This window comes from Pinus tabuliformis, chromosome 2_1 (genome assembly GCF_031772625.1).
Source record: "Pinus tabuliformis cultivar Carrire ecotype Pingquan chromosome 2_1, CPIR1, whole genome shotgun sequence".
Taxonomy (NCBI): domain Eukaryota; kingdom Viridiplantae; phylum Streptophyta; class Pinopsida; order Pinales; family Pinaceae; genus Pinus; species Pinus tabuliformis.
The window spans coordinates 580,433,712-580,505,800 of NC_142299.1; the positions used below are offsets into that span (position 1 = coordinate 580,433,712).

The 72,089-nt window shown below is 39.7% G+C and overlaps 2 protein-coding genes across 2 annotated transcripts; both read right to left on the reverse strand.

The window, feature by feature from the left end:
- Nucleotides 1-16,495: 16,495 nt before the first annotated feature.
- LOC149201787 (fasciclin-like arabinogalactan protein 21) lies at nt 16,496-17,023 on the reverse strand. Its single transcript, XM_089401365.1, has one exon. The coding sequence runs from the start codon at nt 17,021-17,023 to the stop codon at nt 16,496-16,498; it is 528 nt and encodes a 175-aa protein (XP_089257491.1).
- Nucleotides 17,024-17,426: 403 nt separating this feature from the next.
- Nucleotides 17,427-37,579, reverse strand: LOC149201788 (pentatricopeptide repeat-containing protein DOT4, chloroplastic-like). The gene is made up of 4 exons (XM_089401366.1): nt 37,394-37,579; nt 35,981-37,283; nt 35,691-35,875; nt 17,427-17,645 (listed from the first exon to the last, which is right to left on the reverse strand). Exons 1-4 carry the CDS (start codon nt 37,577-37,579, stop codon nt 17,427-17,429), a joined length of 1,893 nt encoding a protein of 630 aa, XP_089257492.1.
- Between the last annotated feature and the right edge of the window lie 34,510 nt (nt 37,580-72,089).

Genomic DNA, 72,089 nt, shown 5'->3' on the forward strand with positions numbered 1-72,089 from the left:
CATGGGCTTCCCAACCAATTTTGCACATAAATTAAGAGTAGTGGGGGTGGGAGGATGTGACAGTTCAATAGAATTATGTTCACTCTCTCCCACATCACACTACGGGGGTGAAGTTGTTTGATGAGAGGAAGGCGGGCAATCACTTGTGAGAGAAACCTTGTCTACCGGTGATTTCCCAGCTCCATCACCAAAGTATGTCAAGAGGGGTTTGAGCTTTTTTTGCTTTTGGATAGATCGATTTGGTACATACATACTCAAATCTTTCAAAAAGATATTGGAAAGGCATCTTACTATTCAAAGCTTCAAAAGAGAGAAGACGGAAGTGATCCCAAAATTCCATTACAGATTCATGCGGGGCCTTCCGTTGTTGTAACATTTTTTTATCAAGTGCTTTAGGATCAAAATGGTGAAAAACAAATTCTATTTTATCACTAAACTGTTTGAATGAGTGCACGGAGTTATGAAGCAATATGCTACACCATAGCAATGGGTAGTCGCGGAGTGTGTGTGCGAGTAGCGTACAAGATTGTGTTTCAGTGGGAGCTTTCAAGCTCTCTATGAGTGTGTGGAGGTCATCTAAGTTCTCATGTTAGGCTACTTCACCTTCACCATCATACGTGATTTGTGACAAGTCATCCCATAACTCCCTCTCAACATCAAAGATATGTCCGTTGGGCAAACATTTCAGAGGGTGAACTATAACAAACTCCATGATAGATGTGCGAAGATTCGAAAAAGGTTGTGAGGACTTAGCTTGTGGTATGGCCCTCCTTCTAATGCCAGAAATTTGGATGGTGGTGGACCCACCAACATGTTAGGGGATCTCCCCGGTCAGAAGTCCCAACCAGATCTCAAACCATTTGGAGTAGGAGTCCCAGTAGTGGGTAGTATGGTATCGCCTTGACTGCAGTTGTGTGCAGAGGTAAGAAAGATTTCCTTGTTGGAAGAAAGGGTGTGACCTTGTAGCAAGTTAAGGGAGATGCATGGAGAGGCTCTAACACACGAAAAGGGAGAGAAGTGTGCCCCTTAGAAGCCTGTAATAGTACGCAGCTTGAAAGGGAACACACAAGCTGAAATACATCACAAGATGGAAAGCATAATAGTATAAAATCCAAAGTGATGAGTTAAACCAACAACACACTTCACTAATATTCATACAAACATATACAGAATAGTCCATACATACATGTGTAAGTTACAAATACATACATTGTTAGAGTAACCAGAATAGTGGAACTGCAATAGAAATACATGCATGAAATGTGTTGGCTCTGTTGTATTAAAAGAGTCAAAGATCCAATCATACATACAACCATGACAGCCACTAGCCCCAATAGTGGAACGTTACAATCACTACCACTTGCTCCTCCAAAGAGATGTACTTGCTCTGCATTGTGGAGAAGCCAAGGCTCGTTACAATACAATCCAAGCTTTCTCTAAGTTATACCTATCAGAATATTGGCTCCCAAAATCATGTACCATAAGTTATGAGGTTCTATATATATAGAAAAGGGTGGGGTGACCCTTGACATTCCCCTTTGTCACTCTTGAGCTACCCTCATGACTCTTCAACTTACACATGAATTTTTACATTCAACTATTGACACTTGGTCTTTCACTTTACAAAATGTTTACAATACAATCTGCACATGTACCCATGTGAGACAAAAAATGGAGTCGACTAAGCCATAAAACACATCACTTAGAGTCGGACAACTGTGGGAAGACTAACTCGTCAACATCCTCTTGGTGGTCATTGGTGGCGAACTGATTCCAAGCTTGGTAATTTGCTATGGTGTCTACGTATGCCATGTTGACATCCTTCTAAAAGAAAATCTTGCCTTCGCTGCATCCAAGTACAATAATTTGGCACCTATGTCCAACTCGTCATGTAGTATGTGCATCATGGTCTTGAGTGCAGTCAGACCAATGACATACTTGTGAATAGTGTCTACTCTCATCTGCAAATCTGCGTTGGTAGCTATGCGCATCAACTGCTCGAAGTACATGTCCAACTCTAGTCAGACTTGGTTCTTTGCTTTCACCTCAATGAATGTGCCAATGGATGGGATCACATGCGTATGCACAATGACATCCATTCTCATGAGCACTCGTGCATGCGAAGCTTGTAAGCTAGTGATGAGTTGTGGGAGTTCCTCATAGTTTTGGATGTGCCTCCAGATGCGTGCCTTCAACTCCATTTCCTTTGGCTTCATCATCTTTGGGAAGTACAATGGGGCTCCCTTGTACCTCATTATCCATATCTGCATGTGATCGAAAGCAGTGTGTATGTCTATCAAGATGCGTGCTCTCCTAGCACAATGATGTTGCCAACCATTAAGATGTGAAACTAACTTTTGCATGGTGAGGAACCTTAAGTACAACTTCCACATGACTGTCTCGAGAGATGATACTTCATCAAGTATCACATTCCTCCACTCTAATCTAGCGGATGATGTAGCTTGATCTTCTCTCTGCTTAGAAGCTTGTAGTTCATTATCCATGCTTCACCTACTACAACTTCTTCTCTGCCTCCTCCACTTTCTACTTCTCCCTTTGTCTTTGTGCAATCCTTCGATGCGTTGTCGCTTCTTTGCTTCAATCTCCAAAGATTATCTTAATACAAGTGTATCTTCCTTGAACTTGTAGCTTTGCTCTGGTTCTACGCTATCGACAATATTCCTCTTTCCTTTGTCATCTGCAAGTCTGATTCCCTCTGTTGTTGCTACTCTCTCAAGCGTTGTTGCCTTGTGCATTGCTAACCATTCTACAACCATTCTGACTAGTTCATTGAGCCTTAAGGAGTTATAGCAGTATCTCCATGGGTTTTCCTCAGGCCAATGACATGCCCCGTAGATCCAAGGATGATACAGTCGCGCATAGTGTTCCTTCACTAAGCAGTGCAGGTCATATGGATTGAAACTTCTGGCGCCGAAGGTGAACCTCTTGAATTCCTCTATCTTGGCCTCAGCATGCTTGAGACTCTGGATCTCATACAACCCGATCCACAAAGGAAGAGTGGGCCAAGGTGCCTTCTTCTTCTTGTGCAGTCTTGCTGACAACCCTATTGAGATGTGGTATGCAACCTCTTGCATGACCAACTTGTCCATGGAAAACTTCAATAACACATGTTGAGCCTTATCCATGTTGTACATCTAGATGAAGGTGCCAAGGGGTTAGGCATACCAATCTTCTATTTTAACTAATGCCTCCATCGTTTCCTGTGACATGCAAGCTAGATCCCACTCAAAGATCATCTTGTACACCAGGGTGACGAAGTGGCCTAATAGTAATATTACTCCATGGAAGCTGCACTTGGAGAACAACCTACAATATACATGCACAGAGGTTTTTGAAGGTGTTCGTGCCCAACCCAAGATACATAATTGTTGATAGGAATAAACCGCATCAAGAATGTATGCAGACATGAAGATATTTGTTTGCTAACCCTTCGGTGGATGCCAGGAATTTGTTACTTGCCCCTTTAGTTGGAGAGCCAACATGTCGGACCAGTTGAAAGGTATTCCTTCGTTCTCCAACTCATCCAACTCAATCACCCAACTCTGCGAGAAGGTTTATGTACTCTCTTGGCCACACAAGTGGCATGTGAAGATGACCAAGAACTGATAAGACTTCCACAGTTTCTGTGTCTTGTATACCTGGTTTGGTATCATCCTAAACTTAGACATCTCACTCACCCAGATCTTCAAGATGTCTCTTGAGTTTGCACTACTGTTGGGATTGGTGAAGAGTGCATCCATTTTGTTCACTGGCTGCAACAAGTGATACATCTCCTGAAAGTTATCTGCCCTGAAGGTAGCAAGTTATGTTCCATTGAAACTACTCAGTACCATTGTCTCTAGATCAGTATGCGAGACAATCGAGTGGATCATGTCTGTGCATGGAAACGCAGGATACATGCATGCAACCCGATACAAGCCAAACTTGTGTTTGTTGACATAGAATTTGTGGTCCTCCAGATTCTCCTCAAAGGTGCCTGAAAAGATGTCAGTGATATCCTGTCATGTGATCATGATCTCCTTGTCTATGAAAAACTTAATATCTTCATATATGGGCAAGCACATGGACACTTGCTCGACCACATCTCCAGTTGTTCTCTCAATGGTGTCCTTTGACCCTGCTCTTTTGGAAGCCATCGTACATGTACTGTTGAGAGGATGATGAACACCTGTGATGCCTAGAGACAGAGAAACACTCATGGCCAGAAAAATTTCAGTTGAAAATAAAAATCAGCTTGAGGACTGACATGCAACACACCTGATTAACTGACTAATAAAATTGCACAGTTTTCTCTACGAGAGGTTGGGATACTGACTGCTGGAACTGTACAGAGCACAATCCTGACTACTAATGAGCTAACTAATTGCTGAAACTAGAGAGAGCACAACCTAACTTCACCTACTGAGGACTATAACTGTGCAATGTGTAGTTTCAGTCAACATGACTGCTACCTGGGAAATGCCACTGTGCAATCCTGGGGGCCAACTGAGGCATTGTCTCTCAAAACTGCACATAGCACATCCTGGGAGGCCATTGTGAGGCATGTTCTGCATAATTATAGGGAGTAAGATAGGGCCTTCCATCCCAAAAATTCATAATGCAAGCTAGGTAAGGCAAGATCTGAGCCAAGGCAGATCAGACCTGCCGACGGGCGAGTGAAAATCAATAAGAATTGAATGCATGTGTAGAGATGGTGTAGACATGAGTGAATGGACATGTATGCAATCAATAAGTATAATATTCAATAAGATGGGAAAACAATGAAGTGTTTGAAGTGAGTCGCTGCAATGGGGGTCATTACTGCAAAAACAATGTCATGCATGCTATAACAAGGAAATGCAATGCAGGACTCAAAACAATGCTTCTATAAGCTAACAGACATTGAAATGACAACAAGCATTAAAAAAAACCAAGAAAACAACATTCACACAAACTGAAATGTAAAAAGTGACATTAAAGCAGCAAAAGACATAAAAAGCATACTCACCCAGAAAAAGTTGTGATGAGTGTGCTGAAGGTTCCTAGATGCATTGGGAATGCTAGAGCTCCAAGATTGAAAGTGAAGAATGAGCTTTGAGGTGTTGAGTAAATACTTTTCACAAGATCGAGGTTTATGACACGCATGCCACAATTCTAGGAAAAAGCGACACTTATCAGGAGGTTTCTAAAATGGCTTTTGCATGTAACCCCCAACTGCTAAAAATAGATCCCTAAAATATAGGGATGCCTTTTTTTTCTTTTTTGGAAAAACTTCCCACACATGCAAGGCAAGATTGCATAGTCCTGGAAGGAACTAATCAACTTGTGAGCACATGCAATGGTCAACAAGCCTTGGGATGACTTCTACGAAGTTTCTGGGATGAGTGGCTCTCGTTGCCTCTCAAACTCTGTGCAATTTTTGGACTGAGGCCAAGGCTATTAGTCAGAACTGCAAAAATTCTGAGAATAAGCCTAGTGATGGGCTGCTCTACGTAATTTTATTCGGGAAGTCACCCTCCTACTCGACACAATTCTAGAGAGGAGTGCTAGCTGCCAGGATGCACTGCACAATTCTAGAGAGCAATGTTGGTTGTCCTCCAGTGCTGCGCAATTTTCCAAGTCAGCACAAGAACCGATTTGAGACCAAGTCACGGGAGGTCAGCTTGTGGGTGAAAGACAAACAAGTTAGCGAACACAATTTTTTATGCCAAAGAAACTCAACTGAAACCATAAGTACCTAGGTAGTGTAAGAAATGCTGCTAAGGATGGTTAGTAGGGAGGCTCCAGAATGAAGCTAAGGTAAAATTTTGGAGGGTGGTTGTAGCCGCTGCAACATAAGGAGAAAAACAACCCTATGTTAGGTCCCGCAGTGTATGAAATTCCCTTCTCTTGTGGAATGTCTTACATAGGTCAAACCGGAAGATCCTTCAAAGCTTGATTGAAAGAACACATGACTGACAACTTCCACAACCGCATTGTAAAAGCTATAATTGTTGAGCATTCCAATTGTACCAAGCATTTCATTTGTTTTGACAAGACCAAAATCTTAGCTTCTTCCCCGTATCATTCTAGCCAGGTCATTAGGAGGCCCTTGAAATTGAAAAACATCCTAATAATTTTAACCAGGACGATGGTTACCAGTTAAGTTAATCCTGGAACCCCACCATCCATCTCCTATCATCTAAACCCTTTCTCTCTAATTCAAATTCTCACCCTAAATCCCTCTAGATTTCTTCCCACTTTTCCCTTCTTCATTGTATTATTACTCTTATGATTATTATTTCTCCTTAATCATTTTTATTCCTAATTATAATATTAGTTTTATTGGATTATCAAAATTCCCCTTCCACATATGATATAATTTATAAATCTAGGGTGTTTTATAATTTTCTATCCCAAAATTTTAACCTTTTGAGTATCTCCTCTCCGAAATTAAATTTTATATGTTGTAATCCCTTATTGGTCTGTAGATTGTCATGGATAATCCACTGGATAGTTTCTCAGAACAAATCTGATAATATTATATTAAAAATATGAGATTCTACACTTTACAGCTCTATTTAATTTCTAGATCTGTAAAATTAACTATAATCAGTGCATGCATGTAAAAGTAAATCAAGCAAAGCAGAGAACGAAAAAATAAGATCACACACACATAATACACAAGATATGCTCTATGGGAAACCCTTTCAGGAGAAAACCCAGCTGGAAGGTGAGGTCGCTTCGCTTTCTTTCTTTGTCTGGAAATATGGCTGCAGATACAAAGAAGTAATGTTTGTGGCCAGTGGGATACTACAGTGCACAGATCCTCTGTGTGTCCTCTACCTCTTATCTCTCCTAGCTATATTTGCTCAACTATGGAACAAAATTCTCTCAAAAGAATGGAATGCCTCTTCCTCCTAGTGGCCCAGTTATAACACAGCCTGATAGCTTACTAGTGGTTAAGTTTGACTACATCAACTCTTAACTAGAGTTACAAAATAGACTCTTCTAGAATATTTTACATCAAAAACATGTGGCTAGCCCATTTTCCATGAATAATGGGGGCTGACACGACATCCTCTCAAACTATAGGTGTGAAAACAGGAAGGTCAACTTCTGAGTGGCATAACTTTTGCATACGAACTCTAATTGACGTGATTCCTACGTTGTTGGAAATATTTAGGTGTGTATAATAACAGGAAAAAGTGTGGCAGTTAAGAGATAAATTTTTACCCCCCAAAAATTGTCATTTGATGCCTCAAAATGCTCCCAAAAGGTTTCAAATCTCGTTTTGCCAAATTGGGTCCTGCTAGTAAAAACGGTCCCGTGAGCCGATTCCTCCACTTTTTCCACTCCAAATACATCGAGATGGATGAAAAAAAATATAATGATCCAATTCAGATCACTTATCATTTTTAGTGGCTTTATTTCTATATTTCTTCATCTCAATAACATTATTACCCACATCTTAACATTAAATATCTTTGATATAGAATAATAATATTTTACAATAATGATTGCCCCGCCCCCCCTTTTTTTGAATTCTCATCCAATAGAAATTAATTTTTCCATATTTATTTCCGATTGTTTACCTTTTGACCTTTAGCTATCTCCAATCACATTATATATTATATCCCTATTTCATTCCAATTTGATTTATTTATCTCTATAATTTAACCTTAAATCTTATAATTAGCTATCTATGCTTATGATATTATTAACAAAACAATTTTTTTGCTTCTCCACATTCTTTGGAATTTTAACCAATGAAAAATAAAAACATTTTTAATTTTTATTCCTTTTATTTATATTTATTTCTAATTCCAAATATCCTAATTCAACTAACAATTATAATAGAACTTAATTTTAATTTTAATCAATATTTTATCTCTCTTTTGGTAATAAAAATATTCGTTTATATAGCGTTTATCTCTAATTCTTAATTCCCTCAATCTCTATATATCATGGTCATGCACTCTTCCTATCATCATTTTGCTTCCCACCCCTGAATATGGGTGAATGATTTACCCGAAACGTTGGACTGTTCAAACAATTCACACAGGACTCGAGAAGCTATCATCAACAAGGTGTGAGGTTTCATTGGGATTTCATAATGGGGAGACCCCCTTGTTTGATGGATTTCCAACACCATCAACAGGTTATGAGGGTAGAGAAAATATTGTAGTTAATGCACACTTATGTGTTTGGACCTGTATTATTTCCACCATAATGTATATCTATGTACTATGTCTCATTTATAAATGACTTCTCGAGGATTAAATGGATTTATTTCCTCAATGAGAAATCTAAATTGTTTGTCATAATCAAAGATTTTAAGGCTCCTGTTGAAAAATAAAAAAGTAGAAAACTAAGGTGCTAAGGACAAATAATGGTGGAGAATTATGCTGCAATGAATTTTAAGAATTTTGTAAAAAGTGTAGTACAGCAAGGCAAGATGCTAACAAAATAGAGTTTCATAAAGGATCAACATGATGTTGATGGAGGAAACAAGGAGCATGCTCATGGGTGCCAGGTTAGGAGGAGAATTTTGGGTAGAGGCAGTGGACATTTTTTGTTACCTAGTAAATAGATCACCCTCATGAGCATTCAATGAAAAGACTCAATAGGAGGTGTGGACTACTAAGAAATTCTCTTAAACATTGTAAGGTATTTGGCTATGATGTTTATGTACATGTTACAAAGAATAATAGTGATAAGCTAGATAAGAAAAATGAAAAATGTATATTTATTGGATATAAATATGGTTTGAAAGGTTATAAGCCTTGGATCCTAAAAACTAACAAGCTTATGTATAGTCGACATACGGTACTTAGAGAAATCAAAATGTTTTCAAAGAAGAATTATTACTAAGGGAGAAATAACCAAAGAAGATATAATTTGAATTGAAGGATGATGAATTAGTCTCTATTAAAGAATAGAAATGAGAAGAAGGAAAACCACATCATCCAATACTGAGGAGGTTGATTGAAAATAAATGCAGTTAGAAAGGTATACTCCACTTAATTTTGAACCAAATTTTTTTATTATTATTATTGATGATGATCCTCAAACCATAGGGGGAAATAAATTTAGAGGATGTAAAACTTTGGAAGAATGCCATGGTTGAAGAAATGCAAGCCTTGGACAAAAATGAGGTTTGATATTTATTAGAGTTATCAGTTAGAAGGAAGCCCATAGGTAGCAAGAAAATGGGTGTTTAAGAAGAATCTGAATGTAAAAGAAAGAATGGAGAAATATAAAGCTCAATTAGTAGCAAAAACTTATTTCTATGTACATGGAATTTAATTTCATGATATTTTTCACCTATTTACAAGTTAACTTCTATTATATTTCCTTTATCTATAAAGGTTTCTTTTGATTTTGAAGTAGAATAAATAGACATGACACAACCTTCCTAAATGGGGTTATGGAAGTAGAAATATACATTGATTAGCTAGAAGGATTTGTGGTGAAGGGAAGTAAAGAGTTTATATGCAAGTTAAAAAATTCCATTATGGGTTAAAGCTACCACCAAGGATGTGGTATCAAAAATTTGATACCTATATATCAAGACTTGGCTTCATAAGGAGAAATGTAGATCACGATGAGTATCTCAAATTAGTTGGTGATCATCTTATACCAAATGGTACCATTGCTATGATCTTTCTCTCCACTAGTGGGATTTATGTAGGGATTTTAAAACCTTGGATAAAACATTGCTATAGTTAAACCATATCCTTACATTATTTATATATTCATAATATTATATCATACAATGAGTATCACAATTATCAATTTTTAAAACCTTTGGATTCAAAGGGTGGAAAAATTTGGAAGAACAACATCATTAAAGAAATGCAAGCCTTGGAAAAAATGAAGTTTGAGATCTAATTAAGTTATAAGCTATAAGAATAACCATAGGTAGCAAATGGGTCTTTAAGAAGAATTTTAATGTAGAAGGAAGAATATACAAAGCTCAATTAGTAGCAAATATTGTTCCAAGGTAGAGGGAATTGAATTTGATGATATTTTTTCTCTTATTTCCAAGATAGCTTCTATTATATTTATTTTATCTGTTAATGTTACTTTTGATTTTGAAGTTGAACATATAGACGTGAAGACAACATTCAGACATTGGGATATGGACGTAGAAATATACTTGAAGTAGCCATCTGGATCTATGGCGAAGGGAGATAAAGAGTTTACATATAAGCAAAAAATGTCATTTATAGGTTCAAGTAGTCACCAAGGATGTGGTATCAAAAAATTTATACCTATATATCAAGACTTGGCTTCATAAGGAGTAACGAAAATCACTACGTGTATCTCAAATCAGTTGTTGATAATCTCATATATTTGTTCTTGAATGGGAATCCTTGCTACACGAAGGTTCAAGGGTAATGAAAACCCCGCATCCCACTCTACCCCCCTTCGCCCCCTCCATGAAACGAAAAAAAGCGGTGGTCTTGTGTTCATTTTTGGCAGTTTTTAGCACACAATTTTCACGTTTGAGCAATTTTGAAATGCATGGTGGTTCAACTCATGGTTTTGTAATTTTGGTTAAGAAATTTTGGTTATCTTCTAATCTAGGGTAAACAAATTGATTTTTTTATGAATTTCACTAGATATACATATTGTATTGTAACATTGTAAAGAAGAATATACTAAAAGAAATTCTACTTTTCCCAATATGATTTTCTAAAGTAAAATATTTTTGTTACTATATCATTCCATCTTTTTTATTTTAATAAAAAATTATTTGTGACAATTAACTATACAATGTTAAAATCTAAAATGTCAAAATACACAAAAATAATAATATTTTTTTTTATTAAAAATAATTAATTTATCTATTAGTAAAGTCATCAAAACAAAAAAATAATAATAACATTATAAGGTTCTTTCTAAACCTATCTAAAAGAATTTAGAACCTTATATAAAATGTTTGGTATAATTAAACCATATTCTTCCATTATTTATATATTCATAATATTATATCACACACTCGTTATCACAATTATGCTTTTTGTAAACCTTAGATATTAATCAGTATGAAAATATGCAAATTTAAAATGGCAAAGCATAAGACCCTATCACGATAATCCTTTCTTATCTAAATACTCATATTATTTCCGTAAAATCCCAAGCGAAATCAATCAATCAAATTCCTACTTCATAGTAGATTATCCATCCTATTCCCCTTACTTTATTGTAGCACATTAGGTACCACTGATTCCTCTTAATGTTGGTTCCAATTCGAAATACGAACATATTTGGAAGGGATCGGTCACACCTCAAAGAAATCTATTTGTAGTAGATAGCCAACAATTTTTCCATAATTAAGTTCATTTAATTTATTATCTTATTTACTAAACTTTAACAAATAAATACTATTCTTAAAAAAGTTTTAAAAATTAGTTACAAAATATATTTTAAAAAATCTAACAAATTAAAAAGATTTTGCGGATATTTTTTTAAATTATAAATTAGCTTAGTCATATAAGTTAAATTATTGGTAAATTGATAAACATTAATTTATGATAAGCATAAAAAAATTTACCTCATGGCACATCTCACATTACCAATATTTAAAAAAAAAAAATTATAACTTCTTTATTATTATTATTATTATTATAAACAGGTAAGAAGATTCTTAACCAAGGATATTTTTAATGTATAAATAGGTTTTGTTATAATATCATGGGCTAATATCATGACTTTTCAAAAGCACATGCCCAAAAAAACATAATTTATTTCATATAACATTTTTTTTAATCAATCAATTTAATTAAAAGAGTAAAAATTGCATAACTACTTTTAAGATAAAAATGAACCTTTGATTTGTGATTGTCACTAACAATATTTTAAAATATTCCATAAATGTTAAACCTCTACCATTTACTTAATAATTATTAATAATTAAATTAAAATAAATATACTTATCACCATAAACTAATATAATTATAATTTTAAGAAGAAAAAAACTAACAAGAAAGACCTAATGACTAAGCAAGAGCCTAGACATCCGGTATTGACCACACACGGAGTGAAAACCCCTGGGGCCGCCAGGCGGATGGGGTGGTAAGACACAATCCTATTGACCACAAATGGAGTGAAAATTCCCTGGGACGGCTAGGTGGATGGGGTGGCAAGCCTCAATCCTAACCACTCGAGCTAAGAACCATTGACAATTTTAAGATATTTTTAAATTTTTGTTACAAAACAAAAGGTCCACAATGTCTTGGATATATAGCCGTAGAGTGCACTGTTTAAGCACTCCTAGATATTAAGTCACCAATTCAATTACCTACCTTATTCAAGTGTTATTCTCACGACTATTATAAAGCCTCATAAAACTTAAAAAAAAAAAAAAAAAAATTACAAAATAAAAATAAAAATTAATTAATAACTTTAATTTTAATAATAATTATTTTGCTTTAAAATTAAAATATTAATTATTTGAAATATTAAATTAATTTTGTATTAATAAAATTTTTTTATATGTTTTTATAAAAATAGCTTTGCTTTAAAATTAAAATATTAATTATTTGAAATAGTAAATTAAATTTTTATTAATTGAATTTTTGCTTTATGTTTCAACCTTACATGTTTATATAAAAATGAAAAACCGAGATTCATTATCCGAGAATAATGCCAAATAATTCTACACTATTTTTTCGGAAATAAATAATCAATTATTGAAAAGCTGACCGACAATACTGCATATGCGAGTTTCTCGGATATAGGTACATAAAATAATTTTTTTAAAGTTCCATGATTATAACACCAACCAAAAACTGCACATCCGAGTCTCTCGGGTACATATAAATAAATTTAAAAATTATCATTTTTTTTAAAAGCGAATTTCTCGGATATTTGTTTACACAGTGCCGTAGCGCGTAGCCATCAAATTAATATATCAAGTGGATTTCTCGAATATTTGTTTACACAGTGCAATAGCGCGTAGCAATCAAATTAATATATTAAATGGGGACATGGTAGAGTGCAATATTAATATTAAATAAATAAGTGTTGCATGTTGTATATTTTTTTTTTGGTGTTAATGTCATTTATTTATTTTTGTGGTTTAGTGTAGATTTTTATTCTACGTGTTAAAGTAGGTATTTGAAAAAAATAGTAGGTAATAATTTCTGGCAGGTATATTTATTTACATCTTGTTTTTATTCATTTTTTATTTAAATACTTGCTTAAATTATGATGGTAAATCTGTTATTTACATGAGTATTAGCTATTTTTAAACATTTGGAACAAATAGTTAAAAGTTATAGCATAAATATTGAAACTACATCCATAAAATTATGGCAAAAAAAAATCAGAAGCAATTATCTATATGGTACAAATGTTGCAACAAAACCTTCAAAGTAATCGATAGCTAATAAGAGTAATACAATACTTGCGTTTACACATTTGCCGCTTTCAGAGGGCATAAAGTATCTTGGGTTCAGATTGAAGTGTTGCTCCTACAAGTCGGAGGATTGGCGCTGGATCGTTGACCGCTTCCACAAGAAGCTTGCCGATTGGAGCTTCCGCACCCTCTCCTTGGGAGGCAGGGTGGTCCTTGTTAAATCTGTCCTCACTCAGCTCTCTGTCTTCTGGGGACATCTCTTCCTTCTCCCGCCATGCATTATACTTTCTATAAACAGAATTATTTCCTGTTTCATTTGGGGCGCGAAAGCTGAACGCTATAAAATCCATCTTTCCAAGCTCGACTCTCTCTCTCTGCCGAAAATCTATGACGGATGGGGCATTCTGAACATTAAAATTTTTGGCACAGCACTAATCTGCAAATCATTGTGGAGGGGTATTTATGGATCTAGCCTTTGGAGTGACATCGTCAGGCAGAAATACCTTAAAGGCAGGGGAATTGATTTCTGGTTCAGATTCGACTCTATTGGCATCAAACGAGGCTCTGCTATCTGGTCAAGTTTTCGAAGGATCCAACGATATTTCCTCAGCAATCTGAAATGGAATATCCACACAGGCAGCAAGATTTACATTGGGCTAGACTCCTTTGCTGGTTTCAAGGGAACTATGCAGTTTCCCCCACCTCTTCTTTTCTTCCTTCGAAGATCGGGCTTGTATACATGGGATCGAATCATAAAGGAATGGGATGGCCCCCAGCCTATGCTCCGGGACGCTGATGATATCAACCTCCCAATCGACCTCATCCCCCTCTGGTCTGACCTCTCAAACTCTCTCCTGCGGGGTGGTCTTCTGCGCTCGAACGTTGCTGATCATCTTACATGGTCTCTCCCTTTCTCTGCTCCACATGCTATTGTAAAAGATATATACGCAGATCTCATTTCAGTTTGTGCTCCTGCTTCGCGGCGCTTTCCAGTCTTCTGGTGGAAGATTCGCTGCCCCCTCAAGATTATTTTGTTCTCTTGGTTGGTGCTTTTCAACAAGAACCTAACCTGGGACACCTTGAGGCGGCGGTCTTGGCATGGCCCCAGCTGATGTGCTCTCTGCAAGATGGATGAGGAAACAAATTTCCATCTCTTCTTCAAGTGCTTTGTTGCCCAACACATCTGGTATGTCCTTGCAAATTATTTCTCTTTTCATCACCTATGTTTCATCTCTGTGGATGCAGCCTTTGCCTGGTGGGGGCGTCAAAAATCCCTCCGCCCCATTCTCCCCATTACCATCTGGTCTCTATGGCGGTGGCGAAATCGGTTAATTTTTGAAGACTCCACACTCTCTGCAGATTTTGTCCTGCAATCTATCTCCACTCTGTTCTCCCCGGACAGCTGATCGGTCTCCATGGGGTCTGTTTTTCCATCTCCTGACATAGATGCACGTATACAGGTTAAGTCATATGGGCGATTTTTCTATCAGATGTTTCTCAGAGATGTTTTTCAGATTCTGCCTATAGTTCTGAAACTGTTTCATGCAAGCTGCTCATGAAAGCTGATACATGTTGTTTTTTGTGTCATAAGGCGCTCCTTCAGACATTTTGTCATAAGGCGCTCCTCAATATTGCCATATATTGTCTGTATATCTCCTCAATATAATATAAAGATTTTCTTTCTAGAAAAAAACTAAAATAAAAATAATAACGAACTAAAATTACACATAGACGAGTGCTTTCAAAAATGAAAAGTATAATTGATGAAATTTATATAATTTTTAGTTAGAGATTTTTTAAATAAAAAATATAAAATAAAAGATAAAATGTAATGACATAAACATACTCTACTCTAATAAATTTTAATGATAATTGTGATTGATATGTAGATAGCTGGCCATTATTTTTCATGTAAAAAAAATTAAAAGTCATATTAAGTTGATGAAGTGTTTTAAACAACTTTTTAAGTTTACATAGTCAATGAAACGTTTTGGAATAAGTATTGGGATCTCAACTGCTGAATAGTCTGCCTACATACAGAAGTTCTTTGGTATTTTGGAAGTCAGGTATTTGGTATTTTGTAAGTCAGGGGTCTACAGTAGCCGCTTTTGTGATCGAGATAAAATTGTATTTATAATATTTTTTATTAAAATATTTTGTAAATTTTAGAGCTTTGTTGAAAACAAATATAAAAAACTAGATATTAAACTTTGAACTAGATGTTAATATTATATTAACTTGAGGCCTAAGCCCATATTAATTACGTTTATGTAAAAAATAAAAATGTACCATAATAAAAATTTAAATTTTTATTAATTTATAAAATTTGAATTATTTAAAATTTTTAAATTTCAAAAAATAATAATTAAAATTTTTAATTTTTATTTTTAATTTGAATATCTGGTTAATCTAAAAACATCAAATTTATTACCCGCAATTGTTTTAAAAGGTGCAAAGAGAGGCCGTTGAATTGAAAAAGTTGTACTTTGATTTGAAATAATAATTGTTGTATTAGATTTAAGTTGTTTAGCGTGTTTGTGTTAAGTTGTTAATACATATTTAAAATAATAATTGAAATATTGAGATGATGAAAATTCACTGAGATATAATTTACGACTTATTTTACCAATGAAAAATTTAAAACCATTGTGAAGAAATATTGGTTTTCTAGAATGAGCAATTTCTATTAAGAGGAAACACGAAGTACATATTACTTTTGCCTCATTTTAGGCGTCATTTTAGGAACGACATTTAATAAAAAATATTGCCTATGTCTAATATGGTGGCATTCAAAATGTATGTTGTATTCTTATTCTCATTTGTATTCCCTATTATTGATGATTATCTCATTCATGAAATTATCTATAAATATTGTAAATCAAGACAATGTATTATTACTCTACATCAAGTTCAACTGGACCCAAACTATGACAAATTAGAATAATCCTACTATTATTATATATTAGTTGTTTCACTAAGAAATTTTGGATGACATTGTTTTTTTTATAGAAATCTTTGCTTAAAGACAATTAAACCCATATACCTATAAATCATAGCTATGTGTGAATCTCAGTGTTCAATGTTTAGAGAGAGATACATTCATATTCAATGTATAGAGAGAGAGATACAGTTGTATTCAATGTACAGTCATTTTCGATGTTCAGTACTAGTAGAGGTGGATGTTATGTCAACCAGATTGAAGGGGCTGCAGATCGCTTTGAAAATGACCTCGTGCATGGAATAGACGTCGGGATGGACAACCGGAACGTTTTTGATGGTGAGGGGATGCTTGGTATCGTAAGCCCCGGTGATGTACAGGCGGCGGCCGGGGAGAAGAGTTGGGAGTCCCGAACCCACATGAAGTCGTTGTAGGTCACTGAAACACAGTCGAGTCAGCACCACATGGAAGCGCATCATGGCCGCCAGGAGTGATGACGAGGATGCCACATAAGCGAAGTTCTGGTCGATGGGAGCAAACACGGTGATGTGGCTGACGTTGTTCTGGTCCTTGGCCAGGATCATGTCCATCTCCTCCATCTGCATGGCCACAACAAATGATATGTAGCCCTTGGAGTGTAACACTTCTTGGATTCTAAACCATGATACCTTAACTCGAAGATCATTGTTGTTGTTGTTTTTTTCGTTGTCATCGTCTTCAATGGGTGGTGGCGGCATCTACGGTATCAGGTTGTTGGTGGGTGTGGGCGGATGGTGGAAGTGCGGCAGCAACACTATCAAGTTGTGGTTGGCCATGTGAGTGGGAGGAGCGTTGGAGCACGGGGTGTCGATGAGGCTCTCGTCTCGTGAAAATTTGTGTCGAAGAATGGCAGGGCCACGCCATGTATGGCAAAGGTACCTTTGGTGTAGAGATCGAGGTGAGCGACGGGCACTCCGTTGATGGCCATGACCCCATTCACGTTGCTCGTGACCACAAGATTCTTGTCACGGAGTAGCATGAGTATGCAGGAGTCGAGTTACATGGTCAGAAAATGATTTCTAGAGAATCTTGTGTGTGCACGTGTGGTAGTGGAGGAGGTCCATCATGAGACACGATGGGAGCGACAAATTATTGAGGGCATCATCGCTGAGGGCGAAGAACATGCAGTGTGTGGGTGGCAGGATTTCGTCTGCCAAGATTTCCAGAGACGTGACGATGATGTTGTAACCACTTGCCTCTTGCAGAGCTCTGCTCACATTCATCACCATCTCGTTCATGGTCACCTTCTCCTTTGCACCTGAAACACTGCCTAGAAATATGATCACTGCAAAGGCCAAAAATATGCTCCAGAGCCTCATCCTGCAACAGAAGAATTAGCAATGAAATACCCAGAAAATAAAATAATTTGATAACTGACTTCCTTTTATGGAGGAAGAGTATGCATGGACAGTAGCTCTACTCTTATTCATATCACTTAAACAAATGAAATCATTATGAATAATGCAAACGTTGACGCTGAGTATTTGAAAGGTGTGATAGGGATGAAATACCAGAGCAACATAGAAGAAAAAATAGAAATGTTGGTCACTGAATCTTTTGGTCATGACAATGTATCTGAGTTTTTAGATAACTCTCTAGGCAAGGGTGAGGATTTGATTCCTCCTATCAATCGAGAGTGGATAGGCTATGAATGCACAAAGAATGATAATTTGATTGATGATGTCAGGATTTTTTTACTGTGTTAACATCCTTGTGTTTTAAGAGCTCCGGGATTTGGGTCCTTCAGCACCAGCCTTGTAAGGACCTGCAGGCCTTAACTCACCCACTGAGTGAAGTGCGACCATGACCGATGGAGGGCGCGCGGTTGGAACAGTATGACTGTGGTTGGAAGGTTGAACGAACAACATTCCGGTTGAAGTGCGAGCTCGACTTGGATATGCGATGGAGTGTTATGTGCATAATAGAGGTTGGGCGAGCTACTTATATGCGTAGAGGCGTGGGTTAAGCCCTATGGAGGCCAACCAACAAACATGTGAAGCCGATGGTGGTTGGGGAGCGTTTGGAAGGAGGCTGACATGAAAATTGAAGCACTTGCGATGGCGTGTGAAGGTGTGGGCAGGTCGGCTGGGTAGCTGCGACCTCGCCCTATGCCCGTATATATTAGTGATGTGATGGAGCTCATTTGACCATCACTCATCGATCCAATGCAAGAAGCATCTTTGCTTATGTGAAGGAGAGGCGCAGAACAAGGTGTGGACGCAGCAAAGAGATAGAGGCGCAGTTTGGAGATGCGCCCGTTCTTGGGCAAGGCCGCACGGTAGTAAAACGCTTGTCTTGATTTGGGTGAAGGGCACGCGCAGGGTCACCCGCCAGTTTGAGAAAGGTGTGCACAGTGCGTGTGGCACCTGGGTGATGTGTAGAAGCGCCCAACGGTGAAGCGTTGGTGAGCGCCCAATTTGTGCAACGACTTGGGACGGGTTCTTGGGTGACTCAGGTGAGCACCCGCCCGTCGTGCAAGTGTGCACGGTGACTTGGTGAAGTGTTGAGATTGTGGACAAAGGTGTGTCTCGGGTGGAGGCGCCCGTGTGTGGCGACTTGGAGGCGCACCCAAGTTGGGAAAACAACACGATCGTGCGACGAGGTGAACAAAGCGTTGGTGAGTCGTGCGACAACCGTGCAGAGGCACCGACGAGCTGGGCAATCGAGTTTGCCGAAGATTGTAAATTTGGCTAAGTATGAAACTTGGGGTTTCCAACTATACTTGTAAAGCTTATAACTTGTAAAGATTGTATAATATATTATTCGGGCAGACTCATTGTTTAGGGAGTTGCCCCTCCCTTTATACTGTGCAATTGTGTTCTTCATTTATAATTGCTGATGATAATGAATGTGTATGGGTGTTCATTGGTATAAAGGAAACATTAATAATACTTGGTTGCGAAACACAAACTAAGTAGGAATAAGTGGTTAGGCGTAGTCCACGAACATAAGTATTGGTGAAAAGAAAGTGTTCGGCGGTGCCGCACCTTGCTAAGAGTGGTTGAAAGACTACCGCCGACTTGGGGGCATGACAGGTGGTATCAGAGCAGGGTTGCTTGTGACGAAGTGTAGATATTGAAGCTGATTCAGGGTTGAAGAAGCTTGACAGTTGGTGACAGTGAAGCAGGTACTTGCAAGTGAAGGAAGTTGTTTCACATACAAGTGGAACAAGAGCTGGTTTAGGTTGTAGGCATCTTGGTGAAGCTGTTGGATGTTTGAAACTAGATCGCAAAGAAGAAAGAAGCTGTTAGCAATGACAGCTGAATCTCAGGTTGGGTCTAGTCACGGTGCGAAGGATGCTACTATGGCATTCATGGAAAAATTTTTGGAGAAGAAGGATGACTTGGAAGCTTTCTGGACTAAGAAGATGGACTTGATCGATAGGGATCAAGAGGCCAATTCGAAGATGAGGGAAGGGCTCGAAGAAATTCGGAATCAACACGAGTACATTGATATTATGTGTACACAACTTGAAGTAAGGGTCAAGGAGGTTGAAGAGGCAAGAGACCAAGGTCTTGCAGAGATCGTGGGCTTGCGAAAATCTCTTAACGAAGCCAGAGATGAGATCGCAGTGTTGAAGAAGGTCGTGAGGCATAACTTAGGTGGAGGAGTGCCTCATGTGAAAGTCAAGGAACCAGAATCTTACGATGGTACAAGGAGTGCAAAGACTCTTGGAAAATTTCTATGGGACCTCGAGCAGTACCTGGAATGCTTGGGTCTATCGGATGATGAGACGAAGGTCAAGGTAGCTGCTTAGTTCTTAACAAAGGATGCTAAGATGTGGTGGCGAAGGAGGATGGATCAAATTGCCAATGGCAGTGTTAGTGACATTACTTCGTGGGATGACATGAAGAAAGCTTTGCAGACCCATTTCAGTCCTTAGGATGAAACGTGGGAAGCAAAGATGAAAATTAAGTTCATAAAGCAGACCAGGAACCTTCAGACATATCAACGGGAGTTTGCAAGTGTGGTTCTGGAACTTCCTGACATGGTGAAGAGGGACAAGATTTTCAATTTCATTATTGGGTTAAATCCTTGGGCATGCAATGAAGTGAAGAGGCAGAAGATTATAACACTTAAGGAAGCTTTCGCTGCTGTGGACAGGTTGGTGGAGCATTATGTTGAGACTTCTGATGATAGAAAAAAGAAGTTCGATAAGCCAAAAGATAAGAATAAGGATGATGCTTCGAAATCAGATGATAATTTGAAGACGAAGAAAGCCTTGAAGTGTTGGATATGCGCTGGACCACATACGGTGAAGAACTGTCCTTCTAGACCGAAAGTGGCTGTGATTGCACAATCTAATGCGAAGAATGAAGAGGCTTCTATGGGGACGATGCAGATACTTGGTGGTGGTGGTGCTGCTACAGAGGTGGTCTCTCGGAGGGATCCTAAGAGGAACAGTTTGGAGTATGTTCGGATGAAGGTTGGAGGTGCTGATATACTCACTATGGTGGATAGTGGGGCTTCTCACAACTTCATGGGAGAAGATACTGAAAGAAGAATTGGGCTAAAATTTGTACCGGTGAAGGCACAGATGAAGACAGTCAATTCTCCTCCTAATAATGTTCTTGGTGTAGCTAAAAAGGTGGACACAACACTTGGTGAGTGGACAAGGAAGGTCGACTTCACTATAGTGCAAATTGATGACTATGAAGTTGTGTTGGGAATGGAATTCATGAAACAATTCGATGCTATGATTGTTCCACATTTGAAGAAGCTGTACATTTACGATGGAAGGGAAGATGTACCCATTAGTGTTCCAACCATTGGAGTGACAAGGCCTGATTGTAAGTTGGCAGTGATGCAAATGGAGGATGAGAAGTGGATGGAAGACATGAATAAGTGGTTGTCTGCGGTTGAGACAAAGCTTACCGAGCAGTTATTAGTCATTAGGACACTTTCAGATAGTATCTTGGATTTTTCAAGAAGGCTAGAAGTGGTCGAGGATGATGATGATGATGATGAGGCATATGTGAGGCCGAATGTCTGGGAGGAGGATCGAGTCACTTATTTACAGCGGATGGAGATAGAGAATCCTGGCAGATGGATTGAGATGATTAGTGAGGGTGAGCCTTCAGGCTCTACCCCCTCCACATCTTCTTAGATGACAAGAAGATGGGGCTCATTGTTAGCTGCTCATGGCAGTGAGTCCTTAAAACAGGTTGAGCAGGTATGACAGATGGTGCAAGGATGGCTTGGCATTAAGCATCATGACATGTTGCAGATGGGATGGAGTTTTCATGGACCTGAGCATGGGTGAGATTCTTGGTGAGTCTGGGATGTGGCAGAATCTGAGATAGACTGGTGAAGGCATAAGGAGGGACATTCTTGTGATTTGAGTGTGACAGTTGGACTGATCACCCGACTAGTTCAAGTCATGGGGGCTAGCAGTGTACCAAAGAAATGTTGACATCAGGCAGACGAGGAGGACAGTTCACAGGATGAGGACGACACATAATGGAGATGGGAGTTCTACATATGTTGCAGGGATGTTTGCAGTACGTGGAGGAGTTGACATCATGGACCGAGAATGAGACAAATATTGATATTGGTCTTGGTGGATGGCTACCAGGATGGTATGTTGTCGAGGACGACAACATCTTCAGGTGGAGGAGGATGTAAGGACCTACAATCCTTAACTCACCCACCGGGTGAAGTGCGATTGCGACTGATGGAGGGCGCGCGGTTGGAACAATGCCACTATGGTTGGAAGGTTGAACGAACAACGTTCTGGTTGAAGTGCGAGCTCGACTTGGATATGCAATGGAGTGTTATGCGCATAATAGAGGTTGGGCGAGCTACTTATATGCATAGAGGCGTGGGTTAATCCTTATGGAGGCCGATCAACAAACATGTGAAGCCGACGGTGGTTGGGGAGCGTTTGGAAGGAGCCCGACATGAAAATTGAAGCACTTGCGATGGCGTGTGAAGGTGTGGGCAGGTCGGCTGGGTAGCTGCGACCTCGCCCTACGCCCGTATATATTAGTGATGTGATGGAGCTCATTTGACCATCGCTCATGGATCCAACACAAGAAGCATCTTCACTCATGTGAAGGAGAGGCGCAGAACAAGGTGTGGACGCAACAAAGAGATAGAGGCGCAGTTTGGAGATGCACCCATTCTTGGGCAAGGCCGCACGGTAGTAAAACGCTTGCCTTGATTTGGGGAAAGGTGTGCACAGTGTGTGGCGCCCGGGTGATGTGTAGAAGCGCCCGGTTTGTGCGATGACTTGGCACAGGTTATTGGGTGACTAGGGTGAGCACCCACCCATCGTGCAAGTGTGCACGGTGACTTGGTGAAGTGTTGAGATTGTGGACAAAGGTGTGTCTCGGGTGGAGGCGCCCGTGTGTGGCGACTTGGAGGCGCGCCCAAGTTGGGAAAACAACACGATCGTGCGACGAGGTGAACAAAGGGTTGGTGAGTCGTGCGGTGACCGTGCAGAGGCGCCGACGAGCTGGGCAACCGAGTTTGCCGAAGATTGTAAATTTGGCTAAGTATGAAACTTGGGGTTTCCAACTATACTTGTAAAGCTTGTAACTTGTAAGGATTGTATAATATATTATTCGGGCAAACTCATTGTTCAGGGAATTGCCCCTCCCTTTATACTATGCAATTGTGTTCTTCATTTATAATTGTTGATGATAATGAATGTGTATGGGTGTTCATTGGTATAAAGGAAACATTAATAATACTTGGTTGCGAAACACAAACTAAGTAGGAATAAGTGGTTAGGCGTAATCCACAAACATAAGTATTGGTGAAAAGAAAGTGTTCGGTGGTGCCACACCTCGCTAAGAGCGATTGAAAGACTACCGTCGGCTTGGGGGCGTGACAAGCCTCATCCTTGTTGGGTTCTGCAACTACTACTTCCTCTTCAGCCTCCGCTTCTTCTCTATCTTAGTCTTCTTGGATTCCCAGAAATATCAAGCAGGAGACCAAAGGTGTAGAAAAGTATTCCTTAACTTTTGCAGCCCCAGACACCCCATCTGGTAGAAACTAGGATGTTGCATTATGTGGCACTGATTCTTCCACCTCTTGTTCATATAATCAAAGATTGGACACTGCTTTTCATTGAGTTTGGCATGTGATTGAGATCATTGAAGGAGGAAAATTATAAAGGTAAGTACATCGATTCAAGAGGGATCTTTATGGATTATTTTGGTATTGGTTCTGCCCATTGGATAGCAGTTGATGTGTTTTCTTATCTCCATCTTATTCTCTTTCCTCTTGGTTTCAAATTTCTTATTTGTAGGACTGCAACCACAAAGCCTCACAGGGATAATTTGTTTCTCTTATGTCAATCTTATTCATCTCCATGGAGGTTCAAGGAAAATAGTAACTATGGTTGTGATAGTCCCCGAAGGTCCCTCATGGTTGAAGTCAATTGAAAGTTGAGTTTTTTCACCTTGGAGTACTCAAGAAACTCTGATAAATTAAATTGTTGGTTGATCTTACTACATGTCCCTTGTGGTGTGTATTGACCATGAGCAGGTCAAAGTTTCAGGGTGAAACAATGATCAATTACTGGATTCCAATCAGAAATATGTTGGAAGGGCACTAGAAAAATGGTGCATTTTGGATAAACTTTTTCCTATGCAATGCCACAACATACCAGGCATGTCATAACAAACTTCATTAAGATATCTGTCTCTTATTACACATTCATTATTCATCAAAATTTGGAAAGAAAATTTAAAAGTAAAAGACAAAAACCCTCTTTTACCATTTTTGATAGAATGCCATTTGATTTTAGGATTTTACCAAAAAAGTTGAACCAATAATGCAATGGTGCACAACAGTGCAACAACTATGAGCAACAGATGCATGACATGAGTTGTGAACATGGGCATAAACAGAAAATGCAATGGATAGAAACAAGTAAAAGTACACAATTTAACAATGAAAGCCCTAAAAAGCTTGAAATGAGTACAAAACATAAAAAGGTAGAGCTCCAAATATAGCTGGTAATAACTGCCTTCTTACCTAAAGGAGGATCTCAACCATGGAGTAAATAGGATGCAGCTAAAGTAGTGACATAAAGCTATAATATGACATAAAAAATTAAACTCAAACATGTATGATTCTCTTTAAAGAATGCCACTGTAGCAGAATCTCATAAATTGTTTTGTACATAGAAATTGCATCAAATGTTAATTAAAATAATCAAAGAATCCAAGTATACATTCAATTATAAGAGTAGTTGTTGACTCAAATGGTGGAAATTAGCTATATATTTAAGGTAAAAACCCAACAGACAATGGAAACTCAGCATGTATTTGAAAGCCAAGTTTTAACACAAAATTAGTTTTCCTTTAAAAAAGAAATAAGCTGCACCATTCATCTGCACCACATATACCCCCTTTCCAGCAACACCTTCAGCAAGATGAAAAAGTAAAGTACAGTAAGCACATGTTGCCACATTTTCAAGATTCACTATTTACATATATGTACAACCAATCTGGTATGGCATGCTTTTATAGAACAAATATTTTACTATAAAAACTACAAGGGAAAAAAACAAGAAAGTGCCTTCCCTCTAGAACATAGTCTCCTGTCAAGGGAAGTCACTTCAAAATGCACAAATCACCTTCTAAGAAAAAAAATAAACATGACGTTGTACAACAAAAAACTACAAAGAACTACAATCAATGAGTAAACTCAACACAATGCCTAGGAGATCCATCTCCAAGGGTATCGAGAATTTGCTGATCCCATTACATGCATGTCATAAACTTGAAAGGGATATGTTTCTATGCCATAGTCCATCAAAGTTCTGTCTTCCAGTTGATCATCATGGTCATACACAAAATCAGGAATCTCAATCTGTCCCTTTCTAATGCAATCCCATAGAAATTCTATGGCGTTTACATACTTCAACTTCCAGTATAAATTGCATAACACGTCAAAAATTTCATGAGAACATCTGTAACAATTAGTCCTAGTAAATTATCTGAATCAAAATGAAAACTCAGGTTAATACTCACCATGCACTCAAGAAGAACCGGCCAAGGGTTGCAAAAAGCAATATTGACTGAATCCTTGGATGTAGTAAATACACCACTTTGAAGCCTTTCTTTAAAATCAAGAGAAAGTTTTTCATAGATCAACCACAATGTAGACATCAGAGGGCAGTTTTCACCCCTCTGTACGGAAGTGTGCATGTAAACAACGCAATAATTCGTTGCGAGTTATTGGAAAAGTCTAAGGGGGACGTTCGTTCAACGGCCCAATGGGAACTTCATGGATTTCTTACAACAAGACATTGTGGTGCACAGATATCGGGCCTAAATGTGGTCATGGAGCACACATCCCAGGTGCAAAAGAAAAAGACATAAATACACAGGGAAAAAAGTAGACAGAATTATGAAATGATATGATTCAAAAGAAAGACCTACCAACTCAAAAATGTATTTTTTAATTATTTAATATTAAGAACTATCTTATAAAAAAAATACACCATTACAAATTTGCTAAATAAAATTAGATAAATATAAAATATTCTACCGCACAATAAATCAAAATTGAAATTGATCTTCTTTTTATAGTAAAATAGTTTTGGAGAAAAATACATATTACTCATTCAACATGCCAATTATAATCATTACTCATATTCGAAGTCATGTGAAGTCAGTCGAATGCGTTTTCCACATTACGGCTTCAATATGATTTGTCCTTTCAAGTTCTTTAATTTCAATGTATTTTCTTTACGATGGTGAGATCCTCAAGAGTCTTCATAATATCACAAACATTGTGATTTACGCACATACATTAATCAGTGGGCAACCTCGTTGCTTATAAATCTTGATTAGATGAATGTTGGAGCAGAGTTAGTCCGTATGGCTTTTTTGAAAAAAGAAGTTTGTGTTTTTTTTTGTTTTTTCTATTCATGAGATGTTTCATTTTTTTTTCGTTCATCAGAGATTTCATATGTCTAAGTTATCAGAGATTTCATAGGTCTAAGTTATGTTACGCAGTTTGTTTTTTTGGTTGTTTTTTGGTTGTGTTTTGTTTTTTTGTTTTTTGTTTTTTTTTTCCGAATATTTTTGTGTTTTGAGTGGCTTAACAATTTAGTATAAGGGAGATGTGTAAGTGTGTAAACATTTATATAGTGATTCAATTGAAAAAAATATATATGGTTACAAGTAATATGTATCTTAGTATAAGAAGATGTTAGAGTGTTTGTAAAAGAGTGTAAACATTTAAATGTTGGATTTATTAATAATAACAAATAATAAAATAATAAAATTCAATTTATTATATTGTAATTGTGTTTTGCAAAACTTAGTCATCTAATTTAAGTAAAAATTGTGTTATGGGAACAATTGCATATAATTAGCTAAATTAATGGTGGTCCATAGGAAAATCATCCTATAGTCATGTTTTGGCAAGAAGTAATAAATTGAGATTTAAAATGGATAAGTAAATTGTTTACTCAAGAAAATGAACTTGCATAAATTTTGGCAGGTAGTAATCACTAGCAAGTCTACATAGTTATCCCCGCTAGGGGTGATTGACTTGAAAGGCGCGTCATCTCGAGGAAATTCAAGCCCTCCCATGCAGTTGTAATGAATATATTGAATGGCATGTAAAAGAGGGCAAGTGGCTTGTTGGTGAACGTTCTGGAGATTTTATTAGTTCTTATTTCCCTGGTGATGGATGCGGTGATCAGAAACATCGTTTGGGTGATGAAAAGTTGGAGGTTGGAAGGTAATACTTGCTCAATTCATTCGGAGGGCCTCCCTGGAGAGCCAAGTTGGGTCTAGAAGGTGTTTCAGGTTGATATTCGAAGGAAACGCTGCAGGCAAGAGTTGTACAAGTAGTCATATGGGATCGTGAGTTAATGCCTGAATGGGGATATGACTATCTTGTAGTTTCCCTCAGCTTAGCCAACAGGGGATTTTCCTCGCGACCCTAGATTTGTGCATTTTCCTCGCGACCCTAGATTTGTTGCACGAGGGTAACTGCGAAGGTAATTCAATCATTTAAAGCTTTGTTAGTGTTTCATGTCAATGTTTTCATTATGTGGCATTGGAAGCAATATGAGCAGTGATTTTGAATTTGGGGCCCGCTAGTGGGTGGTTTGGGTGTAAGGGAGGCCTATTTCTTTTTGAGTGAAGACAATGTAGTAGGGGAAATTGCTCTTGACCTACTGTGGTAGGAATTTTGGGGTTCGCTAGGGTATTGTTGTTTCAAAGTAGCATTGGGTGTCTGGGGTGGGATTGGGTAGGAACGAACCAGCCCAACACCTCGCCCCATCCAGAGTAACCCTTCCATACAGACAAGGGGTTACCGATCATTTATCCAAGATCCTCTCTAAACAAAACACCAAAACCTTCTTCAAGCGTTAGAAAACCCTCAACGAGCTTTTTCGATCAGCTAAGGATAAAAATGACTCTATGTTAGGTCTTGGAGTGTATGAGATTCTCTGCTCTTGTGGAATATCTTACATAGGTCAAACCAGAAGATCCTTCAAAGATCAGTTGAAAGAACACATGGCTGACACTTTCCATGATCGCATTGCAAAATCTGCCATTGTTGAGCATTCCCATTCTATCAAGCATCTCATTTGTTTTGATAAGACCAAAATCTTAGCTTTTTCCCCTTATCATTCCAGCCAAGTCATCAGGAGGTCGTTGAAATTGAAAACATCCTAACAATTTTAACCAAGATGATGGTTACCAGTTAAGCCAATCCTGGAACCCCACCATCCATCTCCTATCATTTAAACCCTTTCCCACTAATTCAAATTCTCACCCTAATCCCCTCTACTTGTCTTCCCACTTTTCCCTTCTTGATTGTATTAGTATTCTTATGATTATTATTTATCCTTAATTAGTCTTAATCCTAATTATAATATTAATTTTATTGGATTATCAAAATTCCCCATCCACATATGATATAATTAATAAATCTAGGGTTTTTTATAATTTTTTATCCAAAATTTTTAACTTTTTGACTATCTCCTCTCTCAATTTAACATTTATATGTTGTAATCCCTCATCATTCCTAGTGGATTTATTTCTATAATATTTCATCTCAATAACATTATTACCGGCATCTTAACATTAAATATCTTCAATATAAAATAATAATCATTTTACTATAATGATTGCCCCTCCTTTTTTTGAATTCTAGTCCATTAGAAATTAATTTTTCCATAAGAATTCTCGTCCATTAGAAATTAAATTTTCCATATGTCTTTCTTATGGTTGACATTTTGACCTTTGGCTATCTCCAATCACATTATATATTATATCGGTATTTCATTCCAATTTGATCCATTTATCTCTATAATTTAACCTTAAATATTTTAATTAGCTATCTATGCCTATGATATTATTAAAAAAAAAAAAAAAAATTTATGCTTATCCACATTTTTTTAGAGTTTTAACCAATAAAAAACAAATATTTTTAATTTTTATTCCTTTTATTTATTTTTAATTTTAATTCGAAATGTCTTAATTCAACTAAGAATTATAATAGAATTTAATTTTAATTTTAATCAATATTTTCTCTCTCTTTTTTTAATAAAAATAATCATTAACATAAAAAGCAAGAGGTCTGATTTTTAATTATTATCCTTTAAATAGCCACATTAGAAAAGAATACCAAAATAAAATAAAAAAACTATGGTTAAGAAAGCCATGGTAAAAAACCTCCCGCTCAAAATGTTAAACATTACAACATCTTCCCCATACTAGATTCGAGAGAGCCTTTCCATGCAATTAGTAAATTATTTGTAATTCTTTTAGTGTTTAATAAGGACTTGACATATAACAATTGAATATATATATATATATATATATATATATATATATATATATATATATATATAACCTAGGATAGGTATGTATCAACATTTTTGTAATTCCTTTAGTATGTAATATGGACTTGACATTTGAAAAATTATAATTATATATATATATAGAAAAGGAGAGATATGTTTTCTTTTGAATATCAAGGTCATGTATTATCATTTTAATGTGGATAATGTGAATTATAAATAAAATATTTCAACTTCAACCATATATATTATATAAAATAAGTGAAAATAAAAAAATTCTTGTACTTAAGAGATTTGATTAGTGTGTTGCTTAAAACTAGCATAGATCCATCTTTACTCCATATCTAGTAAGAGGAGATCAAATATCTTGAGGTGCAAAACTTCCCTCAAGGTATTGCAATTAAAAAGAGGTTTTCATCTTGAGGGATTTGATCTCTATCGACACTTGATAAATCCTAAATTAAGATAGATCTATGTTTGTATATTAAGGATTGAAAGAATTATGCATCTCTCTATTATTATGAACTAACTAAATTATTTTACTTTCAAGTATTTCTTCCTTTTTGATATTGCGTTATTTACCATGGTAAATATATTTATCTATGAAGTCCATATTGAAATATATTAATTATAATGGATAATCAAACAATTTATTTAAGCTCTATAATGAAGTCTTCATAATTCAAATATATGATATTTTGTTTATTTTTACTTACTTTATTCGTTTAAAGTATATATAAAATCGTATCATTTAATATAGACATCGAAATAATTTATTTGTGGCTCAAAAATAAATATGAAATATTTTACAACTCTTGCATACTAAATAAATACACAACCGTTAAAAATATAAAAGAAAAATTACACATATCTTTTATATCAAATTGTAAAATATACATTTCCATACAATAATTCTTATGATAAATAAAATAAGTTATATATAAATTATCTTTTAGACTTTTATATATATGTATAACCCTTATAAAAAGAATATATATATATATGAATCACAAGGATAAAATTTAACGATTACGAACTTAATTTTAAGGCCAGGGTTAGCTTGTTACCCACTAGACGATAAACTTTTATTGAAACTTTGTGTTACCGGAAATGACAGCTGGAAACTCAACTAATTATCTGCTTATAACATATTGGTGGTTTATATAAACAGTTTATCCGACATCATAATAAAGTATATGATTTAAGTGATTTAATTTACATATTTATTTACTAGCAATTGTCCCAAAAGGTACAAAGAGAGGCCGATAGGATTATTAATTTGGAATTGTAAAATTTAGTAGCAAATATTGCAGAGGGAAATCCCATGATATTACAGAATGAAATCCCATCCTATTACAAGTAAAACTGAGAAATTTCATATACCACAATACAAGTAAAACTGAAACCAATCTTGTAGAGTGAAATCCCATCATATTACAAAATGAAATCTCATTATATAGGATATATAAGGGTCATTACAGAGAAAATTAGCATAAGTGGAGCACTGATTCAGAAGGTATGACATGGACTCTGTAGAGTGAATCCCCTAATCTTGTAGAGAGAATCCCATCATATTACAGAATGAAATAGAAGTCTAAAGGATTTATCAGAGACATTACAAAGAACGCTATCACAGTGGAGAACTGCTTCACAGGGCAGGACATGGATTCTGCTTATTCACCACAGAAACTCTTGTTGTTGAAGATGAGAAGCAGCACAAAAGTAAGTCATTCCACAACTACTACAAACTTACAACAATATTAACATCCTGCAAATATTCTCATCTATGAGGAGCTTTGGGGGCCTATAGATTACAAGAGAATAACAGAAATTCTTCACTAAACATGTTAGTAGCATACTGATCATCTTGGCGGTTGGAGACAGAGCTGGTGTTGAAGCTCTCTTTCCTCACAAACCTAGTAGGGGCTTTCTTGTCATAATTCTGAGTACAAATTTTGACTGTATTTTTCTGCATCTTTCTATTTATATACATTGTTTGAACTCCTGTACAAAATTTCCCACAGAATAGAAACAAAAGATATTACAATCATATTGTAAGAGACGATCTGGCTACTAACAAATGAAAACCAATATGAAATGATGATTCAAGCACTACAAAGCTAAATCCTAGTTTTCAAAATACATTCTGTATTAACTGCATGTGGGCATCAGACTGTCCTTGTACAGTGACTTAAGCTATTTGGCTAGCAAGAAATGAAAAGAATTCAAAACAAAGATGTTATTACTAATCAAGTTTGACACAAGAATAGATATGCATATTAAGGGACACAACGACCTTTAAAGGAAAAGAAACAAATAATACTAAGATCCCCAGATATATATATAACAATAGTGTGGAGTTATTTCAACGAGGCTTGTCAAGGTAATCCCAGCTATTGTGGATCATGAGGCATTACTTTAAGAGACAATTACGAGATCAGTTTCAAAGCAGAGCTGTAGGAGATGGATCAAACAACAGAGCAGAACTTTATGCTTTTTGGTAGATTCTGAAAATAGCAATAGAGAAAGGTTTAAATTGTCTACAGGTGATAAGAGATTCCAAACAGATTGCAGAGAGGTCAAATGGAAATTTCAATCAGGAAAATTTGCAGCTGGCCCATCATTGGATGGAATCAGAGAAGCAAGGAAAAATTCTATGTCATTATCTTTTCAGCATGTCTACAAGGGATAAATATGAAGGCTGATATATTGTCCAAGTAAGCACTGAGGATGCAGAACAGATGGATGGAGATGATTGAATACCCCATCTGGACCTTCTCATTCAATCTATTTCTAATCAAGCTATTATAGTAATGACCTTTTGGATGGCTGTTTTGGAAGTAGTGTGTTGTAAAATTTCCATGTTTAAGAAACTGATCGTAAGTAGTTTTCTTTTGTGTCTTGAAAAACCTGGAGGATTGCATTAGGTGAAGGCTTTTGAAATTTCTTGAGAGTTCATGTATGGCACAACACACACACACACATATATATGAGAGCACTGGATTTATCAGAGGGTTGGTGGATGGGAGATTGCTGAAGAAGCTGTGGTCTCTTTCCCAATTTTCCTGTGATCCCAGTTTCTGTGGGAAAACTCTCAACATCCAATAAAGGTTGCCAACTACACTCAAGGGAATCAAGTTTTTCTTAAACTCTCAATGAAATTTTGTTTTTTCCTTCTAGCAGAACCCTTTCATTCAGATGTGCTTTTGCATGCTGCAATCTAGAAAAACTTGTTGTCACTTTCATCGTGCCAAAACATGAAGAGTGTAAGTTTCAGACAATAATCACAGACAATAATCTAAAAAGATTTTGCAAACAATTTTTGTCACGTTTATCAAGCCAAAGCATGAAGACTCTAAGCTTCAGAGAAAATTCCATCTTTCAAATTAAACAACATAACATTACAAAACATGCAAGTCCAGAACATAATTTTTTTAAGCTTCAGAGAAAATTCCGTCTTTCAAGTTAAACAACATAACATTACAAAACATGCAAGTCCAGAACATAATTTTTTTTAAACTCACAAAACTAATTTCATTACTAATAATTGGGCAAAAGTTAAAACATTGCTTCCTGGAAGAGGGCACATATAGATATATATTAAAGAAAGGGTTGACACGAAAATAAAACACAAATCTCTGTTCTTAAAGTAGTCTTAAGCATGGAATACAATTCAGATTATTTTTTCTGGCTGACTACCGACCCTAAAGAGAGGGGAATTAGTTTAAAAACGTTTTGCCTGCTGGAAACCACATTGAGCTAGCACAGAATCCAAATACCAATTAACTCATAAAGTCACATTTAACTTCAGATACAAGGTACAAAGAGAGGCCGATAGGATTATTAAATTGGAATTGTTGAACTTTTCTAGAAGAGTTAATTGGTTTGTGGAAAACCTTGTTTTCTTGGATTGGAGCACTGTGCAATTACTTTTCAAGAACACATTGAATGTCTTATTTCATTTTAGAGTAAGTTAATTACCCAAAATCAAGAGGTTAAGCTAATTACCCAAAATCAAGAAACCTCTATAGATGGCCAAGCATATACGAAGAATACATCTCATTCATATGCAATACTAAATCCATCTTTTCCTTTCTCTGAGTAAAATTTCAAAAGCATGAACACATGCCATTTCATATGCACAATAAACCCAACTTTTGAAATTTCAATGCTTGATCAAATCTCCAAAGAAACTTGAACCAAAGAATCTACTTTTTGTTTTAATTGTCCTGTGTAAAGGAACAAGAAAATGCGAGGTAAGCGATGGAGAAGCCTGGTGACTAAGAGGAAACATGGCCACAAGAATGACCTGGTTCACTTCCGGGGTAAGGAGAAATTGTTACTGCCATGGTTGCACTGTGGAAGCCATCGACAGTATAGACCTGTAGCTTTCCCCTGCAAAGAAGGGGAAAAGGAAGTACCAATCAGCCATGCATAATAAATTACAGATCATCTGCAAACTCTGAATAAAACTAAGTGACTAAATGTTGCCACATTAAATTTAAGAAACCTAACAAGTATCTCCTTTTAATTACCTTAGAACTTTACGAATAGGGAAAACAAGGTTTTCATCTGGTTATTTCTTACTCATCAATAAATGAATTCATTACCAAAATGTACTGGAAAGTGGCAATAAATAGATGAAACCATGATGGAACTTAATCTACTTTATTGGCACTGAAACCCACACTATTTGGCATAAAGAAAGGTATTGGAAAACACATGTGGGTATGTTAAATTTTAGTACCAGCAAAAATATCAATTAGTAGGGCAGACAGTATGAGAGGCCAAAATCTGACAAGGGTCCCAGAGAAAGCAGTCACAACAATTAACACAAACAACAAAGTTTCAAATCAAAGCACAGGCACTGGATGGAAATCAGACAAAACAAAAAAGCCACAACTTAAACTAATTTGGGAAGCAGATGAATATAGGATAAATATGCTTGTTTTAATAAAAAAAGATAAATATGGTTGATCAGTCCAACAGACCAATAATAGATACCAGCAAATGGGAGGAATGATATGATAGATCATAGAACCAATGAGCATGAACAACTTTAACAAACATTCAAAATATGCAAGGTGTCAGAGGACAAAGATAACTGATCAGACCAACAGTTCCATGAGACAGGATCTTGCAACAAGGGCACAGCAAATGATGATGAATATCGCTTGTCCTAGCAGCACATTAGAAGCTCTCAATTTAGTGTCTACTCATTCATGGCTATATCATCAATACCTGGTATGCATGGAGGTCTTTAGTCAGTTTTTCAGTTCTTTAACAAACATTCAAAATATGCAAGGTGTTAGAGGACAAAGATAACTGATCAGACCAACAGTTCCATGAGACAGGATCTTGCAACAAGGGCACAACAAATGATGATGAATATCGCTTGTCCTAGCAGCACATTAGAAGCTCTCAATTTAGTGTCTACTCATTCATGGCTATATCATCAATACCTGGTATGCATGGAGGTCTTTAGTAAGTTTTTCAGTTCTTCTGTCGCAATCAATATTTTTGTAAGGTTGAGAGTTGTAGCCACAAGTCAGGGTAATTCATGGAGTTCTTTCAAGTTTCAAGCACCTATGTATGTGACTATTTTTCTGATTAATGTCTATTAAAAAATGCTTTACTGATCTCTTGAATGAATATATGTGAGAGATGAATTTTGCAAGGCTAAGGAACTGAACTACGATACAAGCCTAAGGAACTGAACTACGGTACACTGTGAAATATTACAAAAAAATTATACAAATGAAATAGCAATATAGATACAGAACTAAAATTCTATAGCAATATAGATATAGAATTTATCTCAGGTAAGAAATTACATAATAAGTGCGTCATAGCAAAATGAAGAAGATAAATCATTCAAGAATTACCTATAAGATTGAGTAGAGGCGTGAAGGCTTTTTGTAGAATGTGAATCATTCCATGAGTGGAGGAGGCGTGGAGGTTTCTTTGTTGATGTGAATGACATACTTGCTGACACTCATAATGTATCATTTTCAGAACCTTCATTGAAGAATATGGGGCTCCAAAGACTTGCCAAAACCATTTTAATTTTTACGATGCAGCTGAAGGAGTGGTTCTTGTCTCAGAAAGTTGTTGCAACATTGTTCCATCAGGTTTCACAAAAGATAAATTCAAAGTTCATGGTATATGAGAAGAAAGAAAGAAGAAACTGTAGCATATTACATTGAAGAAAGTGGAACATGCTCCATGGCAATCCAACAGCCTGCAGAAGAGCTATGTGAAATAGAAAACAGAACATTTAATTACTACCTTGAGTTAAACATCCTCATTTCATAAATATAGAAAGATGCTTATTAGCGGATGTAAGTATGACACTTGCTGAAAGCCCCATTTTCATCTTTACTCTTCACCCTTTTTGAGGTATCAGTAACTCCAAATACTTGCCAAAACCTGAGTGTTTCATCTGCTGCAGCTGATGCAACTGTGTACCCATCAGGGCTATGAAGAGGTAAGGCATAAGAAGGATCATGAGGACAAATCCATTCATAAAACGAAAGATGAATGCATAAGTACTCATAAAAATAAATCAATTTCCATACCTGTGCCAGATGAAGAACTCGAGAAGTATTTACTGTAAGTTCAGTAATCTTCACCTCAGATGGGTACTTCCATAAGGTTAACTGGTTCTGACTAAATCCATGTGAACTCAGTAACTCACGTTCATGCCTATTCCAGAGTAATGAACAAACTTGGGAATGAGTGTCTACGGTATTTAAGCAGGCACCTGTGTGAGTACTCCAAAACTTTATAGACCTGTCTGCACTCCCTCCACCACATGCTAAAAGATTGCTTTGGAAGGGGCATCATGCCAAGGCCTTGACTGCTGCACAGTGTTCATCTAAGCGGTGGAGATATTGAGAGGTAGAATTATGGGATGCCATGCTCTGATCCCAAATGTACAGTAGATTGTCATTCCCCCCACTTGCAAGTTGTTGGCCAGAAAGAGACCATTTCAATCCACAAACCTCCTGGTCATGCCCATTCTTAACATACGCTGCAATCATTATGGTCCATGAGACAACATCTTTTTGAGACAGGTTGTCAAACAACTTGCGTGCATATTTTATGCTCCCACATTTAGCATACATGTCTGTCAGGGCGTTTCCCACAAATACATCAGATAATAAATCATTTCTAATTGTGTAACCATGAATTTCCTTGCCTAGTTGCAAAGCTGCTAGGCTGGTGCATGCTGGGAGAACACATGAAATGGTTAATGGGTTTGGCTTCAGTGTTAGTTGCAGGTGCCGAAAATATTGCAATGCCTCTTCAGGCTGTGCATTCTGTGAGTAACCTGCTATAATTGTATTCCATGTGATCGCATCCCTTTGAGACATTCTACAAAATACACCATGAGCACCTTCCATATCCCCACACTTGACATACATGTCTATGAGTGCATTCCCCACAGCAATAACAGAGTCAAAACCATATCTAGTTATATAGTCATGGATGTCCTTGCCATGCTGCAGAGCTCCTGATCGGGCACAGACTGAAAGGATGCTTGTAAGGGTTACCACATCGGGACTGAAACCTTGCAGATTCATTTTATAAAACAGGTCCAATGCCTTGACATGATTACCATTTGAAGCATAAGCTCTAATGGCAGAAGTCCAGGAAGACACACTTTGCTGTGAGAATTTCTCAAACATCTGGAGCGCTTCCGTCAAGCTTCCACATTTTGCATACATGTCAATGAGTGAATTCCCCACTAATGCATCTGATCCAAATCCCCTTCGTGTTGCATAAGCGTGGATTTCCTTGCCCTGCTGCAAAGCTGTTAGTCTAGCACAGACTGGAATAACACATGCCATGGTTGCCGAATCCGGTGCAGTGCCTGAGATTTGCATCGCACGAAACAATTCCAATGCCTCTTCACCACGATTGTTCTGAGCATAACCCACAATTATGGCGTTCCAGGAGACCACATTCTGTTCAGACATATTGTCAAACACTTTGCGTGCATCCTCTATACGCCTGCACTTGGAATACATTGAAATGAGAGCATTCCCTACAAAAACATATGAACTAAACCCACTTCTAAGTATACGCTCATGGATCTCCTTACCCAGTCGGAGAGCTGATATTGCTCCACAGGCCTTGAGAACACGAGTAAATGTGAACTCATCCGCCTGTATATCCACATCCACTGCACACATTTGGCAATAGATATCAAGGGCTTCATCAAACCGCCCTTGCTTGATATTCTCACCGATCATCAGATTCCATGAGAAATCTTCACTCTTCCAACGCCGGATCCCGGTTTTCCGGCCGAGGCGAGGGAGGTCGCCGCCGTGTTTTTCTTCACGTTGCGTTTGAGGGCGGGCAGAACGGGGGCGATGTCGGTCAAGACCACGTCGAGGCCGAGCAGGGCACAGAAAGCATGCCTGGGTGTGAGTAGAGGCTGGCCCGAGTGACTGTAGGCCATGGCACCGACATCGCCCAAGTTAATGCAGACGGTTCCAGAATGAGCGGAAATGAATAATTGAAGGAGACCATGACGAATATTTTGAAAATGCACACAGGTGTCAGCCTGAGAATCAAGCTTGAACAAATATAAAGTAAATTGCCTACTCCGCCAGGTGTTAGCCTGAGAATCAAAAAGACGACGAAAGTCTCTTTCAAAGGAAGGCTTATCGGCCTAAATATATATATATATATTATTTTTGTTAAGTTTATTATTATTATAAATTATTTCGTCCACAAAGAATCCCTCAATAAAATCATTAAGTTTATGATGTCCCATGGAAAATAAGGAGGACGGTTTAAATTAAGTTGACGTGCATCTGAGAATCATCATTCTCACGCCAGGCAATTAAGAGTTTGGGGGGAGGGCGGTATGTTATACGTGATGGATGAGAGAGGGTGGAGTTTCCCATGGTACTGTATGAAAGGATATTTTTTTTTTTCCAGCAAGAAAAAAGCGTTATATATATTCATGGTAGTCTAGTTAGTTGGAGGAATTGCCCTAAAAGTTACGGAAATTCTCGTCATATTTAGAGAAAATCCGGTAAGATTTTTGTAAATCCAAATTATGGTTGTTAAACTTCAAAATTTTAGGTGTCCTAAACATTTTTGATGGTGCTCAATCCATTTCCACCATCAAAAACACGATTCAAACACTGCCTCTAGAAGATTTTTTGAATTTTTTTTGTCCGGATTCCGGCCACTTTTGGCCGTTCGGGCAATTCCTTTGCCTCGGTAGACGACTCCTATATATTCATAATGAGTCAAAATACATATGAGGTGATACCAAAAATTTTATATCAAGTACAAACAGTGTACTTGGGCATGTAAAAAATTTGTATTCATCCAAACATCAAACATCATAGATCTAATATTCAGTTGATATGGCCCATAAAGCATAAGCCATATATACAATATACATAATATGAAGCATTTGTGATTCTGAATCTGATCCATATGTAGACTCAGTTTATGTACTACATTCCAAATTACAGTATCCATGCCACAGAACTAAGAAAATATCATAGATATGTACATTTATATATGGAAAAAGCTTATACTGTAAAAAAAAAAAAAAAAAAAAAAACAGTGATAGTCACTCAGGGAATGGAAACACTCCCGCGTTGATTGTAGCGTCTCCCATCTTAACCATAATGTGCATGCTATTTATTTGAGCCAACATATCATCCTTTGACAATCAATCAGCCTGTTGATTGAAATCCCTGCCTATATGCTTAATCGAGGAATTTCAAAACAATGCCTATAGGTTATCAATTTTTTTGAGCCATCCTCCGAGAGTATGTTGTTCAAAATTTTAGCATCACCATGAACGTGTTGAATACTGGTTTTTGAATCGCCAAAAATATGAATCTCAAGAATATTAAGAAAGTGTGAAAACCATAACAGACCCCATAGAGCCATTGCTTATGCCTTTGTATTCGAACCCCTGCCAGCCTGCCAATGTACACAAAATTCCTGATCTTTGGATATCCCAATCCAAAATCCACATCCACATATGTTCTTCTGGGCTGCCTCGTCAAAAAAACCAACCGAGTATATCATTTCCGGGCATGTTTCTTTCATGGTTCTCGATCAGGAACATTGTCAAGTGGAAGAACCATGGCATGATAGGAGATAGTACGCTCATAAACCAAACTAAAACTGTCCTGTGAATTCTCAAAAATTCTCCTATTTCGCCATTTCCAAATCATCCAGAATAGGGTAGGAGGAATACATCTCCAATAAGTTTTCTGTGTGCTCCACCATATCATGCAATTCTGCATATTGTCAAAACTGATAAATGGGAAACCAATTTTATGAGACATATTTTGCCATACATGGACTATGTTGGGGCACTTCAGGAACATATGTACATTATTCTTCTTCGCGTTCCTGTAAATGACACAGATGCTCGACCCATGCCAGTTCCACTTCTGAAGATTATCCCAAGTGAGTTTATTGTTGCAACATACCGATGTCAAAACTGATAAATGGGAAACCAATTTTATGAGCCATATTTTGCCATACTTGGACTGTGTAGGGGTACTTCATGAACATATGTACATTATTCTCCTTCACGTTCCTATAAATCACATAGATGCTCGACCCATGGCAATTCCACTTCTGAAGATTATCCCAAGTGAGATTATTGTTGCAACATACAAACCAAAAGAAGAGAATAATTTTGTTTGGAATGTTTGTTTTCCAAAATTTGTAAAAATCTCCCATCTTCCAAATGGCCGATCCCGAGGGGATGCCAATGGATTTTCTATGATACCATATGCAAAAATCCAGATGATTTTAGTATTTGTCCCTCATGATCTTACCCCAAGATCCTTCACCAAAGATCCCCCTCCATAACGATTTGAGCAATAAAGCCCAACCAAAATGTCGCATGTCTAGAATGCCCCATCCACCTATGCATTTTGGGAATGAAATTTGCGCCATCGAGGTCAAATGAAATTTAAATTTGTCCCTACTACCCGCCCATATGAACTTAGCCATAATCCGCTCAAGACATTTCATAATAGATATGGGAATATGGTAGAGATGTGCCCAGTATACACTCAACTGCAGCAGAACTGATTATACCAGAATGACATGGCCACCCAAAGATAGGCATATATACTCCCAACCCATTATTCTTTTGAAGAAACGATCAACGATCCACATCCAATTCGCCAACTTATATCCACAGGGCTTGATATGGAAGCCCAGGTATTTCATACCATTGTGCATTTGGTCCGCAACCACACAAAAAATACCCTTTATATACTCAACAGTGTCCATATCCCACATATTATGATAAATTATAGATTTATGGAGATTCATATAGAGCCTGATAGCACGTGCAAATTTTGAAAATATGTGAAATAAAAACAACCATGAAAATCAATTAAGCATCCCCATAATTAGAACATCGTCCACAAAAAAACTATGAGAAATATCAATCTCATTCCCCATGTGCAAAGCCAATAACTGGCCATCAACCACTGTTTTTTTAATATGAAGGCTCAAACCATCCATCGCCAAGATAAATAGGAGCGACGACAAAGAACAACCCTCACGAAGACCCCTTCCGGCTCTGAAAAAATTCGTGGGGAAACTGTTGATGATGACAACATAATTGATATTCGTGATGCATGCCATAATCCACTCCACTGCCCTGGTTTGTATACCAATTTTATGTAAGACAAGTCTGAGATATCCCCAGTCTAGGTAGTCATATGCTTTTTGCAGATCCACCTTCATAATGGCAACATTTAGCTTTTTAGTGTGAATCGAGTGTATGCACTCCTGGGCGATGGCAACGGCATCATGGATTTGCCGGTTTTGAAGAAACCCGAATTGCTCAGGGGTAATATAGCGGGACAGGGTAGTCTTCATTCGAGTTGCAATCGTTTTGGATATGACCTTGTAAATGATATTACAGAGAGATATGGGCCGAAAATTAGAGAAAGTATTTGTAGGGGACTTCTTCGGAATGAGAGCGATATAAGTGGAATTCATGTGCGGGTGTATATATCCCCGTGTTCTCGACTCCTCGACCATGTCAAGTAGGTTATGTTTGAAAATTTCAAAAACATGGGAGAAAAGCTCCACCGCCCACCCATCTGGCCTCAAGATTTTGTCGGCCTTAAATGATTTTAACATTGCCAGAAGCTCATCCTCATTGACAGCTTTGAAAAGTTCAGTGTTTGCATCAGCATCAAACATGTTAGGATATAATTCGATCCCCCAATTAAAATCCTCAACATATATCTCATTTTCCCGACTGTAGGCGCCCTAGAAATGTGATATAGAAACATTGTAAATCTCAGATTGTGACTAACATAAATTCCCATCAACATCTTGTATCTTCCAGATAGTATTAATTTTGCATTTGTGATTAGAAAATTTGTGGAAGAATTTCGTGTTATGGTCCCCCTCCTGAATCCAAATGGCCCTACTCTTGAGGCACCAGGTAGATTCAACAATAGATAGAATGTGCTTCCTTTTTTTTCCAGTTCTTTGATACGGCAACGAGTGGCTTCTGGTAGATTGTGAGAAGCCAGCTGGGACCCAATGGTGTCCAATTCTCCAATGATGTCTTGTAGTTCCTTTGTCAAAGCATTTTTCTTCCTTTTCTGCCATGTTATTACTTCCCCACGAAGTATACCAAGCTTCTCCAACAAAATATCCATATGTGAAAGCCGCTGATCCATGTTACGAGCCCAGACAGAATGCACAAGGTCATTAAAGTCTGGGTCCTCCAACCATACCCGGTTGAATTTAAAAGGGATACCCTTTCTGTACTCCCCCTGGTGCCATTTTAACAAAATGGGTCGATGATCTGAGATGTGGCAATTGACCACCCCCAAATGCACATTGCCCAAGCACTCCACAACCTGTTCATGCAAAATAAAGTGATCCAATCGCTTCGCAATATATGTCGACCCCGCCCGCCCATTGTCCCAAGTAGGAACCACTTTTGGTGGACATATATCCACAAAATTTGAGTCCATGATAATATCCCTAATCACATCTGCCATCGAGTCGATTTTCCTGGAGAGCCCCCAAACCTCATCCATACCAATCGTGCAGTTCATGTCCCCCGCAATAATGAGTGACACCATCTCAAAGATACCAGATGAGATCAATTTATCCCAAAAAGTAGGTTTATTCTTGTATGGAGCATACATGTTTAGGATATGTATGTGTCCAGAGAGACCTCTAATATAACCATCAAGAAGGATACCAGCAAGAGAAGGCCCTGACCCTGACCCATCGAGGGTCCCATATTGCAACCAGACCACCAGATAAACCAACAGCATCTGTGGCAGCCATGTGCCACGTCGGAAACATCTTCTTGAAGTATTTTATTACAGTGGGGACCGAGTGCATGGTCTCCTGCAGGAGAATGATATATGGATTGAAAGAAGTAAAGAGCTGTTTGAGGGCCACGAATTTCGGGTCGGCCCCCAGTCCCCGAATATTTAGGGATAAGATAAAAGTCATGAGAAACCCTAAGCGGGCATATGTGCTCCAAGGGCCCGAGATGAATTAGCAGCAACGATAGGAATCTCAACAAGAATTTGTTCATTTGGTGAGGTGAAAGGGTTTGATTGAACACGTCCACGGAAGTGTCGGCTGTCTCGATTATGCTTTTGGCGGACAATAATATTCCCCGCGGAGGTAGGGCTGATATGTGGGGATGAGGAGCTAGAGGGTTTATGAATGGTAAGAGTTCAGAGGTTGAGGGTCTTCCGATGGAGAAGAAAATCCAAGTCGCTACCCACAGAATTTGTAGGTGAAGCAAGTGGCGAATTTGGAGGAGTAAGGCTTTTTCGATATCTGAGGGAGGGCCGTGTGTGGTGAGAAGGAGATGGAGCCAGAGCATAAATGATGTGAGAGGACGAAGACACATCGTGTGACGTGGATGGGATAGGGAAACCTTTTCGAAGAAATGAGTTCCCAAGTGGATATGGGGGAATATTCAGGGAGAGAGACTTATCCTTCGAATGTACAGGCCCGTCAGATGATAGTGGAGATGAGAGAACAATAATAGGGGAGGATCCGTTATGCACAGACCGAAATGCAGAGGGACAGAAAGTAAAAGGTTCATGTGAAATACCTGGAGAATGTCATGCGCCCTTTCCATGATGCGTCATACCACCCCTGGAACCCTGCACGTGATCCCCAACCAAGGATGGCCCAGATGAACCAAAACAATTCCACGTATGAGTCGAGTGCCAACCAACCCGACAACAATTGCACTGAGCCAAAAGATGACCAATGTGATGACAAAAAGAGCACCTAAAAGGCAACCCCCAAAAGTCCAGACGTTGGGTAAGATTCGTATCCCCCCATTGAAGAGCAATGTGGTCATGAAAGCCACCTCTATATTCTTTCTCTATCAGGATCCAGGCAACCTGCTTATCCTGTGCCCCCAGACACCTACTTAGTCCAGAGCTCAATAGGAAATCCTCACAATTTTACCCAAATAAGTTTATTATGAGGTGTATCATTCAGTGGATCCCAGGCATGGAGCGTGAGAAAGCTTATGTCCTTAATCCACGGGATGGGATTTATTTTCATAAGGTCCTCCTGACTGAGAAAATGAAACTGATATCACGTTATTTATAGAATCCTTTTCATTTAAAATTTAGAACGATGATTCTTTTGCAAAAATTAATGATTTTTGTTTATAAATTTTTTTTTTTTTGTTTTTCTTTCTTGTAAGCTAAAGAATTAATAATTTGGGTTTTTTGGTACTTTTAATTTTTGGTGTAATCACCATGTTTTAAGAATGATATAGGATTGTTAAGAATTAAATATGTTTTTTTTTTAATATATATTGTCACGAAATTGCCGAATGAGCTACTTTTGAACGTTTTTCCGCAGATTAATATTATATGAAGAACTTAAATTCAAAAAAATATATATAAAAAGTTGAAATTCAAGAACAATCCAAAGTTTACTTATTCTATCAAGATAAATGATCCATCTCGTTTTTTTATGGTCAATTTTTATAGCAGGCATGAGGATTTGTATTTTAAAGAATTTATAGAAGAGGCTACACTTCCAAACTATTAGCACAAAATGCTTATGTAATAGAAAGATAACTAAATAAAGATAATTATGCAATATATTTAAGAAAAAACAGATTTTTAAAAGGTTGTGGTTGGTGATTCCTAAACATGTTCGTGGGGAATTTTTTTTTTTTTAATAAATAAAGATATATTCTAAAACATAATTTGTTTCTCCTTCAAGAGCATATAATTTGTAATTTGTTCCTCCTTCAAGAGCATCAAATATTTTTTGTAGTTATGGTTGTTGTGTAGGTTTTAACCCTGTATAGAAATTACCTGCATATGAATTCTAAAACATAGAAAAATAAACAATGCGAGCGCATAACACATAAAACACATAGACACAAAGGTTTTCCCCTGGATCACAAAACTGGGACTACCAACTTGATTTTTCATTATATTCCTTTCAATGTTACAATACATATTTATACATGGCGAAGCATCCAATGCCATGGACCGAAAACCATCGCATCCAAAACCATGGATTGAAAACCACAAGTAGGTTCGCCCAACCTAATATAGGGTCCAAAAAAAATTTTCTCAGGGCACTGCCCCAAACCCCGTAAAGGGGGGCTACCCACCCCCCTCAAACCCCCCGGACCCCGTAGAGGGGGGCTACCCGCCCCCCTCAAACCCCCCGGATAGGGGGCGCTGCTGCCCCCCTGTGACCCCTCCACTGCGCAATCGATGCAACGAAGGGGGAGCTCCGCTCCCCCTCTAACCCCCCGGTTCACTACGCGGGTTAGTCGTGGAAAGAATATAACAAAACCCAACATTCTCCCACTTTTTTTTTTCTTTCCATAGGGGGCCATAGGAGAGCTTCGTCATTTTTCCAGCCCTGAAACTCCCATTGTTTCTCTACACCAGGAGAACTTCTCAGAGCTCACAAAATTTGTCAATGTATCTGCAGTACTCTTCAAAGTGTCCACCTTTACCAGCAACATCTTTTTGTCTTCTATCATATCCCTCACAAAGTGATATTGAACATCAATGTGCTTTGTCTTTGAATGATAAGCAGGGTTCTTTGCCAAGAAAATTACACTTTGGTTGTCACAGTCTATCCTTATAGCTCCCTGTACTAACCCCATACTTGAACACAATTTTTGCAACCAAACAACTTCCTTGCTTGCATGAGTGGCTGCCATGTATTCTGCCTCTGTAGTTGATAGTGCCACTATAGATTATTTCTTACTCATCCAACTAACTGCACCTCCAAATAGGTTAAAAACATACCCACTTGTAGATCTTCTCTGATCAAAATCTCCAGCCCAGTCTGCACCAACAAAGCCATGGATATCCAAAACTTTGTCCAATCCTGGTCTTCCTTGGTAGCACAAACCATAATCACTAGTGCCACACAAATACTTGAAAACCCGCTTCACTGCTGTCCAGTGCTCATTCCTTGGTTTTGACATAAACCTGCTCAGAACTCCCACTGCATGTGCAATCTCTGGTCTAGTACAGACCATTGCATACATCAGGCTACCGACTGCACTTGCATATGGAACACGGGACATATTCTCTTCCTCTTTTTGTGTCTTGGGACACTGTTCAGCAGATAACTTTACACCTATAGAATAGGAACCTTCACTAGTTTACTATCCTGCATATTAAACCTCTGTAGTATTGTCAACACATACTCCCTCCGGTTTAACTAGAGCTTCCTCTTTGCTCGATCTCTTTTAATTTCCATGCCAAAAATGTAGTTCGCAGCACAAAGATCTTTTATGTCAAATTTGGAGGACAATTGGGTCTTCAAATCCTGGATAATTTCTATCATTTCCAACCAGCAACATATCATCCTCATACAAGACCAGATAAATAACACAGTCACCAATTAATCTAAAATACACACAGTGATCTGCTTTGCTTCTGGTGAAGCCAAGTCCCCGTATAAATGTATCAAATTTTTGATACCACATCCTTTGTGACTGTTTTAACCCATACAAAGACTTCTTTAACTTACATACCAATTCTTTCTTACCCTTCACTGCAAAGCCTTCAGGTTGCTTCATGTAGATCTCCTCTTCCAAATCCCCTTGAAGAAATGTTGTCTCCACATCCATCTTTTCTACCTCAAATTCAAAAGAAGCAACAACAGATAAAAGTAATCTAATAGAAGTTACCTTGGCAACAAGAGAAAAAATATCACCAAAATCAATTTCCGGCACTTCGGAATAACCTTTTGCTACCAACAGAGCTTTGTATTTCTCTAGCTTTCCTTCTGCAATTATCTTCTTCTTGAACACCCATTTGCTACCAATGGGTTTCCTTCCAGCCGGAAACTCCACCAGATCCCAAGCCTCATTTTTGTGCAAAGATGCCATTTCATCAACGATGGCCTCTTTCCAGAGTTTTCCATCCTCTGAATCTACTACTTCCTTCATAGTTTTGGGATCATCATCAATAATAGATAATGAAAAATTTGAACAGAAAGCAGATGGACTATACCTTTCTGGCTGCCTTCTTTCTCGAACTGATCCAAATTGGATCCATGAAGATTATCACAGGACCATGAATGTATCAAATCAGGACAAAAAATTTGAATTTATGAACACAGAGCGATCAGGAAGACCTCTGGACAATGGTAGTTTGTAGCCAACAAGGAACGACGAGGACCTTGTGTTGGAGAGGCAAATCCCCTCTGCGGACAGAGGCGATCCCACTAGCCCAAAATGGGTCTAGCAACAATCAATTCACGCTACTATGCAAGTTCCTAGTTGCATACTGAAAGTGGATTACGAGAACCAACCTGGAGTCCAACGCTAATGTCGAAGAAGAGTTGATACTCCCGTTCCCTTGCTCCGGCAGGTCACAATCCTTGCGATCCCCGCGTATGGATACCTGCACATGCAAAGAACGAAACGAGAACAAGCATAAAATCCACTAAAATACAACTATATTTCAGTCAGAAAGGAAATAGATCAAACATTATCATAATGAACAGTAAGATCAGAACCATAATAGTAGTCGTTTATTAATGAATAATGAACAGAGAAAGATACAACCAAGGTTCTGACGTTGAACCTCTCCTCTGGCTGGGCGAGCAGCTATATATGTCTTGCAATAGACCTTCTCTCTCTCAGACTTCCGGCAGCATAACCTCCCTATGCTTCAAGACTCTTACTATCACTCAAGACAAGCGTTATCACAACTAGCATTACTCAAAAACTAGCTTGTCAAATGCATGAGGACAGACTTTTATAGATGGAGAAGGGAGGAAGATACAATGCATCAGGACACCCATTGTGGATTGGCATTATCTCCGAAAAGTCATTGTGGATAGATGTCAAGGATAGATGATGACTCTCGACCTCTATCAGATAAAATTTATCCTCAAAAGACTTCGTGATCTGAAGGGAAAAAACATCTGGGCGCGCGTTTGTCAAAAATCATTACCAAACTTGGTTGGCGCGGGTGTTGTTCTAAGAAAGAGCGCCAATGGTCGCACCCTCTTTTGAGGATCTCAGTGATTGGCACGGGTAAGACATTGTGGACCCGCGCTAATGGAAAAAGGGCACTTTTCAGGGATATTTTGCAGAAGGTGTCTTCAGGGAACACGAAGTACATACTCAGGGGAACATAATGCAAGTGTTTTTAGGTTATGTCACTGCTCACAGGTCCCGGAATGCGTCCTCCAAAGTACGGAAACAGGGGTAACAGGGACGGTGACCAATGGTGACAAATTACTGTGTAACAGATGCCCCCTAAAGCATGAGGCCCGAGAGAGAGAGAGGGGTGAAATGCTTTACAAGAACACATGTAGCTACCGCCGAGAATCTGCATTGAGAGATACAACTGATAGCTCAAGTACATGATGTATGTGGTATGGTCGCAGCCATCCATAAGAGAGTACATAATAATCTAGATCCATAGTATGGACGCAGCCATCTGGTTAGGATCAATGAATCGACTCAGGTATGGTCGCAGCCATCCAGTGAATGAGTCATGTATCAAGAATCACGCCTGGATTACAACAGACACAATCCAGGGTCTTGCGCTCCATCTCGACCCGAACAAAAGTACAAGTTCAAGCATGCGAATATATGAGCTGAAGTCGAACATGCATGAACATCATCTGATTACCAGTCAATATTGAAAACTGTTAACAGACGCGAGAGGTACCACCAATAATGACAATGGCCCTCAAGGTACTATAGGTACAATCTACGGCGTGCGAATTAGTGATCTGACATCGAACACCCGTAGAATCATTCGATCGGAGGCCAATGATGAAAACCTCACGTCGAACACGAAAAACCTGCCATTGAGGCATGCAGGCTCCAAGGCACCGGAAGGGAGTCTCTAGATCAGCTTCCTGGATAATGAGCTGATGTCGACAGGAAGTGACCTTGATCGAAGGTGGGCCATAATGTTTCCCACATCATCGACATGAGATAGAGAGATAATGTTGTGAATCAAGATTGTGCGAGCTATCAAAGGGAGGTTGTTTCTTTGCAGAGGTCAACTTCTCTTGAACATATCGGCGGCATGACAGTGGAATTGGCAGTATTTGACGTCAATGTATCAGAGGTCATGGTGACGAGGCAATGAGCAGATGAGAGGTCAAATAGGATTACCCAAGTCCACGGAGGCAAGTGAAAAATATGAGATGAGATATCCCAACCCAGACATGAAAGCAGAGAAGTGCCATGTTCAAGAGCGACATACTGCTGACACGACGGTAATTATGGTTCCTTTTTTTTTCCCCCGCCATTTCTGGCGAGTACCCCAATTATTTTTAACAAGCTTGATGGGGATAACATATGCTTGTGGTGCATCATTTCGACAAAATCCGATGTCATCAGGTTTTAACGAGTCTGACAAAGGAAGAACTCGGCGTCTTTTCATGTTTAGAGAGTTTGAAAAGACAGCAGAAAAGGAAACTCCAGGGGTGTCCTTTTTCGTAAAGTTGTGTCTCTCGAGCCCGAAAAAGTATAAAACAATGCTCGAAAGAACCGCCTGACCATTACGATCGAGGAGTACTTTTCATAAATAGTGATTTCGACCTGAAAAAGTAAAAAGGTGATCAAAACCACGTCATTTCGCAACCATTAACGAGTTTGAAACGACAAAAACCCGGTAATCTTTTTATGTTTTAACGGTTGACAAAAAGAACTTAAAACGACCGCCCCTTATTAACGTTTAACGAGTCAAGAGGAGTAACTCGGCAATCTTTTCCTCTTTAAACGGTCAGAAAAGAGCTGAAAGCGGACCTTAAAGTAACCTTTTCATATGTTTTACCGATCTTGAAAAAGTAGAAAAAGGAGCTCGTTTCGTTGCTTGAGTTGCACCAACCCCTGTCATCATACAAAAACAGCGTAAAACCCACTTTGACATAAATATATTCCAAAAATACCCAAAAAATATTATTTTTTTAGGTCAAAAAAAGCTATAAATAGTGAAATGGTAAAAAATAAACTTACTTTTCACTTTTTACCTTGTGAGTTTAACATTGGAGGGTTTTGGGTGCAAACTTCAACTGCTGATTGCGATCAATCCAGGAGAGCATTCGAGCCGCCGTCTGAAGCAGGTAAGAGGCCTCATCCTTAGCTTCATTTTCATTCCATTTTTTCAGTTTTTCATCCATAGATTAGTCCCCTGCCAGAGGAATTGCAAATTCTTAGGGTTGCGCCATTGGCGCGAGTTTCCCGCTCGGGATCGCGCCAATGGGATTTTTTGCCCAAAGGGGGCGCGACTGTTAACCGCGCGACCCTAAAATTCTCATGAATTTAACTGTTGAAATTGCAAATTTTTTCCAATTTTGGTTTCACCAATGATCTAATGATGAAAAAATCGACTTTATGGTTGCAGGGATTTGTCAGAATGGCTGTAGAATGGAGAGAAAGAGAGCATGATGCCATAGATGCCATGGAAATGGAGGATGATGCATGTATGGATGCTTTGAGAGACTGTGGCTTGAAGAAATTCTTCCTCACCTCTTATTTACGTGCACAACCTGAGTTGCTACGATTCATCGTGGATGCTTGGGATACGAAGGATCAGGTATTCCGCCTGAAAGATTAGACAATGGAGCTAGATGTTTCCAATGTCTACTTCATCACTGGACTATCGCGGCGAGGTGCACGGCCCATCTTGACTGGTAGTAGGCCCTTCGGGGAGAAGATGGGGGAGGTGATGGAACGAGTTTGTCCTGGGGCACATTTTGGATCAAACAGTGCCAAAGTAGATATTATCACAGTTCTCGACCTGGTGCTATGAGTGATATTATTCACTATTACACAGATGGCTAGGGTACAGGTGCCCCACGAGGCCAGCAAGAATCATTTACTGCTAGCAACTGAGTGTCTCCAACCTACACTGTTTGATTGGGCCACGGCAGTGAGGACAAATATCAAGAGGCAGCTTACCAAGTGTAAGCGTGGGAACAAACAGTTTGGATATGGATCTATCGTGGTATCTTTCTTCCTGGAGCGACTGCCGATATTCCGGATTCAGGGAGGTATAGTGGCAGATCCAGTGCCACGGGAGCCGAGGTTGACTCGATGGGCAGAACTCATGCCCAGAGGAGGAGGGGGCCAGCAGATAGCCTGGAGGCACGACTTCTTCATTTGGCTCCGTCACCAGATGATCGTCATAGAGGACTGGCCCTATGCGGGCACTGATTTTACTGGAGATCCAGATCTCCCATTGCCTACAGGAGAAGACTGGGACGAGGAGCTAGGTAAGAACTCTTTGTGTTTTTGATGTTTTTTATGTATTTAAGTTTTTTTGTAATACATGCCTGTCTCTGACAACAGCTATACATATGTATGCAGATGTTGGTGCAGAGCGACCAGCTGACTTGTCTCATATAGCACGGAGGGCACAACCTGCAGCCGACCCTCAGCAGGCAAGGGGTGCCAGAGGAGAGGAGCTGCTGGTGCAGAATCTCGAGGGTCTTACCCAAGGGATTCCGGACTACGCTAGGCTAGCGGATGTGCCTTTCGAGTACCAGAGGCACACAGTGGGAGTACCAACTCGCGTCCATCGTTTGCTGAGACGTTTGGTGCGAGTGGTGACATGCTATCATGAGCATCACCGTGATTAGACGCCTAGGTTTCATTTTTGCATATTTTTGAGAGACATGTTGTCTGTGGCCGTATGAGATTCGGACATGTATTATTTTTTGGATTATGTAATGCGCGTGGTGCAAACATTATTACACACACGTATATATATACATATGCCTATGGTTTATTATTGTGTTTTCATGTGCTTGCTTGTATAATGTTTTAATTACAAATTACGCAAATGTCTATCTAATACATGATTGGCCAATGCATCAGATAATGTGTTTAATTGTCGTGGAATATGCTGATATGTGATAAAATCAAAGTTCCTTTCTAACAATCTCACACGTAAATACAACCTTAGCATGCGATGGTCTCTGACGGAATATTGCCCGTTGAGCTGGTGGACGACAAGTTGAGAGTCCAGGTTCACTACCAATGCACGAATGCCGAGATTAATTGCTTCAGCAAGTAGCTCGATTACAGCACAGTATTCGGCGACATTGTTAGTGGTACGACCCAAACACACACCCTGAAAATCTATCAGCTCGCCATAAGGATCGTAGATCACCCACGCCGCAGAGGACAAGTTGCGAGTACTACGGCAGGCACCATCAGCGAAACCAACATAAGGTGCATCCGACATCTGCACAAGAAGCGGAAAACACAATAAGTGGCAGTTACGCCTTTAAAACTGACACACACACACACAACACACTAGCTAGAGTACATGTATGTACAAAATAAAATGTACCAGCATCACGCATAGTACTTTTTCAAATATAGCCCATTTCGGGGCTTCCCAAGAGGGTTCCCTTCATAATCAATTAGCTCGTAGGCCCCTTTCTGCAAAACTTTCTTGACAATGTAAGGGCCTAGCCACATAGACTCGAGCTTTCCTGCTCCTAGCTTATCTTTTGCCTGATCGTAGAGCAGGACTAAATCTCCCTCAACAAAAGAACGTGGATGTACGGTCTGATCGAAGTGAGCCTTGACTCGCTTCTTTTGTGTTTCGATGGCCAAAGAGGCCAGGCGACGAGTCTCATCTAGCCATTCTAAGTAAAGAAGGCGTTCTTCTAACGGAGTGGTGTTGGGAAGTAGCTCGACAGCTAATTTTAGTGAAGGGATTTCACATTCAATTGGAAGGGTAGCCTCTAGTCCATAAACTAGTTGAAATGGAGTGAAACCAGTGGCATCCTTCACAGAGGTTCGGTAGGCCCACAAGGCAGGGAACAACATCAAATGCCAGTTAGACTTATGCATGCCAACGGTACGTTGAAGCATTGTAACCAAAATCTTATTGACAGCTTCAACCTGGCCATTGGACTGAGGGTAATACGGGGTTGAACTATCGTGCTGCAAGCCTAGCTGGGTTGTTAATTCCGACATCATATGATTACGGAAATGCTTCCCGTGATCAGTGACGATGGCTTGAGGGACGCCGAATCGCGAAATAACATGATTAAATAAAAATTGCACTGCTGTGTGACCGTCTTCAGTTAATGTAGGCATCGCCTCGGCCCATTTAGTAAAGTAATCGACGGCAACGATAATAAACCCATGCCCCCCGGCCGAGCGAGGGTTACAGGTCATATAATCAATGCCCCATTTTGCAAAAGGGCCGACGGTGACAACAGGGTGCAATGGAGCAAGAGGCGCTCGCATTTTGCGTTGGTATATCTGGCACTCATGAAAAGAGCGGACGGCAAGAATGCAATCCTTGAAGATAGAGGGCCAAAAGTAGCCAGCACGGAGGATCTTTTGGGCAGTAGCATATCCGGACATGTGACCGCCACAGGCACCAGAGTGGCAGTCATTCAAGACCCGCTCTGCCTCCTCGAGAGTAAGACAACGGCGGAGAACAGAGTCGGCACCGAGGCAATATAGTGTATCCCCAATGATACGGTATGGTTGTGATTGATGACGAATCCTTCGCCGAGCGTCTTTGGACATGCCTGGGCGAAAGGAGGACGTTTGCAGATATATAATTATATCTCCGTACCATGGATCGAGGGTGCTAATGAGGAATAAGGTCTCATCCGGAATTTGATCCTCGACGTGAGAGGTCGGGGAAGAAGATGGCAGAGAGCAAATTAACTCGGCAAATACAAGGGATTTCTTGGACTTGGCAGTGGTAAATTCCAAGTCAAACTCTTGGAGAATAACAATCCACTTTCAGTACTTGCCCCCCAGCAACTGGCGTGACAATATATACGTCATGGGGTTGCAATCAGAAATCACAGTAGTAGTACGCAGCAGAATATAATGACAGAAACGTTGGACAGCACAAACAACGGCCAAAGCCAACTTCTCGACATAAGCATATCGAGTTTCCGTATCTAAAAGGTTGCGGCTGAGATAATAGATAACATGCTCAGTGTCATCATCGTCAGTTTGGACAAGAACCATGCCGATAGTGGTGTCTGCAGCGGCCAAATACAGAGTGTAGTCGCGATAATAATTCGGAGGACGGAGCAATGGAGTAGAAACAAGGAGGCCCTTGAGACGCTCAAAAGATTCCTAAGCAATGGTATCCCAATGAAAAGGGACATCGCGCTTTAGTAATCGTGTAAAACCTTTGGCCACCTCGGCATAGTTTGGAACGAAACGACGTAAAAAATTTGCTTTACCCTGCAAGCTTTGCAATTGCTGTAAAGAAGCAGGGGGAGGAAGATTCACTATAGCCTCAACTTTAAGGGGATCCAAACGGATGTCCTCTCGAGAAACGACAAACCCGAGAAGTCGGCCAGATTCAACATAGAAGACACATCTGTGAGGATTAAGCTTGATTCGGTAGTATCGATAGCGAAGAAAGATTTCGCGAAGGTGCTTAGGGTGGTCCTGACGTTTCGCTGAATGAGCAGGGAGATCATCCAAGTAAGGCTGTACAATGTGTCGAATGTCATGGAACACATAGGACATTGCACGCTGGAAGGTAGCACTGGCATTTTTAAGACCGAAAGGGAGCTTCTTATAGGAAAAAGTGCCCCATGGACAGATAAAGGTAGTTTTGTGTTGATCAGCGGGAGCAATATTGATCTGGTTATAGCCAGAAAAACCGTCCATAAAAGAATACATTTCACTTCCGGCACACTCATCAATAATTTGATCAATGAATGGTGTGGGAAAATTATCTTTAGGACAGGCTCGATTGATATCACGATAATCGACACAAACACAGATTGTACCCTGTTTTTTAGTCACAGGTACGATATTAGAAACCCAATCTGTGAGCGGAATAGGATAAATAAAACCGGCTTTAAGAAGCTTCTCTACCTCGGCCTTAATCGCTGCAGCCTTTCGGGGGTGTACAGGGCGTAAACGTTGACGAACAGGCTTAGCACCTGGGTACGTGATTATCTCATGCACCACTATGCTAGGATCAATGCCGGGCATTTCTTCATAGGACCATGCAAAAACGTCACGAAATTCGCGAAAAAGATTAGAATAAAGTTGAATCTCCTCCGGAGTACAAGTGACTCCAATATGAAGATGCTCGACAATCCCTGGTTTCACAGAGATGTCGATAGGCTGGGTTTGCGTAATATTTGCCATATTCCCTTCAGAAGACACCTGATAAATCTGAATAGGTGTTTGTAATGGGAGACAAGGAGCAAACCGCTCAAGGCAAGTGAGAATATCCTGAGGGGCAGGGAGAAACGAGGAACGATGGTGAGAATCATGCCAAGGAAGTTCCTCGAGAGACATAGCCTCAATAATGGCTTCGTCGAAAGAGAATGTTTCTTGCAAAGGATCCGAAGAAGTCTCATCCACAAGCCCTGAGGATGGAACGAATGAGTGGAGAATCGTGCTCGAAAGAGCAAGGTCGGAAGAGGGAGCCAATGCAGCAATAATTTCAACGTAGTTGAGTTCGGCAGGACTCAACGACATCTGGTCGCCCCAAGAATCTACTTGGTCGGTGGGAGGAATGATCCACGGATCAGAACAAGTAGTAATCATATTAACAGAGGCGACGTTAGGAGGTGGGAGCGGAAAAACACCCATAAGGGCGGGATCTTTGAAAAGTCCGGCTCCCAGACTCTCAGATAATTTCGAGGTATGCTCCACAAAAGGGATGTTACCTTTAGAAGAAGAAGCGAAGAAAGATAGCTGGTCTACGGTAACAATCTTCCCCTAATGAGGGAAACGGATGATACGAAACAGAGATGAAGCAACAGCTTTCATCGCGTAGATCCAGCTACGTCCGAGAAGGAGGTTGTAGGTAAGAGTAGCGTCAACGACTTCAACTTCCATTTCGACCGTCTTCCCTTCCAAAGTGATGGGCAAACATTGGAGTATACCATAAGGACGAGAGGCTCTTCCATCAAAAGCTTCCAAGGTTGTGGGAGACTGGCTCAGCGTAGGAGATCCAATAGCTTTCCAACAGGCGACAGACATGATGCAAGTTGAAGCACCTTCATCAATGACCGTATGATGAATTGTTTTAGAATCAATAATAACTTGTATAAGGAATGCGATTTGGGGAGGCAGTCTCTGCGTATGGCGTTCTAAGTCAAAATTAATTAAATCCGAATCGGCCGGGTCTATGCCACCAATAGCGGATAGCAAGGACTTCCTCTGAGAAGGGCAGCTCTGGAGAACTTCTAAAGTGGACATAGCCGACGGAGTCTGCGCTAAGTCCTCAACGATATTGTAGTGCTGTGCAGCACGAGCATTTGGGTTGTAAGAAGATTTCCGGAGTACTCCTTTTGGAGGGGGTCGAAGAGGCGTCTCAGTAGTAGGTCTCTCAATGTAGAGCGGACCCGAACTAAACGGTGGAGCACTAGAGGGGATCTCAAGCTCCTTCCCGACAGATGGCAGATAATCTTTTGTTCGAGTACTGATATTGACAGGTATCGTTCCAGCCATAAACACTTGAGAACCGAAGGAAGAGGGAGGCTGAGAAGGGTCAGCCACCATTTGAGTTTTTTGAGTTTGTTGTGAGGGAAAGGGTTCTTTGAGCACCGCAGGAGTCCCGAGGGCGCCTTTCAACAAACGACTAATTTCGGACCGCCTAGGGCAGTCCTTGGTATAGTGATCCTCATCACAGATAAGACAAGGATACTTGGGTTTGCGTTTGGCACCGTCCTCAGGCGGAGGTTTAGGGGCTTCCTGCTTAGGTTGATCTGGCTTATTCTTTGTTTTCCCTTTCTTTTTCCCTTTCGAGGCTTTGTCTGCCGTGGTGGATTGGACGGCATTGACCTCATAAGTAACATTCGAAGTGGGTATTACCTGAGAAGTAGGTTCATTCGAAACAGCTGGTTTTTGCTTCCCAGGGTTCGCGGAATTTTTCTTCGAGGATGAACTAACGGAACCAATAATCCCGTCAACAGTTGGTGTTGGCGGGGGTTTAGATGTTCCTGGTCTAGGGGCATCAGGCAGATAATCATACAATGTACCTGACTGAGAATAAACCAAGTCAAGGTACTGAGCGCACGTGATAGCTTGCTCTTCAGTGACACACGCCCCCATGGCAATGTCCCGAGCTATGGGAGGAACGAACGAAGTCGTAAACCAATCGGTAAGAAGCTGGTCGGGAATCCAAAATTTGATCATACGTCTACGCCGTCTCCATTCATGAATATGATCAGAGATATGCGTAGCCGTTGTTTGTCTTAAGGATGTGAGGAGGTGTGTACCCGTTTCATATCGAACGGGCAACTGAAAATGAGTGAGGAATTCCATAGCCAACGAGTTAAAATCCTAAAAGGATCCGCGATTGAGCTCAATATACCACTTAGCGGCAGAGCCAGTGAGAGTCCTTTGAAAAAGGCGAAGCCGAATTGAATCATCAAGCCATGAATTGGATGAGCACCATAGGTGATAAGTCATGACATGAACTTGTGGATCTTCATTAGGCTTACCATCAAATTTTGGACAGTCACCGGGAATTTTCGTTGGAACCGGAGGCCAATATGGATTATGTAGAATAGGATCATTGGTCAATTTAGACACATCCGGTAATTCTAGAGGCGCTAGAAAAGGTAATTGAGGATTAAAGGACATCTGGGGCTGCTGTTGGGATGGAGCACCAGGGTTCCAACCAACTGGCAGTTGCCCCCAAGGGCTTGGTCCAGACGGATTTGGCCCCATAGGGTTTTGTCCGTAGGGATTTGGGTTTTGCCCCCCAGCGTTCCATGGATTACCAATCGGTCCTGCAGGAGCACCATATGGTTGCGGATAATAAGGATTCGTCTGCAGTTGTTGATAATTTTGGTACGGGGCAAACAAAGGTTGCCCTTGAGGTTGCTGGTAACCATAGGGTGGCTGGACTCCAAACTGAGTTTGAGGAGTGGGTGGAGGTTGATAAACTGGTTGGGATTGAACCCCAGCTTGCATTTGAAGACTAGATGGGGTCTGGGGTCCAGCCTGGGGCAAAAAACCAGGTTGAGCAGTGCCAGAAGGATGTCCTGTAGGTTGGGCTATCTGGCCGGAAGGATAACCTTGTTGATATTGGGGTTGACCTACCTGCCCAGAAGGTTGGACCTACTGGGAGGGGAGTTGTTGTTGCATGACTGAAGGTTGTCCTAACGGACCAGATGGCTGAGTGGGCTGGGCAGTTGGTTGGCCTGATTAGATTTGAGGCTGACCGACTTGCCCAGAAGGTTGACTATACTTGACGGTAGGTTGACCATGTGGTTGAACAGCTTGTCCAGATATTGGACCATACTGGACATTGGATTGGTTTGGGTTAACATATGATTGACCAATTGGTCCAGTAGGGTAACCTTGCTGGATACCAGGTTGGGCTTGTTGAACAGAAGACTGACCTGAGTTACCAGAAGGTTGAACATAAGAAGAGAAAAACGGACCACCAGAGGCAAAAGGGTTTCCATGGAAGGATTGCCCTTGTTGGTCTTGAGGAGGTTGTCTTGGAGATTGGGCAGATGATACTTGACCACCATGAAAAGAGGTGGAGCCCCAATCAATTGAAAACGGAACTGAAATCTCAACCACCGGTTGAGATGGAAAATGTCAATCATATGGTCCCTCTGCTGGGACGTTCGACGTAGGATCGAAGACTCCGAATAAAGAAGCTGTACATACCGTTGGAGCGGTTGTGATTGAGGTAACAGATGTACTGCGACTTTGCGGAGTAAAAGGCTCTGTGGTAGGAAAAGTAAGTGGTGACCAAATAGAACCCGCGAAAGGAGTTCCAGAGGGCATAGTATCCCTTAATGCTTTATAGCCTGGTGGTAGGTTTACAGTAGTGGGAGTGCTACTGATAGGTGTAGGGTCCGTTGCGGTGGGAATTTCACCGCTCGTCGCAACGGACTCGTCAATCGTTGTAGGGGACAAGTCTTCCATGTCAGAGGAAGAAGGTGGGACTGAAACACGAGGAGAAGTATAGTCCCAAAAAGGGACACTGTCCTCAGAAGGTTCCCAAACAGGGTTCCAATGAAACTCGTAAGTCTCGTTGCCTGGAGCACGAGAACTAATCGGTTGTATACTCGGAACCATAGGAAGACTCACAACCGGTATCTCGGAAGAAGACGAAATTGGTAATTCTGCCAGGATGAAACTTCACAAAACCTAGGGAATCTACCAAGACAAAATCCCTACTCAAACTAACGCAAACAAAATATAATCGGGTAAATGTTATCGTGGCCGAATAAATTTTAGGACGCAAAGACACAACTTGACCTTTTCATGTTTTAAGAGTCGAGAAAAGGACAAAAAGATGACTCTAGTCTCCTTCGAATGTTTAATGAGCACGAAGTGACAAGACGCTCACTGGCACCTTTTCTTTTAAGGAGTCCGAAAAGGATCAAAAGTGACTACTCTGGAGACTCTAGGCAAAGGGTTTACCAAACAATCCGTAAAACTGCTTATACACCTTGGCAATCAGATGAAAACCAAGGACTTCCCGTACGGTAGTCAATCTTCCCGAATGCTGTGTTCAGTGCATTACAGCTTGTAAGGCGGCAGACACGACTTCCTGTGGATAAAGGATGATAGCCTAGTGGGGTCTCCCGTATATACGCGATGGTACGTGGGAGCTCAGTCCGTGCTAGACCAGTATCGAGTCACAAGAGGAGGAATCACCCAACCGTAGTGTGAAACAATAGTGACTAGGTTTAACGACGCCGGAACACGTCTCTAGCCTAGACCTCTAGAATATGTGTGTTAGGTTCCAATGCGTTGTTAGATTCATTCGGTTTATTTTACAGTTGATCTTCAATTAAGTTTCAGTTTTTTGGTCCTACCGTATGTGATCTCTCAAAACTTCCTAAATGCAAACTATATGCCAAAATTATATCATTTCGTTTCAATGAATGCTAACTACAAGAGAGTTGAGATTTTCAAACAAACAAAATGAACAATAAACAATCAACAAAGATCCTAATGCAGCTAATAACAAGAAATGAAACTTTTTCTTTTCTTTTCTTTTTAAAAGCGACAAATAACAATAAATGCTAACTAATATAATGCAAAAAGATCTTTTGTTTTTTTCTTTTTAAAATGGCATAATGCATTTAAACAAATCTCAAGAGATATTAACAAGCATAAACAAACAAAATTCACTCAATGCAAATAGAACCAACTCTGAAACACCAAGATGAACTGTCAAAACAAGGAAAAGCGCAAAGGCCTTCAATGAACCATGTGATCTAAGTCCAAATGAAGTCAAGCAAAATCCAAACAAGCTAGAGGTGAATTGCTCGAAGCACAGAATAACAAGCTTTAACAACCACTAGACAAGTGCGGAAAACAACCAAAGAGTTGACTGGACAATCAAAGAACCGAAACTTCCCACAGAAGGCTCGATATGCGAAGCCACTAGATGTCCTAGGGCTGGGATACAAAATCGATAGAAATAAGCAAACAACTGAAGGATAAAGGTAAAAACCAGTCAAACAGAGGTCCAACACACTTCCAGAAGCTGCAAAGGATATAAAAAGACAAAAGTCTGAGTTTAAAGAGCTTCCAACAAACACACTAGCAAAATTCACAGGACTGGCGCAACTGTCAGCCTACAACTTGCGCTATTCAGGAATTGGCGCGAGTTGCTGTTGTACAACATGCATCAACTGGCGCGACTGTCAGGTAAAAAAACGCGCCAACACAGTTTGCTGGCCCGAAAAATAAATAAAGTAGCCCAGGGTCTGGTCAACAGTACTCAGACAGATCGAACAGCAAGAAACAACTTTAAAGCTGACCCAGAAAGCTCATTTATGCAAGCAGGCAAGAGAAAACTAACATGCAAGACAAACTCCAAGCCGTTCGGTTCATAAACCAAACCGGAGATTGACTGAAATGGCGTTGATCTACTCCGCTAATGCAAAGCAATAGCGTTTCAAAGGCTGTCTGGCCGTGCTTCAGACTCCGTCCAAGGTTTATGAATCAAACAACAAATAGCTGCTCCCCAGTGGAGTCGCCAAATTGTTGGAGAGGTAAATCCCCTCTGCGGACAGAGGCGATCCCACTAGCCCAAAATAGGTCTAGCAACAATCAATTCACGCTACTATGCAAGTTCCTAGTTGCATACTGAAAGTGGATTACGAGAACCAACCTGGAGTCCAACGCTAATGTCGAAGAAGAGTTGATACTCCCATTCCCTTGCTCCGGCAGATCACAATCCTTGCGATCCCTGCGTATGGATACTTGCACATGCAAAGAACGAAATGAGAACAAGCATAAAATCCACTAAAATACAACTATATTTCAGTCAGAAAGGAAATAGATCAAACATTATCATAATGAACAGTAAGATCGGAACCATAATAGTAGTCGTTTATTAATGAATAATGAACAGAGAAAGATACAACCAAGGTTCTGACGTTGAACCTCTCCTCTGGCTGGGCGAGCAGCTATATATGTCTTGCAATAGACCTTCTCTCTCTCAGACTTCCGGCAGCATAACCTCCCTATGCTTCAAGACTCTTACTATCACTCAAGACAAGCGTTATCACAACTAGCATTACTCAAAAACTAGCTTGTCAAATGCATGAGGACAGACTTTTATAGATGGAGAAGGGAGGAAGATACAATGCATCAGGACACCCATTGTGGATTGGCATTATCTCCGAAAAGCTGCTGTGGATAGATGTCAAGGATAGATGATGACTCTCGACCTCTATCAGATAAACTTTATCCTCAAAAGACTTCGTGATCTGAAGGGAAAAAACATCTGGGCGCGCGTTTGTCAAAAATCATTACCAAACTTGGTTGGCGCGGGTGTTGTTCTAAGACAGAGCGCCAATGGTCGCACCCTCTTTTGAGGATCTCAGTGATTGGCGCGGGTAGGACATTGTGGACCCGCGCTAATGGAAAAAGGGCACTTTTCAGGGATATTTTGCAGAAGGTGTCTTCAGGGAACATGAAGTACATACTCAGGGGAACATAATGCAAGTGTTTTTAGGTTATGTCACTGCTCACAGGTCCCGGAATGCATCCTCCAAAGTACGGAAACAGGGGTAACAGGGACGGTGACCAATGGTGACAAATTACTGTGTACCACCTTGGTTAAAGCGCACTGACCGAGGCCTATGGAGACCATGCAGGAGGCCAAACTGGTAGTTGGGAAGCCCGGATCGGGAAACAGAGGCTATTTCTGACCGCGCTTAGCGCTAATCATGCATCGCTGGGTAAAACCCCTCGAGAAGGAAAGGCCCCGAGCGCTCAGTCACATGGGAAGCCGGGAAACCGTGGGGAAGGCACTAAGGCGAAAGGTGGGTCCCGCGCTCCAAAACCGGCAGTATATCGGGGGCATCCTTGGGTGGTAAGTGGATTTGGAGAAAAACGAGCAATTCCATTCAGCGCATGACGCATGGCAGGTGAATGAGAGAGAACGCCACCTCTCATCATGCACTAATGGTTGAGAAAGTCAACTGCGCAAAATGAGCGAACAACGTAGGATCTGGGAGCTCCAGATTTGATGGTGGAGATTGTGCCTGATGGAGGAACCGGATTTGACAGGGGATTAAGCTGCGGCACATAAAATTCTGAAGTCCGATTTGACCGCTAAGATGGCGGATGAGTCATTTCACAATGTAACCAAAAACACCGAATCGTTGAGGAAGAGCTGGCGCAGTTCGTGAGAGGACACGTGGCCATTTCCCCGGAGCTGTTGGCGATGACGCAGAGGTAGGGAACTCCAAGCGAACAACAGCAGGCAATCCGAAGGGGCAGAAGAGGAAGTGAATAGCCATGAGACAAACTAGCTTTAAGCCATGAACAGGCAGAGAACATAACACACGGAGAAGAGAAGAGAACGAAGACAGAGAGAGCGAAAGCGAAGAAAAGACAGTGAAGCAAGAAGTAGAAAACAAAGAGCCGAGCTGACCTAAGGTAGCATCGAGCAGACAGAAAGCTTGAGAGGTTCAAGCAATCCCTGAGAGGATCTGTCGGGAATTGAGTACCACATTGGGCTCCTCCCATTAAAGACCAGAGAGGTCAAGATTTGGTAGAGGAAAGAGTCTGTGCACTCTAGTGGCTTGGGGGATCCAAGAACCACCCTACCAAACATCATTTGTTTTAAGAGACTCTAATCGAGCTCCTCATTGTAAATCTCTGCTTTAAATACACAATAAAATAAGGCCACCATTGAAAGCTAAACCGGAGACGTAGCCCTAGAAGGATAGGGTGAAGTCCTTATTAATTTGTTGTGTTCTTGTATTTGCTTATTTTGTTTCTCTTACTGTTTTCCATTTTCCGGTGTCTGTGTATTTCACAATCTCATCGATCTGTTGCCTAAAATAACATAGACACACACCAGCACATGAGTCTGTAATACCTTCATTCATTAATAAATTAACTAAGGTCACTCAAGAGTGATTTTCAGTTTAAGTGGTATCAGAGCTTTAGGCTGTAAGGTTAGACAAGCTTGTGTTGGTTTAGTTGTTGAATGTTAACTAGATCAAAGCTCAAATTAGGAGAAGGAGATTTGGTCGAAACTAATCCTGAAATTGGGAGAGCCTATCCTCGGAAGACGATGTTAGAGGAAGGTTCTATGGGGCTAGACCCTCAATTCATAGATAGTTTCGTAGCCATAAATTCCATGGTAGAAGAAATGTATAAGGAGTTTAGAAAACACAAAGATGAAGATTCATCAGGCTCTAAACAAGACAAAGGAGAAGATGAGTCTCACTTCCATGACCACTCAAAAGGAAAATGGAAAGAGGAAAGCTTTCTCACACCTCCTAACAGCCTTGAACACAAAAAGAAAGCATCTTTGATCAAACTGGATGTTAAATTTGATCTACCTATATATGATGGAGAGTTAAATGCATAAATGTTGGACAATTGGATTAGACAAATTGATGTTTATTGCAGAGTGCAGAATATTGACTTAGACAAGAGCAAGATTCAGCTGGCAAGCCTAAGCCTTGGAGGCATTGCCGTGGTTTGGTGGGAAGGCAGGACCCAATCTGACATGAAAAGACATGGTAAGACTATCTCTGTCTAGAGTAAATTTGTTTCTGTAATAAAAAAGCAGTTCTATCCATTGGCCTACATGCAGCAAGCCATGATGAGTTGGAGAACTCTTCGACAGTTAAAAGGGCAAAGTGTGCAAAGGTACACTCAAGAATTTAGAAAGAGAGCATTGATTCTAGGAATCTCATTAGACTCACCAGAGACTATTGAAGTACACTGGTGGTCTACACAGCTACATGAGGCATACCATCCTCATGTTTAATCCCACTAGTATAGATGAGGCATCTGGACAAGCTACTCATCTAGAGGCTAGAGGAAAGAATGGAAGTCCAGAAGTTGGGGGACCATCCCAACCCACTGCAAACAAGAATAAGGAGAAAAGAAAGCAGAAATGGAAAGCAAGGAAGGCTAACACTACACAGAAGAGCAAGGCTTCATGCACTCACTATAAAAAGGATGGGCATGATGATGAGCACTGTTAGATTCTACATCCAGAGCTGAGACCTAAGAAGTTCGAGGGCAAGAAGAAGAAGATTGTTGCAGCTATTCAGAAAGATTTCGGGTCAGACTTGAGAGATGAAACAACCATTGCAGCAACAGGTATAAGAGGTAAGAATTCTGAAGCATCTACTAGTAATTTTGCACAACTTACTATTGATTAAGAAAATGAGAGAAAAATACATGAGGTTTTCTATATTCGAGTTATTTCCAAACATCAAAAGATTGATACTTTGTTTGATAGTGGCTCACAAGTTAATTTAATTTCTGAAGCAATTTTAAATATGTTGGGATTAGTAACTACACCTCACAAGAAACCATACTCATTAGGATGGTTGAATGATAAAGCACAACTACAAGTGACTAGACAGTGCAAACTCAAGTTTTCTTTTGGGTCAGCATTTGTAGATGAGGTTGAGTTAGACATAATTCCTTTGGATATATGTGGAATTGTTTTAAGAAGTCCTTACTTGTATGATAGAAAAGCTATTTTCTATAGAGCTGAGAACAAGTATCTATTTGTTAAAGATGGAATCGAATACTTTGTAAGAGCTCATAAGCTCAAGAATAATTATACTCTCATAAACTCAGGGCAAATGAAAAGAATGATAAATTCATGCAAACAATTCTTACTGATGGTTGTAAAGGAAAAGAAACCTAAAAAAACCAATGTATTTGAGGGCTGTAATGCTAAATAGCAATCTGATTTAGAAAAGGTTGTTTCAGAGTATGATATCTTGTTTGAAGAACCTAAAGGTCTGCCACCCAAAAAGGAAATAGTGCATGATATTATTTTGCAGCAAGATGTTCCATTGCCTAACATTGGAATGTACAAGTTGTCTGCTTTAGAGAAAGTTGAAATCAAGAAGCAGGTGCAGGAGTTTCTCGAGAAAGGGTTCATCATACCTAACACATCACCATGTGGGTCACCAATCGTTTTGGTGAGAAAGAAAGACGGCTCATGGAGAATGTGCATTGATTTTTGAGCACTGAATAAGATAACAATAAAAAATCGTTATCCCCTTCCTCGCATAGATGATCTTTTAGATCAATTGAAGGAAGTTGTTTATTTCTCCAAGCTATACTTGCACAGTGGATACCATTAGGTCATAGTTGCAAAACAAGGTGCATGGAAGACTGCTTTCAAAACAAAGCAGGGATTGTATGAGTGGCTAGTTATGCCTTTTGGCTTAACCAATCCTCCTGCTACTTTCATGAGATTAATGAATGATGTACTCAGACCTTTTCTTGATGATTTTGTTATTATGTATCTGGATGACATTCTGATTTTTAGTAAAACGTGGGAAGAACACTTAAAGCATGTTAAGCAGACACTAGATGTTTTGAAAAGAGAAAAACTTCATGTTAAACTCTCAAAATTTGAATTTGGCAAAACATCTCTGAATTATTTGGGTCGTATAGTAGGGGGTGGTGAATTGAAAATAGATCCCTCTAAGGTGGCAGTCATTGTAAACTGGAAAAAACCCAAATCTGCTACAAAAGTTAAAAGCTTCTTATGAGCAGCACAATATTGGAGGAAGTTCATTTCTAACTTTTCCTTAATTGCAGCTCCCTTACATGCTTTAATAGGATTGAAAAAGGTGTTTCAGTGGGGAGGCAAACAACAAAAAGCCTTCGATACCTTGAAAGAAAAAATTAGTACAACACCTGTACTAGCACTGCCTGATCTTCAAAGACCATTTGAGATCCAAACAGATGCCAGTGACTATGCCATGGGAGCAGTGTTGACACAGCACGGTAAACCCATAAGTTATCATTCTGATACTTTTAATCCTGTAGTAGTTAACTATCCTACATATGACAAAGAATTGTATGGATTAGTTAAGAGTGTGAAAAAGTGGAAACATTACTTAATGGGCAAAGAGACAGTAATACATACTGATCATCAACCAATTCAATATCTACACTCCCAAACTAAGTTGTAGCAATCAAGACACTATAGATGGATGAGTTTTCCACAATAGTTTCATTTAGTCATCATATATAAAAAGGGCATACATAATAAAGTTGCAGACATGTTATCTAGACCTATTATAAATGCATCTACTATACTTAAGCATAATTCTGTGCTACATGAAAGCTACATTGAACAATATGCTCAATATATAGACTTTAAAGATGTATATGCAACTTTAAGTCAAGGCAAACGAGTAGAAGAATTGGATTATCATGTAAAGGACCGACTCTTATACCATTGTGGGAAGTTATGGATTCCACAAACAGAAAGAGTAAAGATAATTCGAGAAGCTCACACTTCTCTAATATCAGGTCACTTTGGGGTAAGTAAAACAGTTTCATAGCTGCAAAGATTTTGTTATTGGCAAAAAATGAACGAGACAACTTCTAGATATGTAAGAGGGCATACTATGTGTGCTAAAAGCAAGCCCAACAATAGAAAACTAGGCTTGTACACTCCAATACTAGTTCCTTCTCACGCTTGGGAAAGTGTTTCCATGGATTTTGTTGGAGGACTGCCTAAATCTAGGAAAGGTCATGATTATCTATATGTTGTTGTGGATAGGTTCAACAAAATGTGTATTTTGATACCTTGTAACAAACAAATTACAGCTGAACAAACTGCAAAACTGTTCTTTGAACATGTATGGGTTCATTTTGGATTACCCACTTCCATTGTATCTGATTGAGACACCCGATTTGTGGGGAAGTTTTGGACAAGTCTGTGGGAACTGATGGACAACAAACTGAAGAAAAGCACAGATTTTCATCCACAAACTGATGTCCAGACAGAAGTAGTTAACAGGACAATGATCCAGTTACTCAGAGGATATTGCAGCAAACATCCTAAGCTTTGGGATGAACATTTGTGTTATGTGCAGCATGCTTACAACAGAGTAAAACATTATTCTACACAGAGATCTCCTTTTGAGACCTGTTTTGGTTTCAGACCAAGGTCTCCTTTGGATTTTTTCTTTGGTGGAGACACCACAGTTGAGGGACAAAGTGATGTGGACAGGGAAACTAGGTTCATTGAACAAATCCAAGAGATCCACTAGGCAATACAGGAATTGTTGGAAAAGAGCCAAGCCAAATACAAGGCAAGGCATGGCAAGCATCGGATGGAGCATAGTTTCCAAGTTGGTGACCAAGTCTGGCTATATATCAGCAAGGACAAGATGCAAGGTGAGGGTAAAAAGCTAAAGCCTATCAAGTATGGACCCTTCAAGATACTTGAGAAGATTGGTGAAAATGATTTTTGCCTTGATCTACTGGATTACATGCACATCTACTCAGTCGTAAATGCAGATTGCTTGAGATTGTTTGAACCCTCACTAATTGAGGATCCCAAAGAACAGAGTCAATTTCCTTCTATTGATGACCTGCTACCTGAATATCTTAATGAATTGCAGGAAGACACAGTTCTGGATAGAAAGGTGAGGACGACGTGTAGAGGAGATGTTGAGTACCTCAGAGTTGGGCTTGAGGGTTCAAAGCCGAGCAGTGCAAAGTGGATAGAGATTGGACAAGTGAGACAATTGTACCCTCACTTAGTCGATGCTTGAAAACCAACTTTTGGTGGTCCAAAATTTTTTTCAGTGGGAAGGCCGCGATTCGAATTGGATCCATGAAGATTATCACAGTACCATGATTGTATCAAATGAGGACAAAAACTTCAAATTTATGAACACAGAGCGATCAGGAAGACCTCTAGACAGTGGCAGTTTGTAGCCAGCAAGGAACGACGAGGACCTTGGTCAAAGCTCAATGACCAAGGCCCATGGAGACCACGTAGGAGGCAAAACTGGCAGTTGGGAAGCCCGGATCGGGAAACAGAGGCCATTTTTGATGCGCGATCATCGATGGGCATAACCCCTCGAGAAGGAAAGGCCCTGAGCACTCGATCGCATGGGAAGCCGAGAAACTGTGGGGAAGGCGCTAAGGCGAAAGGTGGGTCCCGTGCTCCAAAACTGACAGTATATTGAGGGCATCCTTGGGCGGTAAGCAGATTTGGAGAAAAACGAGCGATTCCATTCAGCGCACGATGCGTGGCAGGCGGATGAGAGAGAAAACCACCTCTCATTGCGCACTAATGGTCGTGCAACTTGTTAACCACGCGAAATGAGCGAACAACGTAGGATCTGGGAGCTCCAGATCTGACGGCGGAGATTATGCTCGATGGAGGAACAAGATTTGATAGGGAATTAAGCTGCGACACATAAAATTCTGAAGTCGGATTTGACCGCCGAGATGGTGGATGAGTTATTTCACAATATAACCGAAAACACCGAACCATTGAGGAAGAGCTGACACAGTTCGTGAGAGGACACGTGGCCACTTTCCTGGAGCCGTTAGCGATGATGCAGAGGCAGGGAACTCCAAGCGTACAACAACAGGTGATCCGAAGGGGCGGAAGAGGAAGCGAACAGTGATGAGACAAACTGGCTTTAAGCCATGAACAGACAGAGAACATAACACATGGAGAAGAGAAGAGAACGAAGACAGAGAGTGCGAAAGCGAAGAAAAGATAGTGAAGCAAGAAGTAGAAAACAAAGAGTCGGGCTGACCTAAGGCAGCATCGAGAAGACAGAAAGCTTGAGAGGCTCAAGCAATCCCTGAGAGGATCTGTTGGGAATTGAGTACCATGTTGGGCTCCTCCCATTAAAGACCAGAGAGGTCAAGATTTGGTAAGGGAAAGAATCTGTGCGCTCTAGTGGCTTGGGGGATCCAAGAACCACCCTATCAAACATCATCTGTTTCAGGAGACTCTAATTGAGCTCCTCATTGTAAATCTATGCTTTAAAGACACAATAAAAGAAGGCCACCACTGAAAGCTGGACCGAAGACGTAGCCCTAGAAGGATAGGGTGAACTCCTTATTAATTTTTTGTGTTCTTGTATTTGCTTACTATGTTTCTCTTACTGTTTTCCATTTTCCAGTGTCTGTGTATTTCGTAATCTGATCGATCCGTTGCCTAAAATAACATAGACACACACCAACACATGAGTCTGTAATACCTTCCTTCATTAGTAATTTAATTGAGGTCACTCAAGAGTGATTTTCATATCACGAACTGATCTTCTTACACCCGGAGTTTGTGGCTCTTCATCTTCTGATTCCTCCACTGCTGTAGAATCTGATTCTTCCTCCTTTACCTCAAACTCTATCTTCTCGGGTTCATTTGGCTGGACTTCATGTTTAATAACATCTTTCACCTCTCTGAACACCACATATGTGTTGTACACAAATTTCCTTGTTGCTGGGTTTCAAAGCTTATAATGCTTTAAACCATCCTTATACCCAATAAAGATGTGCTTTTCAGATTTACTATCCAAATTGGTTCGTTTCTCCTTTGGAACATGTACATATGCACCACATCCAAATACCTTCAGATGTGATAGAGAGGGTTTCTTACCAGTCCATATCTCTTGTGGAGTCTTACCCTCCAACGCTGATGAAGGTGATCTGTTGACCAGGTAACATGTTGTCTCCACCGCCTCTGCCTAGAATTCCTATCCTAACCCGGCACCACTGAGCATGCTTCTTGCCCTTTCCATCAACATCTTGCTCATTCTTTCTACAACTCCATTCTGCTGAGGTGTATATGGAGTAGTCTTCTTCCATGCTATACCACACTGCTTATAGAATTCTTCAAATTGCTTACTACAAAACTCTCCACCATTATCTGTCCTCAGCACCTTTATCTTCTTCTCTATCTAGTTTTCCACCAAAGCCTTAAATTCTTTAAACCTGTCAAAGACTTCAGATTTCTTCTTAAGGAAATATATCCATGTATTGCTTGAGAAGTCATCTATAAATGATACATAGTACACAGACTTACCCAGTGATGGAACCTTCACAGGTCCAAACACATCACTGTGCACAAGCTTTAATATATGTTTCGCCCTCTTGCCACCAAAGGGGAAACTCACCCGATTCCATTTCCCATATACACAATTTTCGTAGAAATCAAAATCCAGAGAGCTATTACTCATACCTTCTACCATACCTTTACCATGAAGTATTCGAAGGCCCTTCTCTCCAATATGTCCAAGCCTTTGATGCCACAACATGGTCTTCTCTCCAGAGACCACTAGATTTTATGCTCCATTTTCAGGAACCACAGAAATCTTGCACCCATTAATAACAGTGCTACCTTGCAGCTTGTACAGAGTTCCAATCCGAACTCCCTGCATCAATACTAGTGCTCCCCGAACCATCTTGCAGGTATCCTTCTTGAATACTGTTTTTACACCTGCATCATCCAACTTTCTTACAGAAATCAAATTTTTGACTAGTGCAGGAATATGTAGAACACCCAGAAGTGTTCTAATCTTTCCACCTTGCAACTTCAACTTTACTTTTCCGCGGCCAACGATGCTAGCCTTCCTATCATCCCCTAAGAAGACATCACCACCATCAAATTTATCATACTCACAGAACCACTCTCTATGGGGAGTGAAGTGAAAGGATGCACCTGAGTCAATCAACCATGCCTCATGCTCTACATGTTTACTTGAAGAAGCCAAGTACACATCCCAACCTTCATCTGAGGTGGTTTTCACCTCTGCGGAAGCAGCATCATCAGATCCCTTTCCTTTATTAGGAGCTTTAGATTTACAGTCCATTTTGTAGTGCCCTTCTTTTCCGCATTTCCAGCACACCACCTTTACAGGTTTTTTCTCGAGATTTAGATCTCCCTCTAGATTTAGATCTCCCACTCGATGACTTATTTTTATTTCTGTTCTGGGACCGTCCTCGTACAGACAAGACATCACCATTCTGGCTCTCCATATTTTTCCTTCTCATCTCCTCCATCAGCAAGGATGAGACTATTTCATCAAATTGCAAGGCAGTTGCATTGCTACCTATTGCAATGACCGGACTATCCCACGAATCTGGTAGAGAACACAAAAAACTGATGCACTTATCTTCATCTGAAATTTTAATATCAACAAACGCTAACTAACTTACCACAGTATTAAATGCGTTCATATGCTCTGTCACTGAGTCTCCATCTTTCATCCTCAGGTTATACGGCTTTTTCCGCAAAAACAATTTATTCACCAGAGACTTAGATTGGTACAAAGTCCCTAACTTGTCCGACAAAGCCTTCGTCGTAGCTTCCCCTGATACATTCAACAATATTGAATCCGAGACATACAATCGTATTGTGCTCTTTGCCTTGCGATCCAACTTCTTCCATTCTTCATCAGACACTGCCATTGGTTTAGTACCCGGATCTACCAATATCCACTGATCTTTATCCACTAACAGATCCTCCGTCTTGAGTTTCCACAACTCAAAACTCTGACCATTAAATTTCTCGATCTCTATCTTTCCACTGCTTGCCATCTCCTTTCACCACTAGAATTGATTTCGCAGATCTTCCACTGAACAGGGTCTACCACAAGCCCGAGTGAAACCCCTCAACAAGAAAGGCATCCCCTTGAAGCCAAAACAGCTCCGATACCAAATGTAGGGTTTAACCTTGTATAGAAATTACCTGCATACAAATTCTAAAACACAGAAAAATAAACAATGTGAGCGCATAACACACAAAACACATCTACACATAGATTTTCCCCTGGATCCCAAAACCGGGACTACTAGCTTGATTTTTCATTATATTTCTTCCAATATTACAATACATATTTATACATGCTAAAGCATCCAATACCATGGACCTAAAACCATCGCGTCCAAAACCATGGACCGAAAACCATAGGTAGGTTCACCCAACCTAATATAGGGTCCAAACATGTTGTAATAATTTAGAAAAAGTAGTTGAAAGGCCTAACATGGCATAAAATGGAGAATGAAGCGTAAATATGAAGAATAAAGCGTAGATATGATAATAGATATATTTATATAAGCTTAGAATGAGATAGTAGGAAGAATAAAGCGTAGATATGATAATAGATATATTTATATAAGCTTAGAATGAGATAGTAGGATTTCCTAAAATAGAGACAAGAATAATGTAGGAATATATTATTCTTTAGTGGTGTTTTGAAGGGAAATTCAAGAGTGG

Bases quoted from the DNA above. Each gene is read 5' to 3' on its own strand.
- LOC149201787 (XM_089401365.1), bottom strand. From the start codon at position 17,023: ATGCCGCCACCACCCATTGAAGACGATGACAACGAAAAAAACAACAAC.
- LOC149201788 (XM_089401366.1), bottom strand. From the start codon at position 37,579: ATGGCCTACAGTCACTCGGGCCAGCCTCTACTCACACCCAGGCATGCT. The intron at 35,876-35,980 runs GTGCAGCAGTCA...GTACTCACACAG, and splicing joins CCACCGCTTAGATGAACACT to GTGCCTGCTTAAATACCGTA. The intron at 17,646-35,690 runs GTATGGAAATTG...CTTCTGTTGCAG, and splicing joins GAGTTCTTCATCTGGCACAG to GATGAGGCTCTGGAGCATAT.